At 49.9% G+C, this 71,315-nt stretch overlaps 1 protein-coding gene and 1 long non-coding RNA gene across 6 annotated transcripts; one reads left to right on the top strand and one right to left on the bottom strand.

The window, feature by feature from the left end:
• Positions 1–30,391: 30,391 nt before the first annotated feature.
• Positions 30,392–60,093, bottom strand: C2H10orf143 (chromosome 2 C10orf143 homolog). 5 transcript variants are annotated; one of them, XM_081572986.1, is made up of 5 exons: positions 59,946–60,093; positions 57,216–57,407; positions 44,168–44,341; positions 44,008–44,070; positions 30,392–30,925 (listed from the first exon to the last, which is right to left on the bottom strand). In XM_081572986.1, exons 2-5 carry the CDS (start codon positions 57,282–57,284, stop codon positions 30,896–30,898), a joined length of 336 nt encoding a protein of 111 aa, XP_081429112.1. In that variant the 5' UTR covers positions 57,285–57,407; positions 59,946–60,093; the 3' UTR covers positions 30,392–30,895. The 5 variants fall into 5 exon arrangements, with proteins under 5 accessions (XP_081429112.1, XP_081429114.1, XP_081429113.1 ...); XM_081572988.1 differs by having other exon boundaries at positions 57,221–57,407; XM_081572987.1 differs by lacking the exon at positions 59,946–60,093 and adding an exon at positions 59,459–59,675.
• On the top strand, positions 47,894–49,790 carry LOC145539270 (uncharacterized). The gene is made up of 3 exons (XR_014077681.1): positions 47,894–47,982; positions 48,195–48,283; positions 48,591–49,790. It is a non-coding gene; the product is annotated as an uncharacterized LOC145539270 (long non-coding RNA).
• Positions 60,094–71,315: the final 11,222 nt, after the last annotated feature.

Below are 71,315 nucleotides of genomic sequence, written 5' to 3'. Positions count from 1 at the left end.
TGGGCCAATCCTCACATACTTATATTTCTGTGTGTGCTATGCTTAGCCGCTCAGTCATGTCCAACTCCTTGCGACCCCAAGGACTATAGCCCACCAGGCTCCTGTGTCCCTAGGATTCTCCAGGCAAGAAGACTGGAGTGGGTTGCCATGCCCTCCTCCAGGGGATCTTCCCAACTCAGGGATTGAACCCACGTCTCCCACATTGCAGGCGGATTCTTTACCATCTGAGCCTCATACTCTGTATTCTAAGATGCCCTTTTCACATTTTCGCATCTCAGACATGCCCTGTCTTACAATCAAAGCACCGTCTCACAGTGAAATCCTGCCCGGCACCCTCCTCACTCAAGTTGTCCCTGTTTGTGGTACCACGTGGGGTGACTTTTCTTCTTCTTAATAGTGATTCAGCATTGGGATGAAAGGATTTTGAGTAGGCAGAAAAGTACCCAAGCAGGGCAGTTGATTCGAATTCGGTACTGAACACAGAATTCAATATTAGCAAAGCAAATACTCATCATTGGGAAAATGACGGGGAGGTCCCATATTTCTTTTGCAAAACAACTACCCAGCACTTTCGGAACCTGAAGGAGAGAAGAGGCCCACAAGGAGATGAGGCTGGGCTGTGTTTGGTGACCAAGACACGTGCTGAAGGACTGACCATACCCCTCCCAGCAATGCAGCCCAAGGCAGGAGAAGTGGCCGAGGCTTTGGAGTTGATGAGGAGCTCAGAGCACCGAGAAGCTGTGGGGACTGACTCTGGGGCTTCAAACGTCTGTCATTAATGCCCTTCATCATGGTTTACTCATGTGTTTTCTTTCTTAGTTGTTCACAAAATTATTGTAGAGTGGGCCCTCCATATCTATGGGTTTGGGATCTGTAGATTGAATTAATTGCAAGTAGAACTCCATTGTACATAGGGCTGTGAGCATCCTTGGATCAGGTAGGTACAGAGGTCCTGGAGCCCATCCCCAGAAGATACCCGAGTTGTACATCCTGTAACTTCTAGCACTTAGACTGATGAGCAAAAAGATGCTTGACTAACAAAGGTCTTGCAAACCAGTATCTTTAGAGTGTGACTCGCTGCTGGACGTTCTCTATTTCATTCTACTTCATTGTCTGAAGCTTCTGGCCATGACTCACTACACTGACCTCTCGGCGCACTGCGGGCTGCGATTTGAGAAGACGACACTGGCAGCCACCTCCTCTGCCGCACACAGGAAACCCCCTGGGAGGTGGGAGAGAGGCGTGGAGTCTGATAAAAACACAACCCGCTCACCCGGAGTAGGCACGTCCCTGGGGGCCCAGTGGCTGAGACGCCATGCTCCTAGCGCGGGGCCTCAGCTCGATCCCTGGTCAGGGAGCTGGATCCCACATGTCACAGCTAAGAGTTCAAGCGCCACAACTAAAAGATCCCGTGTGCTCCAACTAAGGTCTGGGGCAGCCAAAATAAGTAAATAAATATTAGGGGAAAAGAATGCAACAAGAGCCACAGGCACAGTTGAAAATTCCCCAGTAGCCACATGAAAAGTGTAAAAAGAAGCAGCTGAAATTATTTTTGATACTATATTTAATTTAACCCAACATATTAAAATATGCCACCTTAATATGCAAACATATGCAAAAATTGTCAATGAACTATTCTACACCCTTTTCTTCATACTAAGTGTGCGAATCTGGTGCATGGCTGACACAGCCCATCTTCGTTCAGATAAGACACCTTTCAAGTGTCACCCTGTTGGAGGGCACAGCTCTGGAGCTGGGGTGAGCAACTCTGTCAGGGAAAGGGCCGAGTGGTACATGTTTTAGATTCTGCCAGTCGATGCTCTTTGGCACAGCTCCTCAACCCGGCCTCTGTTGTGTGAAAGCAGAGCGCAGACATGGAGAACACCTGAATGTCTTGAGTGGTACTCTGGTAACAACGCGTTTACAGGAACAGATTCATCCCAAGGGCCAGAGTTTGCCGACCCCTGATGTGGGTCTTTCCAGGCCTGAAGCCATCACGTCTCAGACTCTCCAGCTCGAGCCAACAAACCCTCATTTACCGTTGGCCTAGTGAGTGAAAGTGAAAGTCGCTCAGTCGTGTCCGACTCTTTGCGACTGTATAGTCCACGGAATTCTCCAGGCCAGAATACTGGAGTGGGTAGCCTGTCCCTTCTCCAGGGGATCTTCCCAACCCAGGGATCAAACCCAGGTCTCCTGCATTGCAGGCGGATTCTTTCCCAGCTGAGCCACCAGGGAAGCCAGGTCATCAAAATTCCCGATGAAGATCTGCCGTTTCGGGCTCCGCCCACCGAGGCCCCGGGCGGCCCTCCTCTGGGGCGGTTTCCTCCCCTTTCTGCTCGTGCCTCGGCCTGTGGGGGCCGCCCCCACCCCATCCACGCTCTTCCCCAGATCTCAGCATCACCTCTCCTCCCCCGCTCTCCCTGTCTCCCCTTCTCTTCCAGGAGGTCAACAGCTGGGTTCTGCTGCCTTTGAAGAGCATGTGGGGACGTGAGGTTGACTTCATGAAGGGCATCGTCTCTGGTGGTCCAGGAACTCCCAGCCCAGGGAGCAGGGAGGGCTGTGGCACTGGTCCAGGGCAAGCTGGCCAGTCAGGCGGGAATGGCCCTCTGAGGGCATGGGCTTTCCGGGTCTACAGAACAGCTCTCACTGCGTCCCCTGTCTCAGACGCCCCAGGAGGACCTGCTGGACCCAGTACGGTGGCATCTCTCATGGCTCCCCATGGGCCGGGCACTCGCCCAGGCCTACACAGAAAGGATTTCCAAGTGACCAACATTAGCCTGTGCTGTGCTGGGCTTAGTCACTCAATCATGTCCAACTCTGACCACATGGACTATAACCCACCAGGCTCCTCTGTCCATAGGGATTCTCCAGGCAAGAATACGGGAGTGGACTGCCACGCCCTCCTCCAGGGGATCTTCCCCATTCAGGGAGTGAACCCAGGTCTCCCACATTGCAGGCAGATCCTTTACCATCTGAGCCGCCAGAGAAGCCCAAACATTAGCCTGATGGCTTCCAAATGCCATCCCGGAGCCAAGCGAGCCCTGAATGATGGTGGTGGGAAGCAGACCTTCCAGATTTACCTGCCAGTCCCTCACATTTCCACGGGCAAATCCTTGTCCTCAACTGCCCTCCGATGACGAGGTGGGGGTGGGTCATGGGGGACCTGGCTGATGAGTCTCTGCCCTGAGGTTTTGGACTCAGAGCTCTGTAGACCCACTCGGGGGCTGTTGGCAGTCAAGTGGAGAAGGCTGATGTGAAGCAAGGGTGAAGGAAGCCAAGTGCAGGGAGCAGAGAGGCGGCTGGAGGGGCCAGAGGCACGGGCGGCCGTGGATGCCGCATCCAGGCCTGGCTCGTTCTTGCTCTTCCAGGGCCAAGTGGCTCTTAGAGATGACTCCAGGTCCTTGTGATAAGCGCCTGGCTGCTTAGCTGGCTCCCGTTTCGTTCCAACCACTCGCAGACAAACAAGTCCTATTAAGTCCTGATAAATAAGCGCGATCTAACCTGAGTGGTCGAAGGCACGGTAAATGTAGAGGCGAGAAAGGGCCAGGAACGTCTGGGGGACCACAGCCTGGGGAGCCTCCCTTCTGATCTGCAGGCCTGCCATCCTGGGCTCGGTTTCGCCTCCCCTGCCCGGGGGAGAAAGCGCCTGCTCGTCTTCTGTCCCTAGGGGAAGAAGCAAGAAAAGAAACACCTTCAGAAAACATGTGACTTCCTTAATATCACACGTGGCTTTGGGGGTATTTTAGGGGTGAACTGTGGAGTGAGAAATAAAGTCCCCCCACAATGGGGCAAAGGGGGCTGCTCTTCACAACAAACTTCCTGCACAGGCTGAACAGTGTCTCCCCAAACCTCTCACATCTACCTAGAACCTTGGAGGTGATGATGTTCAGACATAGATCTCTGCAGGTGTAATTGGTAAAGATGATGTCATTCTGGATCGGAGAAGGCAATGGCACCCCACTCCGGTACTCTTGCCTGGAGAATCCCAGGGACGGGGGAGCCTGGTGGGCTGCCGTCTTTGGGGTCACACAGAGTCGGACACGACTGAAGCGACCTAGCAGCAGCATTCTGGATTGGGGGCCCCAAATCCAGTGACTTGTGTCTTTGTAAGGAGACAGGCACACAAAGGAACAGAACACACAGGGGAGATGGCCACGTGACGATGGAGGCAGCTGTGATCCATGGAACCCCAGCAAACACCATGAACCAAGGGCGGCAGGAAGGCCCAGTGCAGCGTCCAGAGGGCCCCAGCAAACACCGTGAACCAGGAGTGGCAGGAAGGACCAGTGCAGCATCCAGAGGGCCCTGGCCCTGACCACAACGGGACTTCTGCCCTCCAGACCATGAGGGAACAGAGATTCTGTTGTTTTAAGGCAGGCTTCTTCCTCTGGATTCCCTTTGCTTTGTGCAGAGGCCACTTCAATGACGGCCTCAGAGGACGTCAGTGCCCGAATCTACATCTGCATCCCTAGCCCACTGAGCGCCTGGTGGTGCCCTGGCCCCCGTCACCTCCACGCCTGGCTAGAGAGGCATCTCCTGAGTTGGTGGCCAATTCCGCTCATGGGTGGAGCAAACCTCGGACACACTTAAGGAAACAGCAGGTGGGGCTTCGCTGGCAAAGCCAGGATCTGAATTGTTCCTGGTGATCACGTGCTTGACGTATGTTAGCCATGCTGCAGAATCTTGTTGCTTGGGTGGATTCATCTCTCCTGCTCTGATTCCCATTTGGTGGGTCAGGTGATGGAGGCCCGGCAAGTCCATGGTGACCCTGGCATCCCTGCCAGGAGCTGGGACTTTCAAGGGGTGACTGAGGTTACAGGAGGTCATGAGGTCATCCACCAGGACAGGCGTCCTTATGCAAAGAGACACGGGCACACAGAGAAGAGACATGTGAAGACACACGCGTGAGGACATGGAGAGAAGGTGACATCCACGGGCGGGGAGAGAGGCCTCAGGGGACCCAGCCCTGCTTACACCTTGACCTTGACCTTCCAGCCGCCTGGACTGTGAGAAGACCCATTTCATTTTGTTTAAGCTCCCAGCCTGTGGACTTTGTTACAGCTGCCCTAGCAGACAAATACCCAAGCCTCCCTGATCTTACTTGTCCTTAAAATTCAGTTTTTAAAATTGATTTGTTGATTTTCTGCCATTTTCCAAGATGGATATGTGTTTCAAACACTATGTCGACAGGTCGAGGGACGCCGTGGACTTTTTAGAAGCCCCCCACCCCGGTGAGAGAGCGAGGCTTTCTCTCTCCAGCACATGGCTCAGGTCAAGCTGTGCACGGTGGTCTCATGGGCGAACAGTATTGTTCGCAGCCCTGATGGTGGGTCATCAGGGAGAAGATGTCACCCACTCATGACACCACAGGGACAGGTCACGGGTGTCGTGTCCAGGGCGTTGGCAGTGCTCCTCGGGCTTCACACGGCTTGCCTGGTTCACAGCAGAGGGTTCCGACCTCTGACCGCTTCGAGTCCTTCGCCCACAAAATCTAGGAGGCACCCCCACGCCCTTGCAGAGAATTCTCTGTCAGGCAATTTCAAGGGATGTTCATGGGGGAGATATTTCCTCTCTCTTTGGAAACGCACTTGGAAAGGGTTGTGTGGACTCCAAATGCTCCCAATTACTGCAATGTTCCCTTAATTTGAAATATTTTCCCCTCAAGCTCCCAAGGATTTGTGCAAACATTCCCAGCATTCAGATTTGGATGCTGGTGGGAGGCGGAGCAGGTAATTCAGCGTTCTATGAAGGTGATAAAGACCTCCCCGTGCACACTGAGATACAGAAACGGAGCAGGGAACCGGAAGTCAGCAGTTGAAACATTGTCTTGTGGACCTCAACGAGAAATAGGCCTGCTAGTCCCACAGATGAACGGAGGGGACCCCACTGAGCCAGGACCACGTACTGGGGTCCTCTGCGCTTACCTCCTCTTCCAGCGATGTTCCTGGGCAGGGGAGGGCTTGCCTGCGGACTTGCCCACACCTGACACTTGCTGGCCATAAAGGAGGCCCAGTGAAGCCCCAGACCACCGAGTGTGAACAAGTGCCCGTGGCAAGGACTCCAGGCCCAAGACGCCCCAGAGACCACCACTGTCTGCCAGCAGGAGGCAGGTTCCCGTGTGACATCGGCCAAGTACACAGAACAGCAGGGCATGGTGACTCCCAGCGTCCTGACCACTCACGGGACTAATGAGCCCTGAGTGAGGGGAGAGCCGCACGCCCTCACCACCAGTTCCTCCGTATCATCTACGCTCATGCCCTCAGAGTTGTGAGATGAACGCTGGATGGTGGCGTAGGGGGCTGCAGGGCGAGGGAGAAAGGGGAAGTTTATTTGTGGGAACAGAGTTTTCCTTTTGCAAGATGAGCAGTTTTGGAGACTGACTGCACAGTCATGTGAATATACTCAGACCTGGTAAATTACACCGAAGATACTGAACTTGTATGTTAAATGTGCGTGTGGGCTCAGTCGCTCAGTCGTGTCTGACTCTTTGTGACCACAGGGACTGTAGCCCACCAGGCTCCTCTATCCATGGGATTCTCCATGCAAGAATACTGGAGTGGGTTGCCATGCCCTTCTCCAGGATGTTAAGTGTATTTCCCCATGATTAAAAATAAATTTAAAATAGCAAGACCCAGCTGTAACAGTCATCTTAAATAGGTTCCTTTAAAATAGTTACTTGAAATATGAAAACTTGTGCTGAGCATAAAGCGATGGAAAAAGACCTACCCTGAAACCAGGAAGCAAAGAGAGCTGGCGTGGTTACACTAACATCACACAAAATAGAACTCAAGAGAGCCGTACAAGAGAGGAGGGACATCCCCGGAACTCTGGGCTCGTGAGGCACGTGGACTCTGAGCTTGCACCCCGATCACCACCTGTCCATAGGTAGTGTCCGCCCGCCTTCCTGCTCTGACTGCTGCGCCCCCATTCCCTGGGAGACAAGCTCTGGTCGTGTGTTGGGGACGGATGCCCGGCAATGTCACGAGAGCTGGCCCTGCTCCCAGGCTCGCCCCCCAGCTGGCCTGCTCGGGCCCAGCGCCCTAGGTCAGGCAGAGCAGTGGGCTGACCCCTGAACCGCCCCCTCCCTGGGAGACAAGCTCTGGCCGTGTGTTGGGGACGGATGCCCGGCAACGTCACGAGAGCTGGCCCTGCTCCCAGGCTCGCCCCCCAGCCGGCCTGCTCGGGCTCAGCACCCCAGGCTCACAGACAGCATCCCGGCTGCAGCCTGGAGCAGAGCCACCTGAGGGACTGGGCAGTGGTGGCCAGGCTTTCCCAGGCCAGGGAGCTCCTGGGGGCTGTGCTCTGGGACGCAGAGGGGAGCAGGATGAAAGGGAGAGCCCCAGGCCTCAGTCTGGGGTTTTCCTTTCTGTCTTTAGTCAAGGCAGGTAACGGCACGTTGGAAGAGGACTCAGCCTAAAGTGTCTGCACCTCGGGGCTCCGAGCGTGCTGGAGGGGTGTGCACGCCCCTCACTCAGTACTCAGGGGTGTAATGGAAACAGCGAAAGGTCTTCAAGGTTCATCTGTGTTGTAGGTTGTGTCAGGGTTTCCTTTCTTTTTAAGGCTGGGCAGTGTTTCCTTACATGTAACATAACATGTACATGTAAAACATACCATGTTTTGTTTCTCCTTTCCTCCACCGACGGACAGATGGGCTGTCACCCTCGTTTGGCTACTGTGAATAATGCTGCTATGAATATAGTACAAGTATCTGTTCGTGTCCTTGACTTCCGTTCTTTTTGGTATATATACAGAAGTGGAATTGCTGGATCACATGGTAACTCTATTTTTAAGTTTTGAGTAATCACCACAGTGTTTTACACTGTAAACAGCTGCCCACTAACAGTGCACAAGGATTCTAATTTCTTCACATCATTGCAACCTGTCCCTTTCTGGGTGTTTGACTGTAGCACCCTAGTGAGTATGAGGTGTGGGTCTTGCTTTTAAAAGTCTATTCTGACAACATCTGGCTTTTAACTGGCATGATTAGTTCACTACAATTTAACATGATTTTTGGCGTGGTTGGATTTAAGTCTGCTAGTTTATTCTTTATTTCCTCTTTGTAGTCTTTGTTTTGTGCTCCTCTGTCCTCATTTTCCGGAGAAGGCAATGGCACCCCACTCCAGTACTCTTGCCTGGAAAATCCCATGGACGGAGAAGCCTGGTAGGCTACAGTCCATGGAGTCGCTAAGAGTCGGACACGACTGAGCGACTTCACTTTCACTTTTCCCTTTCATGCGCTGGAGAAGGAAATGGCAACCACTCCAGTATTCTTGCCTGGAGAATCCCAGGGACGGCGGAGCCTGGTGGGCTGCCGTCTATGGGGTTGCACAGAGTCGGACACGACTGAAGCGACTTAGCAGCAGCAGCAGTCCTCATTTTCTGCCTTCTTATGGATTATTTGAATATTTTTTTAAAAAATCCATTTCAATTATCTATGCGTTTTACCTGTACTTCCGTACCTTACCCTGGGGGCTCAGATGGTAAAGAATCTGCCTGCAACGCAGGAGACATGCATTTGATCCCAAGGTCAGGAAGATCCCCTGGAGAAGGAAATGGAAACCCACTTTAGTATTCTTGCCTGGAGAATTCCACGGACAGAGGAGCCTGGTGGGCTACAGTCCACGGGGTCACAAAGAGTCAGACACAACTGAGCAATTAACACTGTACTTTACACTATTAGTCATTGCTTAGGGATTAAAGTATACACAATACCTTCCTGACTTTTCAGTCTATTAGAGTTACTACTGTGCCAGCCTGTGTAAATGTAGAAACCTTATGACTTTATAGGCCCATATGTGCCCCAGACCTTTAATCTCTAGTTGTCATGTGCATTATATCCATATACATAATAAACTGCAGAAGACACTGTTATAATTTTTTGCTTTAAACACCATATATTTTAGAGAAGTGGGGATTTCAATATTCGTTTACGTTTACCCGTGTACTTCCCAGTTTCGACATTCTGCGTTACTGCCCTAAAATCCAAATTCCTAACTGGCATCATTTCCCTTAAAGAACTTCTTTTAGTACTTCTAATAAGTAGCAACAAGTTCTCCAAGTATTATTTAATCCGAAAGCGTTGTCCCTTTTGAAGGGACGCTGTCGCTGGTTACAGACTCTGTCCCTAGTTACAGACTCCTAGTTTAATGGGTTTGTCTTTCAGCATCAGACACGTTGTTCCACTGCCTTCTGGCTTCCATAGTTTCCAATAGGAAGTCTGCAGTCACTCAAATCGTATTTTTCCATCGTATATGTATATACACCGGAGAAGGCAATGGCACCCCACTCCAGTACTCTTGCCTGGAAAATCCCATGGACGGAGGAGCCTTGTAGGCTACAGTCCATGGGGTCGCTAAGAGTCGGACACGACTGAGCGACTTCACTTTCACTTTTCCCTTTCATGCACTGGAGAAAGAAATGGCAGCCCACTCCAGTATTCTTGCCTGGAGAATCCCAGGGACGGCACAGCGGAGCCTGGTGAGCTGCCGTCTATGGGGTCGCACAGAGTCGGACATGACTGAAGCAACTTAGCATAGCATAGCATAGCATATGTATATACACATTTACAGTGTGTGTAGAGGCTTCCCTAGAGGCTCAGATGGTACCTGTGTATAGTTTTTCTTCGGCTGCTTCAGAGATCTGCTCTTTCTTTTGATTTTCAGTTTAGACATGATTTTGTTTCTATTTATCCTGTTTGGGGTTCACTGAGGTTTTTGAAACTCAAATTTATGTCTTTCACCTAATTTAGGAAATTTCTTGGCCACTACAACTTTGAATACTTTTTCTCCTACATGTCCGTGTTTTGTCTCCTCTTAGGACTCAAATTTCATGTGTTAGACCTTTTGATTTTGTCCTGTAGGTTTCCAATAATAATTCCTTCATTATTTTCAATCTGTTTGCTCTCTCTTCTTCAGATTAGATCATTGATATTCATCTACAGTGAAGTTCACTGACTCTTTAGTCTGTTATCTCCATTCTAGCAGTAAGTCAATCTCCTCCATTTTTAATTTCAAATATTGTATTTTTTCATTTCTAGAATTTCTTTGTGATTCTTATTCTTACATTGCTATTCCTTAGTTGAGATTTGTTATCTCTTCTTTCACTGACAGCATATTTTTCTTTACTTAATTAAGTATAGCTGTAATATCTTCTTAACAGTCATCTCCTAAATCCAACATCTTGGGATCGTCTCAGGATTATTCTCAGCTGATTGACTTTATCTTGAGGCTGGGTCACATTTTCCTGTTGTTTTTTTTTTTCATATATCAAGTGATTTTAGATTGTATTCTGAATGCCCTGTGTTGGGACTGTTATGTTGCAGAAATTCTGGAGTCTATTCTAATCCTGCAGAGAACGTTGACTTTTTTGTTTGTTTGTTTTGGTAGACAATTAACATGATTGGATTCAAACTGCAAACTTTGTGTCTTTAGCATCAGCTCAGATCTCAGTGCAGATCTTTTATTTTAGCTAAACTTCCTGGAGTCTGCCACAAGCATGTGTGGTTCACGGGTCAGTCAGAGATTTGACTTTTCTTATTTGATTTTTTTTTCTTATTTTGCAGAGTTTTTAGTTTTTATGTGCAAGAGGGTTAGGTCCAGTAGGAGTTTACTTGGCTATACCTGTATGCTTATTTCTAAAGCAGAGGTGTTTTGTACACCTGTCACAAAGCTGGGAGGCCTCTAAGCAGGTAACTTAGTGATGGGTAGAAACCCCTTCAGAGGAGATTAAGGAATGAAATGCCAACTTCCTAGGCTGAGGCTGGAGCCAGCTGTGGGCAAACCCACCTTTACTAGTCTGCTCAGCCGCCACCACTGTGTGGCTTAAACAACAGAAAATTACGTTCTCATGGTTCTAGAGGCTCAAAGTCCAAAAGCATGGTGTCAAAAGGTTTGGCTTTTTCCTGAGTTCTCTCTCCTTGGCATGTATTGGGCTAGCCAAAAAAGTTGATTTGGGTTTTTTCCGTAACACCTAACAGAAAAATCGAAAAGAACCTTTTGGCCAACCCAATAGATGGCCATCTTCTCCCTGTGTGTCTCTTTTCCTTCTGTGTATGTCTGTGTCCTAATCCCTCCTAAAAGGACAACCTTGCATTGGATGGGGACCCACCCTAATAAACCTCATTTAACCCTAAATACCTTTAAAGACTCTTTCTCCAACTAGAGTCACATTCTGAATTACTGGTAGTTAGGACTTCAGTATATAAATTTTGAGAAGGAAGGAATTCATCCGGTTACACCACCCTTCAAAGGCTAAGGACCACCCTCTCTTTAGAGACTGTAGGTAATTCAGCTGATCCACCCAGTGGTCCCATGTTACCCCCATATTCTGGTAAGGAAGCAGGCTCTGGGAGATGCAGCCATGGAGCTGCTGAGCGGCACATCTGGTGCCCACTTCCCATGCCAGCCTGTCTGACCAGGAGCCCAGTTTAGGTGTTGGGCTCTGGTCCTCCGAGCCCAGTAGGTCACGAGCACCACCAGATCTCACAGCCTCCCATCACAGCTCCAAAAGTACCCAGTGGGACAGTTCCCATGTTGGACAGAGGGGTCCAGATGGGTCTGTGGGCTCTGTCTGTAGCTCAGCACTGCCTCCTGGGAGCCCTAATAGCCTGACTCAGAGGCAAGCAGCTCTCTCTGAAGTGCTCAGAACCAGGGCCGGAGCCTGTTTAACGCCCTGCCGGGCACCTCACCTGAGAGGAGGGCTCCATGCTCATCGGCAGCGGTCTCCACCCACGTCTCCATCGTCTATATTTGATGACAAGACAGAGAAGCAGGTGTGGCTCCATGTGGGTTGAATCACTATACCGTGTCTGAGTCCCCAGAGCATAGCCCGGCTTTAAGACAGCTAAACAGCCCACTTCGGGGAACAGCCACAGAAACGAGAACTCCGAGAGCTGCGCTGTCTGTGGAGCGGGGCTGCCTCTTCTGAGCTGCAGGTGGAGGGAAGAAGCAACACCTGGAACGAACAGAATTGGAATGTTTTGGAAAACTTGGCTTCAATGTCATTTCCTTCTCCAGGGGATCTTCCCCATCCAGGGATCAAACCTGGGTCTCCTGCATTGCAGACAGATTCTTTGGCATCTGAGCCACCAGAGAGGTTTTAAACAGCAGACAATATTGAGGAGCACAGGCCAGCCCTGAGCCTCCAGAGAGGCCGGGTGGATGGGAGGGAGAGGATGGGCAGGCAGAAAGCCTGCTGGCTGTTACAATTCTCTGCAGCCATGTTGCTGGCTCATTTTAATGTCAAAGAACTCTTTTAACCAGGCTTGATTCATGCAACCAGATTGATTCAGCATATTTATGCAATTTGCTTCAATTACACTGTCTAGGGACCAGCTCGGCAACCCATTCATCCCCTGGTAAAGTATTTGATAAATAATATCAGAGATGGATCACTTAAAATCCTGAATTTCACCAGCTCCCATTTTCTGAAAAAGGAGTCAGAGTGCTTGACCTTCCGGGAGGAGGCAGTCAGCTTTGTCCTGTGTCCCAAGAGCCTGGCCTCCCCACGGTCTGGCCGCTGCCACGTCACCCTCACCGAGGAGGTGCCGCTGCACGTATGCGTGTATCTTGTCACCAGGTAACTGTAGCCCAGCATGTTGCCCAGCGTAGGTCACAACAGGAGGATGTGCAATTAAAGGGGCAAAAATACCCCAAGGAAATCAACGCGGGACTTATTAATATCAGAGCCGTAGGTGACAACTGTCAGACAATCGGTCAACAAGGGGCCCGTGTCTGCATGATCCCGGCTAACCCGTTATGATCTTTATGAAGTGTCCTTCTGGGGGGCCTGGATCTGCAGATATGAGGGGGAGCCCCTCCCCTTTATTAGCAGCTAAGCTCTTTACACTTGGACCATATTGCAGCAGGTTAGAAGTCTAAAGCTTTATTGTCTTATGTTATTGAAAATCCAGATTCCGGCAGGCTTCTCCCTCAGGTCACGCTCCGTCTGCGAATACATTCTCATTTTTCCATGTACAGAGACCGTCTGGAGAGAGGCAGAAAAAGATTAGGACTGTAATATACTTAAATCCAATTTATTTGCCAGGCCAGAAACTTCCACCCTCCACAATTGCTTCCAACCCAAGATGCTGTCTTTAATTCTTTCGTGACAGGGAGAAACACGGGCGCCAGCCCCACTGGGCCCAGGCGAAGAGGAAGGACCGGGTCCTCAGGCGTCTGGGCCAGCGGGGGGCAGGGGGCCCGGAGGGGGTCCAGCCTGAAGTTTCTGGTTCAGACCTTCTCATCTGTTTTTGAGGAACGAATCTCCAGTCGTGTGTCATTCGTCAGAAGAGAAATGTGCTCGTTAGAGAAGGCAGGTCCGGAAAAGCCCGCTGCCCAGTGAGTCCTGTCCTGGCCGCTCCTTTGTGCTTGGTGGCGTCAGGACCACCTGGCCCCTGGCCACCAGCTCCTGCCCAGGTGTCAGCCCAACCAGCGTGGTCCCTACGGCTGCAGCTAAGGTCCATCTTAGCCTGCAGGGACATTCCCGCCAGACTTTGCCTCTGGACACAGGAAGGAAGCCTGGGAGGGAAATGATCTATGTGGGTTGTTTTGGTAGCTAGTGTGCTCAGTTCCGGGCTTTCCGGGTGGCTCAGATGGTAAAGAATCTGCCAGCAATGCAGGAGACGCAGGTTCAATCCCTGGGCTGGGAAGGTCCCCTGGAGAAAGGATTGGGTACCCAGTTCAGTATTCTCACCCGGGGAATCCCACGGACAGAGGAGCCTGGAGGGCTGCAGTCCTTGGGGTCACAAAAAGTGGGACACGACTGAGTGACTAACACTTTCAGTTTTGTTTTTTTTTGCTCAGTGTAAATGCTAGGGTACCAAGGCCCAAAGGGTAAGCGGGGAGGGTAAGGGGGTGCCCTGGAGGGCACCCTTCCCACCCCTGCTGGGCCCAACGAAGTTGGGTTCCTGCCTTACCCTTGGACAGCCCAGTTCACGAATTTGGCCTGGGCGGCCCCCGATTACTGTCTACTAGCCCTGCCTGTCAGCCCAGTGTGGCTCAGAGCACACTGACTGTGTGTGCCCTTCCATGCCAGGCTTTGACAAAGAGAGGGAGCAGAGATGGCAGCCCAGAAAGAAGTGACCCAATGGGGGCCTCTGAGCTCAGGGAGGAGGTGGGGACAGTCCCGGCGGCAGGCAGCACCTGGGGAGGAGCTTGGGAGATGCTGCCTAGTGACCAGCTGAGGCCACTTTGCCTGGAACACCCCTGTTAACACTGAGAGTCCTGGGTCCCGGGAAACCCTCGGCTGAAGACAGATCAGGGCAGCTGGCCGCCCTGGTGGCCAGAACCAGCTCAGCGCTGCCATGTCCTGTCTGCCCATCTGGGTGACCCTGGAAGTCAGCTCACCACCTGGGCCTGTTTCCTCATCCGACACCGTGGGTGATAGGAGGCCTTTGACCTCAAGGAGACCGCTTGGCTTTTCACACACTGTTGTGTCTGGGTCCGTGGCCTTCCCCGGGTACTCTGGATGCCTTTAAGGAAGACGGTGGGCTGTCAGCAGTTTGCCATCCCCAGAGCGCCAATGAACGTGATTCATTCAGAGACGCAGCAAGATGTACCAGCCTTGACGGTACAGAGCTTGGGATGAGATGCTGGCTGGCCTGGGGGAGCAGTCCACGGTCAGCAGGAGACAGCCTGGGAGCGCCAATCTCACGACAGCTCAGCCGGTCAGGGTGCCCAGGATGGCTCCTGTCCTCCGCCTCTCTCCCTCTTCGTGGGGTGAGGGTGAGAGTGGACTCACGGATGAAGGCACGAGCAGTCTGAGCCTGGGGGCCTCCTTTTTTAGGGAATGCTGGGAAACTCAGTTGCCAGCAGCATAGAAGGCCCAGGTCCCTGCACCCCCAGCTCCTGCTCCCTTTTGGGCTAAAGTCTCCCCCCACCCCCGCCAGCCAGCCTGTGCCAGGCAGTCAGTCCACAGGAGCTATCGTGACTGTGTGGTAGCATCTGCTGGCCCCTGCAGTGCAAGGCACATGTGAACATTGGGATCTCTCCAAGATGAAGGTCGTGACAAGACTGCTTTTGCAAAACATCTCAGGAAGTGGGTCATTTGGTCATGGACTTCAAATTCTGTACCAGCATCAAATTCTCCTTACTAGAAAGGACAGCAATGGAAGTCCACAGTGATTCTCCCTCGGCCCGGCCCATGCCGCCTGCATCCCATGGTAACGGGCCTTCTTCAAAAGAACAGAAGGAGAAAAGACCATGGGAGTGAGCTGGAGGGCCCCAGAGAGGGGGCCCTGAGGGCTGTGGGGGACTGGGGGTCACTGCATGGCCTCCTGGTCCAGAGCACCATTCCTGGGCACCAGCCGACATGCAAAGGGATACTTGGGTCTTGGTCAGGCCTCAGTGAGTCCTCCTTAGGTGGGTGGGGGGTGCTGTGCCCTCCTACATGCTCTCATCCCTTCCTGCCACCAAAGGGCAGAGTTGGGGAAATTTGTTCCACTTGGAAGGAGACAGGCTTCCAGGCTGACGTCTTGCCAGGAGGATGCTGTGCTTGAGACAGAGACAGGACATCACAAGTGCAGGAGGCTTCACAAACTGAAACCTCCAGAGGTCTTGACGGGTGTCATTGTCCCCACATAGGATGTTTGACCCCAGAAAGGAAAGAAGACAGTGGTCCCCTCCAAAGGCTCAGAATGCAGCTTTGGGCATAAACCTGTGCACAGAATCAATTTTTTAGGAGGGTGATGAATTGAGCCAAGAGTAGGGGCATTTTACACATTAAAAAGATTTTGCCAAATTGTCTTCCAAAATGACTGTAACACTTTTCTTTGCTATCAACAAGGATTGAATGCCTATTTTCCAACATCTTCACCAGCACCAAGTGTTTTGCTTTTTAAAACTTCTTGACAACTTGATAGTAAAATATCTAATAGATCTGACTTTTATTTTTAAACTTACAAGATATAACTATAGCAAAGACCCAAGTGTCTATCAACAGGATACCAGCAAAGTGAATTATTGCTCATATAATCGATATAATAATATGTGGGTCTTAAAATAACGAGTCAGATCTGTGCTGATGAGCTATCCTCACAGAAAGGACATCCAGGACATAGTGTTAAAAGGAAATGAAAGTTGCAGGAGTTTTGTGTATAATTTTAACAGTCTGTACACATGTGCACACTCACTCATGTGTGCACTCACTCATGTGTGCACACATGCACGCTCACTCATGTGCGTACACGTGCACACTCATACACACGCCCTAGGTGGAGGCATCAGTGGGCATCGGGTAGGGGGGAAATATGAGATGGAGCTGGCCCAGCATGAGGGAGGCCATCGCCTCGGACGTCAGGGCTGGACTAGTGTTGGGGTTAAATCAGAAACAGTGCTCAGAGTCACCGGGTAGATGCAAAGTTCATCCTGCAAGTGTTAACCAGGTAGGGCAGTTTGGAAGGAACCAAGGTAACTGATGGAGGAAATACACTAGAAAATGCAAAATCCACCAACTGGATTGAATGTACATTCTTAGAAGAGTCTGTAAATGGATAAGTATAAGTGCATTCCTCCTGTCACTGGCCGCGGCTCAGCTGGACATGCTGTGTCCCAGCGCACACCCCACAGAGGGCTGGTCAGGCCTGCTGGCCAGGCCCCCAAACTAGCATCCTCTGCCCTCTCTTCTCCATGGGCTCCAGGGATCATTAGACCGTGGGCGGGAGAGGGGGCCTGTCCAGGTGAACAAAGCCCACCCCCTGGAGAAAGTGTCGGACCCCATTCAGAAGGTTTGGCTTTCCTGGAGGGCGGGGGCCAGTTCCGTCAGCCCAGGTCTGGCCCTTGGGGGCTCTGACGGCCTTCCTGCAGGGCAGGCTGTGAGGGAGGCATCTCGCCTTGAACTTGCACTAACGGCTTCCCCCTTCCTGCTTGCAAGGCTCACCCCATGTTCCTCAGGAGACGGCCTTCCCAAACCACGATGGCTGTGACTGCTTCCCGGGGGCCAGGCCGTGCCGCCAGCACGTTTGAGAACAGAAGGGGACTCTACACATGTCAGGTGTCTGGCATGAGTCGGTAATTGAAACAGCACAGGCCCCACCCGGGGTGCTGACCACAGGGACAGCCACAGCCCTCGTGCGCGCCAACCCTGGACTCGGCATTTCTGCAGCACCCCGCCCCCTCTGAGCCGGCATCGTTCGCTTAGAATCCACAGCACAGTGCTGATGGGAGCTGTGTGAAGACCTTCATTCCAGGAACGTTTTTCTTCTGGGGAATTTTCATTTGAAGCAGAGGCTTCGAAACACATGGATGCGGACAAGGAAGTGTGATGAGGCGGCCCCAGCGTGCCCAGTCACACCCACACGATGGAGGTGAAGTCACGACTCAGAAAGCTATGTCCAAGAGAGGTGGGGATCACGGATGCAAACACTGGCGTGTCTCGTTTGCGAGGCGACTGTCCCCTAAACTTATCAGATGCGCTCCTGTATTCCCAGGCAGACTGATAAAGTAGTTTGATACAAATCAGTTGTAGATTAGATTCTGCAAAGCACATTTTCCTAGGAAATCCAATTGCACCTGCTTTGGTTTCTGGGGCGGCATACGTTATTTGGTGATGGGACAGGAATTGTGTTGTGGCTCTTTGAATGGGAGGGGCACGATCCTTCATCCGACAGGGGTGGCATGAGGCTGCTCGAGGGGGTTCAGCAGGGAAGGGGCTGCAGTGGGCACCCTTGGGTCCCGGGCTGTCTGGGCAACCTTGCTGGGCCCCTTGGCTGGCGCCTCCCCCACCAAGACTCACCTGAGGGGCCCAGCCTGCAGGCCGTACATCCGAAGGCAGGCGTTCGGTGGAGCTCCCCGCAATTTATTTTAATTACGTGTGACATAAAAAGACCACCTACAGATGAGACAATGCTGCCGTAAGAGTCTCAAGGTTACTGTAGGGAATACTTCATAACTGAAGTGTGTTTTCCCCAAGGACTTATACTACCATTTGATTTAATTTTTAATTTTTACATTTTAATCAAAAATAGATCAAATGGCGGTGGTCTCTCCGGGGAAACATACTTCAGACAGGAAGCCGGCCATGTTCCTTTTAAATACGTGAAGCTGGGTACTCTTTCTGCCCCCTTCTGATGCCTATGTCAGAAGCTTTCTCTATCCCTTTTATACTTTAATAAACTCTATTGCACAAAAGCTCTGAGAGATCAAGCCTCGTCTCTAGCCCCGGATTGAATTCCTCTCCTCCGGAGGCCAAGAATCCCGGCTGTTTTTTCGTGATTCAGCAAACAACCTTTCATCTTGGGGGCTCATCCAGGATTCTTCAGGACAAGGATTATGTAACAACAATGTATCCTGCCTGAAGACAGTCTCTGGATTAAACTTTCTGGCTAATTCTGTTATCTTAAAAAAAAAAAAAAAAAAAAAAATTAAATACGTGAAGCTGCCATCCTCCTATAAGTCACGGACGGCGCCGGCTGCCAGCTGCCCCCGCCACGCACTGGGCGTGTTTCCCGAGCATCGAGGCCGCTGGCAGCTCCACCCGCTCCAACGCGGCATGAGTGTTAGACAAAGGACGAGAAGGTCGTTCAGTCAGCGCCCTCCGCACCGCATGGGGCCTCGGGTCTCCAGGGAGAGGCCAGTTAGGTCTCCCACTGGGAGGCCCCTTACCTTTCCAGGGTGGGGCGGTGGGCAATGTGAATCACATCTCAGGGGTGTGTGTGTGTGTGCACACCTGTGCACACTTGCCCTGTGTTCTAAACGGCAGGCAATAAAACTCTGCAATTGCAAGGAAAGGCACACACACCCTTACCCAGGTGGGTCTTCCATCCACGAGGGTCACCCTGCTCATCAGATCACCACCTTGCGGGTGACCTGCACACCTGCTGATACCCAGGTGGGCTCCAAGAGCAGCCACTCAACCTACTGCGTGACCTCAGATGACCCACATGTACATCTGCAGCTCTCTGGACTTGCCAGTCTCACCTGTAAAGTGGGGACTAAGCTGGCACGTGCATTGTCGTGCAGCTCAAGCGTCCATCAGGGAACACGATCTTACCGCCGCCGGGGTAATAAAGGTAACCTGCTCTTTCTCTCTCCTCCTGAGTGTCCCCACAGGACCCTGGAGGCTCTTCTCAAGGCTGCATGCCTGGTGGGGACACAGCCAGGAAAACGGGGGAGACCAGGGCCTCCAGCAGCCCTACGCTTCCCAGGGGCTGCCTCAACCCTGGGCAGTGCCCACAGCTCTGTACCTGCCTGGATATCCCCCATTTATGAGTAACCCAGGCACCAGCCTTCCAGGCTTCCAGGCTCCAGCTGCCATTACAAAGCAGACCCCAGGAGGCTGGGGGACGCGGGGAGGGGAGCAGCACCCACTTCCTCTAATTCCTGTTGCTGAGACTGGCCACAGCAACCAGGCCCTGGCCACGCTTCCCCGTGTGTATATTTAACACAGCCCTCTGGTGCCCCAGGTGATGCAATGGTAAAGACTCTGCTTGCCAATGCAGGAGACACGGGAGGTGTGTGTGCAGTCCCTGCATTGGGAAGATCCCCTGGAGGAGGGCATGGCAATGCACTCCAGTACTCTTGCCTGGGAAATCCCATCGACAGAGGAGCCTGGTGGGCTACAGTCCATGGGGTCACAAAGAGTCGGACACAACTTGGCGCCTGAGCACACACGCGCTGGTGCCCCAAGTGGGGATGTTCCCCACCTCCCGTCAACGTCATTTACATAAACAGCCACTGGAAGTGTCTCTGCAGAATCAGCTCCAGGGAAATGACGCAGTTCTTCTGAAGAGCAGGTGTACCTCCCCTCTTTGGACCCTTGACCACCTCTGTGCCCTAGAAGCCCAGAGAAAAAGTTCCCACTCGTGTCCGGCGACCTGGCGTTCCATCCCATCTCCTCTGCTCTGATGCCCGGTTTGTTGTCTGTCTTCATCTCGGAGCTCATCACAGATGAGCTTTGTGGTGGGCTGCCCAGCAGGGAGGGGAGGGAAGGCTGGTCTGGCCATCTCCCCTCTCTGGCCCTGCCCACGAAGGCTGAGGGGGCTGCCCGCCTCTGTGGGCACCCTGCCCGCTGGCCAGGTGGGCAGGTTGACTGGGAGCAGGCAGCCTCTTCCCCCCCGCCCCGCCCACCAGCACACCTGCACCCTCACCACGTCACCGCCCTGGCTGGGCGGGCTGAGTCCCCAGTGCCCGCTGCTGGGGCCACCGCAGCCTCTTGCATTTGCTCTGGCTGCAGCCCCGGGACAGCTCTGCGGGCCCCCAAATCGGGATGCAGGGTGAGAGGGTTTGGCTGTTGCTCCAGGCGCGGGGGTCCCAGGAGGCTGAGGCCTGCAGGGAGCTCAGTCAGCTTCAGGCTCTGAGGACCACCAGGATCCACCTAGTCACACAGGTCCCCGGAGTCCACGGGATTTTCTCATGGACGTACACAGCCCGTGTGTCATGGAGAAAGCTCACGCGTGACACAGGGAGCTGGGGACACGTGCTGTCAATGGACTGTGTTACTAACCCAGAGGCCCCCGGCTGTACGCCCTGGAACTGGGGCTCCACCCTCAGAGGGGTCCCAGCTGTGTCCCAGGGGGCAGCCGGGGTGGGGATGAGGCCCAGCCCGGCCTCACACACTCCTCACATGTTTGATCCCAGTCCCCGGGGCAGTGATGAGCAGGCACCTGGGCGCCCGGCGCGGCCTGGACTCCCACCTCCAACCACCTGATCCTGGTCCCCGAGCCCTCTGTGTCTCCCGCCTCTGCAGTGCGCATGCGCGGCTTTTCTCACCAGGACAGGATCACCCCGGACAGAGGCGGGGAGGGTCTGGGGACGGGAAGCAGGTGGTGGGCTTGGCCGGGAGGTTGGAGCTGTGGGAACAGGACCAGGAGCTGGACCGGCCTCGGTGGGCCCCTCCCAGCAAACCCCAGCCCCCGCTAGCTGAACACACGGCCGGCCTGCACTCCTGAAGTTCAGAAGCTCATCAGATATCAGTTCCCGGGGCTCCCCTGCCGGCTCAGTGGTAAAGAAGCACCTGCCAGTTCAGGAGAATCAGGGATCGACTCCCGATCCGCGAAGATCCCTCGAAGCAGCTCAGCCCGTAAGCCACAATTGTCGACTCTGTGCTCTGGGGTCCGAAAGCCGCAGCCGTGAACCTGCAGCCTGTGCTCTGAGCTCTGCAATGAAGGCGGCACACCACGGGGATGAGGAGCCCCCGCTCGCTGCAACTGGAGAAAAGCCTGCCCAGCAACGAAGACCCAGCACAGCCAAGAATAAATTAATAATTTTTTAAAAGAAATTGGTTTAAGTTGACTTTGTGGATACTCACTGAAGCGCCCTGGGTGTCAGGAGCCCTGCCCAGCTCTGGGGCACCGATGAGCGAAGCCCCATTCTCGCCTCCACTCGGCCGGAGCAAACCCCACCCCCACCCTCCAAAGCCAGGCTCCCCCAGGGCTCTGCGAGGGGACTGGTAGACAGAGGTGGATGGGCACCCTGGGATTGGACGGGGCGGGGGGCAAAGGCACCGTGACCTGGCCTCATCCATAACTTATGAACATCACTGGGCCACAAAGGCAACAGGAGAAGGGGCGGCAGGGGATGAGATGGTTAGATAGCATCACCACGCAACGGGCATGCATTTGAGCAAACTCTGGGAGACAATGGAGGACAGGGAAGCCTGGCGTCCATGGGGTCAACAACAAGAAGCCACAAAATAGAGGCCAGATGGAAGAGCCAGTCAGGTGTCATCACAGTAAGACTTTAACATAAAGGTTTGTAAAAGAAATGAGAGAATCCACGTGGCATTTTCTACCTCAAAGAAGACGGAGCCATGTGAACTCACTTCACATAAGCAGTCAAGAAACACTGAGTCTGAACGCCATGCGGATGGCACCCTGGGCCATCTTACACATTTACACAAACTGTGTCAATATGTCTTTTCTGTTAAGACCCAAGTTTCTTAAGAGAGGCAGAGCTTGAGAGGATGTAAATGAGGCTCAGCAGCCTCGGGACCTCTGGAACCTGCTGGGCCTGTTGCTATTGTTCACGTGGTCTTGGGGACACAGATCTTCCAGGGGGAGCCTCTGGCTTTTCCCAGAACAGGGCCCAGACCGTGATGGCCCTCACTGGGGTATGTGCATCTGTGTCAGGTTCTGCTGTTGGACGTGAGGTCGGAGGCCCAGCTCGCTGGCCGTGGGATGCTCTGTGGGCTGGGCAGGCACAACGGCCAGCCAGGCAGCTCCGGAGCCTGGACTTGTGGACCAGGGGTCACGAGCGTCTCTGTTAATTACCCCGGATCCCAGGGAAACCACGGCCTAAGTGGAACCATCTGGGGGGACAAAGAAGCTTTGTGGAAAGTCCCTTCCCGCTCCAGTCGAGAAGCCGCTGACCATGCAGAGAGGGCGGAGAGGGCCTCCAGCGGCCACCACGGAGGGCAGGACCCAGTGGGGAGGGGCAGCGCCGGGACTCGAGGGCAAAGACCGACAGCGAGGGCAGCCCTCCCCCCAAGGCCCTGCGCTCTCTCTAACTTCACTGTGGTGAGGACACTTAACACGGGGCCCGGCCTCTCCAGGGCTTCCCGTGTGCAACACACACGGCGTTGTGGACGCAGGCACTGCCGTGGACGCAGGCACTGCCGTGCAGCAGGGGCCCGGGGCTCAGCCGCCCTGCGCATCTGAGACTCCCCCCCAGCAGCCACCGCCCTGTGTCCCTCCCCAGCCTGGCAACCACCATTCTGTCCCCTGCTTTTGTGAGCTTGGCTCTTCAGTTTCCTCATTTCGGTGGAAATCAGGCAATACGGATCCTTCTGTGCCTGGCGTACTTCCCTTAGCTTAATATCCTCCAAGGTCATCCATGTGGTCACATAAATGCAGGATTTCCTTTTCTTTTAAGGCTGAGTAATGTTCCACTGTGTTCAGGTACCACATTCTCTTTATCCATTTATCAGTCACCGGCCATTTAACTGGGCTTCCCTGGTGGCTCAAGTGGTAAAGAAGCCGCCTGCAATGCAGGAGCCGCAGGAGACGTGGGTTTGATTCCTGGGTCTGGGAGATCTCCTGGAGGAGGACACGGCAACCCACTCCAGCATTCTTGCCTGGAGAATCCCATGGACCGAGGGGCCTGGAGGGCTCCAGTCCCTGGGGTCACAGAGAGGCAGCCATGACTGAGGGAGCGAGCTCTCACGCACGGCTAGCTAGCCGGTTCCCACGTGTTGCCGCTGTGCACGGTGCTGCAGTGACCACGGGGTGCCATCGTTTCGAGGTCCTGACCTCCATTCCTTTGGCTGTATGCCCAGGACTGGCATTGCTGGATCATCTGATGGTTCTATTTGTAATTTTTTTAATTTTTACTTTTTTCATTCAGCGTGGATTTTTTTGCATCAATTAAAAAAATTTTTTATTTATTTTTTTGCCACACTGTGTGGCACGCATGATCCTAGTTCCCTAGCCAGGAATTAAACTCTCACCCCCAGCAGTGGGAGTGTAGAGTCCCAACCACTGGACTGCCAGAGAAGTCCCCCCATTTTTAACTTTTGGATGAACCTCCATGCTATCTTCCTTAGCAGCTGCACCATTGTGCACTTTCACCAACATCGCACAAGTTTCTAATTTCTCCACATCTTTGTGAACACTTAGTATCTATTGCTTCATCCCAGCAAGAGCTCAGTGCTATCTCAGTGAGGTTCTGCTTCGAATCTCTGTGATGATCAGTGATATTAAGCATCTCTTCATATGCTAGTTGAAGGCATCACACTTTCTGATTTCAAAATATATTACAAAGCTATATAATAAAAGAAAATTATGTACTTGTATTAGGGCAGACATATGCAACAGAATAGAGAGCTCAGAAGTAAATCCATGCATGTAAGGTCAAGTGATTTTTGACACAGGTGCCAAAAATACACAACGGGGTAAGGACCGTCTCTTTAACAGATGGTGCTGGAAAACTGGATATCCTCACACAAAATAATAAAGCTGGATTCTTATACCACACACACAAATCAACTCAAAATGGATTAAAGATCCACAACTGTAAAACTTCTAGAAGAAAACATAGGGGGAAAGCTTCATGATATTGATCTTGGCAATGACATGGTATGGCATGTAGTGAAGTGAAATTCACTCAGTCGTGTCTGTCTCTTTGAGGACTATAGAGACTATAGTCTATATAGACTATATAGACCCAAGGACTATAGAGTCCATGGAATTCTCCAGGCCAGAATACTGGAGTGGGTAGCCATTCCCTTCTCCAGGGGATCTTCCCAACCCAGGGATCAAACCCAGGTCTCCCGCATTGCAGGTGGATTCTTCACCAGCTGAGCCACAAGGGAAGCCCAAGAATACTGGAGTGGGTAGACTACCCCTTTTCCAGGGAATCTTCCTAACCCAAGAATCGAACTGGGGTCTTCTGCATTGCAGGCAGATTCTTTACCAACTGAGCTATTAGGGAAGCTCCATATGGCATGTAATATGATACCAAAAGCATAGGCAACAGAAGCAAAACTAGACAAGCTGGACTACATCAGAGCCAATAAAAAATAAAAGAAAGAAATAATACCATTTACAGCAACATGGGTGGACCTAGAGATGATCATACTAAGTGAAGTAAGTCAAATACCATATGATATCACCTATTATGTGGAATCTAAAAAAAAATGATACAAATGAACTTATCTGTAAGAAAGACTTACAGATATAGAAAACAAGTTTATGTCTACAACAAAACAAAGAGGAAAGGTGGGGGGGTAGGATAAATTAGGAGTTTGGGGTTAACATATACACACTACTATACATAAAATAAATACACAACAAGGACCTATATACAGCACAGGGAACTATACTCAATATTCTATAACAACCTAAATGGGAAAGGAATCTGAAAGAGGATAGATACATGTATATGTATAACAGAATCATTTTGTGTGCATCTGAAACTGATACAATGTTGTAAATTAACTACACTCCAATATGAAATAAAAATTTTTAAAAATAATAAGAGAAAACATTACTTTCAGCACAACTGTCTTGCTACATATATAAAGAAAATCCATTTATGTGTATAGGTTATGCTTCAATAAAACATTTCACAACCTCCCCTCCAAAAAAGAATAATTGGCTAATATTTAGAGAAAAACAAAGTTAGATATATTGCCCTTTATGCCCTAAAACTCTGTAGCTAAAGCACAAAGTTTTATGTGTTAAAAGTGAAATCAGGGGCTTCCCTGGGGGTCCAGTGGTTAAGAATCTGCCTTGCAATGCAGGGGACACCAGTTTGTCCTGGTCCAAAAGATCCTACATGCCAGGAGCACCTAAGCCCGAGTGCCACGACTCCTGAGCCTGTGCTCTGGAGCCCGTGATCCGCAAGAGCCCACCGCCACGAGAGCCCACACACCGCAAGAGCAGCCCCCGAGGCCATGACCAGAGAAAAGCCTGCTCACAGCAAGGAAGATCCCGTGCAGCCAAAAATAAAAAATAAACTGAAATAATGAAATCAGAATCATGCAAAAATGCAGGCCATAATTTACATGTCAGTTCATGTAACGTACATAATCTCGGGGAAAGGAAGGCCTTTCTTGAATGGCTCCAAGGCTGGAAACATGCTAAAAGGAGGCCAAGAGTCATGACAGCTGAAATCTTCCAGGAAATGATGCCGTAGACATCACTGAAACGAATGTGAAAAATTATAAATGGGGAAAAAATATGGGTAACAAATGAGAGGAAAACAGACGTAACAGCCTTAATATTTAAAGAACTCCTGAAAATAAATAACAAAGAGAAGCACCCCAACAGAAAAACATCCAAAGACGGATCATCCATGAAGGACAAACGTGGCCGATAATACGCATCAGAAACATGATACGGGACCCACACGTTAAAACCACAAAGTCAGTGCAAAGGTCAGACTGGTAGCGATTAAGAAAGAACTTTTGCCAAAAAATCAAAATTTAATCTGATCAAGCTTGTTTATCAACAGCAATTATAGTAAATACCAAGATCCCAGTTCCCCAACCAGGAACTGAGGCAAGTTGCTGTTGCTGCTCAGTCGCTAAGTCGTGTCTGACTCTTTGCCACACCTTCGGCTGCAGCACACCAGCACCCCTGACCTTCACCGTCTCCGGGCCCATTGAATCAGCAATGCCATCCAACCATCTCATCCTCTGCCATCCCCTTCTCCTCCTGCCTTCAATCTTCCCCAGCATCAGGGTCTTTTCCAGTAAGTCAGTTCGTCGTATCAGGTGGCCAAAGTAATGGAGTTTCAGCTTCAGCATCAGTCCTTTCAATGCATATTCTAGGTTGATTTCCTTTAGGATTGACTGGTTTGACCTCCTTGCAGTCCAAGGGACTCTGAGGAGTCTTCTCCAACACCACGGTTCAAAAGCATCAATTCTTCGGTGCTCAGCCTTCTCATGGTCCAGTTTGCACATCCATACATGACTACTGGAAAAACCATAGCTTTGACTATACAGACCTTGGTTGGCAAAGTGACGTCTCTGCTTTTTAATACATGGTCTAGCAGTGACAGGTTTTCTTTTCTGTGTCCAAAATCACTGTGGACGGTGACTGCAGCCATGAAATTAGAATACGCTTGCTCTTTGGAAGGAAAGGAGCAGGGACAAACCTAGACAACCTAGACAGAGGTAAGAGCAGTAGGTAAAACTTGGGAGATGCAAAGAGGAACATTTTGACACAGACTGTACAAACAAACTAGCTTCTTAAAAATTCACTGCATAGGAGTAAAGGGGGAGGAAGAAGACCCCTCGATCAGACTCAGGATGGATCAGCCAGTCTGGTACATGGACCCTGTCTGCATTCAACTCAAACACGCTGTGAAAAACCAAACAAAATGAAAACAATCATCTATGAAGTTGAAGAGGCAGAGGGATTTGATCAAAGACTAGAGATTCCATAAATAAGGAATTATTGTAAATTTTGTTTGAGGGCTGACTATTGTGTTGTGGTTATGCTTTTCAAGCTGCTTCTTTGGGAGGACAGATGGAGATAGTTATAGCGGAACTAGTATTGTGGCTAGAATCTTCCCAGTGCACAGGGAGGTGGGGCAGGTGGGCAGGACTGGCCACGGTGACCGTTGTTGGTGCAGGTCAAAGGCTACAGGGTCTTTGTGCTATTGGTTCTGCCTGCTTTCCTGTGTGTTCAAGACATTCCAAGTTAATAATAATAATAATAAAAACAGTGGGTTCTATCCGGTGTTGGAAAATGGGAAGGGACATGGGACCACCTTTCCAGGTGGCAGAAAATCTGAGTAGACCCTCTGACCCAGCAGCACAACTTCTAGAATCTTCTCTTATGAATATAATTGAAAGACCTTATAAAACTGTATATGTAAGACTATTTATCCAGCAATTTTTAAAACAGGTGGATGAAAAAAGAATGAATGAAGGAGAACATAAATTCACATCAGGGAGCGAGTGGGCAAATACACTGTGTGTTTCCGGTCAATGGCATTAATACCGTGCAGCAGCCTAAGCCAACCTTCTTTTTTTCCCTTTTTTGCCTCGATGCATGACCTACAGGATCTCAGTTCCCCGCCCAGGGACAGGCCACGGCAGTCAGAGCACCAAATTGTAACCATGGAACCAGCAGGGAGGTCTCTTTGCTGACCTTTAGAACGACAGCTTAAACGCGCGCTGAGGTGAGAGAACGCACGTGATCACAGGGGAACGGGGGACGGGCCTGTAGATGTGTATATGCTCACACAGACAAGGTTCCGTTAGGACATGCACTGAAATGTGAGCATTGCTTATCTCTGCGTAATAGGATTATAGATGACTTTTACATTCATATTTCATTTCTACTTATCTATGGGAATTTGAGGTATCTTTTTGCTTTTTTTTTTTTTTTTTGGCTGAGCTGCATGGCACGTGGGATCTTAGTTCCTTGACCAGAGATCAAACCCATCCCCCCTGCCCTGGGAGCACGGAGTGTTAACCACTGGGCTGCCAGGTAAGCCCCAGGATAACATTTTGGAATGTGTTGAAAACAAATTTGAAGATTAAACTACATTTTAAAAGGAGGCAAAACATTTCAAGTGATGCGAATATGTCTGTGATAACCATTTACCATGCTTCTGAATTTTCTGAGAGTTTTGTAACTTGTTTCAAGGTTTAGAAACCATTATAAACTTATTTTGTGAAACGATAAAAGGTATGTATTGATATTTTCGTCTCTACACAAAAGCCAACGACAGATCCTGTTTAAAGAACGAATGCAAAATTTAATGGGTATCAACTTATGTGTAAGTGTATTTAATACACACACACACAAATGCCTGGTCTCTTTCCTCGGGGTGTTCCTCTATTTTGGCAAGAGCACAGAGATGGAGCATTTTAAAGGTATAATCACATTTCATGCTCATCCCGGGCGTGTCAAAACCCGGTTTCATGGAATTTGTGCAGGTTTTGTGTGTTGCCTAATCTGTTTCGGTACCTGTGGGGCTGACAGATTGAGGTGCCGGGAGACGGGGTCCCTGTGCGAGGTCTCTGGGCAGTGGGTCTGCCTCCTGCCTCTCGCAGCCCCTCACGTCCATGCAGGACAGAGCGGCTCCCCGACGCTTACCTACACCCTTAGAGCCAGCCCTTCCCGACTGACGGCAGTTAGTGTCAGAGCCGTGAAGATGACACCACTTGTCCCGAGGTGGGGGGCCCCGCCACTTTTTTTAAATAACATGTTTTACAAGTTTTACTTATTTTTAAACATTTGTTGGCTGCACCCTTCAGCATGTGGAAACCTTGTTCCCTGACCAGGGACCAAATCCACACCCACTGCATTGGAAGCGGGGAGACTAAACCACTGGACCGCCAGGGAGGGCCCCCTGCCACCTTTTAGAACGACGCTTTCCCACAATGACGTGCAGCCTGCTCGCTCTGTAACATTCGCTGGAAATAAAGAGGTCCACATCTGGAGGGGGCGCCCCCAGCAAGCCCAGGGTGGACATGTGCGGTGGGGTGGGCTCTTTTCCTCTCTCTCTTCTACACGAACAAGTATATTTTTATAATCATAAAAATGCCAAGTAAGAAAGTTTTACCAAAACATCCTCCCTCATCCATTTCAGGCTGCAGGGCCCAGAAGGAAACAGGCTGGTGGGAGAGACGGGGACGATTAGGGGGTGATTCTGGAGCCGGGTGAAGGCCAGGCCAGGAGGGCGGAACGCCCACAGGTCACCCTGCCGGGCTTTTTGTGCCCGGGGTCTCTCTGGGCGAGAAGGCCAGATGGCGGGCTCCGAGGGGCACAGAGAAGGTTCTGGAAGCCTAGACCCTTGGCGTGCTCTGCTGCGGGCCTGTTCTGAGTGGACAGAGAATGGAGGCCCCACCAGCTCCACCGCGCCCCCCTTCCCGCCTGAGAACTGCAGAGCTCAGGGTAAAGCTGCTGCTCCACAGGCTGGCCGGCGTCAATGCCCCCCTCACTGGATTCACGCCGTTAGGTGGACTCGTGCACGGCTTTCCCATAGAAGACCGACCACTCTGGCCTCAGAAGGGCCGTGGGGCCGGGGCCGGACGCCCAGCAGTGGCCAGGCCTCGAGTACTCAAGTCTCACACTAGGGACAGCCCCTGGGTCCTCAGACCCTTGCATATATGAGAGTGAGGCGGAGACGCTGGTGAGCACGGGGAGGTGAGTCCTGACCTGTGTCCGCCTGGCCCCCCTGCAGGGGTGGCTGTCCTGCACCAGGCCGGGTGCTGCACGGGGACTTCTTTTCGCCCGAAAGCTTTCAGTCCACATAAATGGCTGGGGCGACCCGTGTGCTGCCTCAATGATCAGACACTCACTGTGCCTACGTGGACACCCCCTGTCGCCACGGATCTGGGGGGAAAGGAAGAGCTTATACACAAAACACCAGGTTGGGATCTGAGCTTCTTCATGTTTTCCATACAAATGTCAATCTCATTTTGAGAAGAGAGAAGCAAATTAACGCTTTTTAAAAACGTCTTTTTACGGCTTCAAATCTCAACTCCTTCTCTCCTGCGACTTGGACGTTGCTTCATCCAGTCATAGCTCTGCGAGCTTATCTGGGGTTCACTGTCCAGTGGCTCCAAAAACGCTGGGGGCAGAAAAGCTAGCTTTCAGTCCTGTGGCCCGGCAGCATCCTGGGACTGTGGGTAATCCGTCTTACGGACGGCGTTTGCTCATCTCCTTTCTGCACCCTGTCTTCTGGCCTCGTCTTTCCAGCCTGAACCCCTCGCCCATGACGGCACACCATGATCGCCTACGAATCTGGCTCTTCTGAACATGGATGTTGCGGGCTGGCTGCTGGCAGAGGACACGGCCACGTGGACGACCCAGGGAAACATGGAGAGCTGGGCCTTCGTCTGCCCCAGTTCTGGGAGGGGAGAGGATCTGTGACAAGCTGCCACCTGGGGTTTCGCTGGGACCCGTCTTGAGGTGACAAGGGCGTCCTGGGGGAGCCTGCAGACCCCGGGGAACACGCCAGTCTCCACAGCCAGACAAGACACTGAAAACCCAAGAGACGATGAGAAACTCCCATTTTAATATAAAAGTAGTCTTGTGCCTGGTAACTTCAGTTGAGGAAATCACACAGAACAGACTTGATGCTAACATTTAGTAAAATTCGGTGTAAGATTACAGAGCATTTTCAATATAAAAATAAGACTTTTAATTAAAAAAGAGCACACAAGTAGCTCTGGATACACCCTCGAAAATAGAAAAGTATGGAGCGGGGCTTTACATCTGGATGTGGACTCTCAAACCTCACATGAAGTTTGATGCTGGATACTTTCAACTTTTAAATAAAGCCGTTGATCTTCCCAAGCAGGCTGCACTGGAAAGGTGGCTTCAGGAGGAGTGAGGTCTGGAGGCTCTTTGGCTCTGGAGTGAGGAGGCGGGACCTCCCGACGGGAGCACGGCAGCTGCCGTGGGAACAGGAGGCGCCAGGTCCACCCAGGGGAGTACATCTCTGGTGCACGAGGGCTCGAAACCATGACTGGGACCTTTCTCTCCCAGCGCGTTCTTCTACCGATCCTCCGTGTGGTTAAAATGTCCCTACAACGAGAAAACGGTGCATCGTGGGACTGAATCTACCTTGGCTTCAGGTTCAAAAGACGAAGCTCTGCCTTTCAAACGGCTGAGCTAATACACATTCTGAGCTAAGCATGTATTTGCAGGACATATATAAAATACATAATTAAGATATCTAAAGTGCTTCCTACAGTGCTTGGCACATAGAATGTTCTCGATAAATGTTATTTCTCTTCTCTCCTACGGTTCTATGAGAGGGGAAAAAAGAGAATGAAAGTATCATTTACAAATTCATAGTTTTTTTTTTTTAAGTGATGTCTGAATACTGAATATGGATTCAGCACAAGTGCACTGCAGCAGGCTCCTCGCAGGGGGCCCGGGGCTGGAAGTAACCCAGCTTCCCAAGGATCCCACTTGGGCCTGCCCTCCCTGCCCCTAGAGCAGACCTCCTGTCTCCTCACCTTCATGCAGAAGTGACTGGGAGCCCTGGGCAGAGCTGGGGGCGGGCCCGTGGCCAGACACCGCACCACTGACAAAGGAGCGGTCTCACCAGCGTCCAGAAACTGATATCACACCTGCCGCTGCCCCAGCCAAGAGTGGCGCGGCTCCACGGCCCACGGGCAGAGGCTGCGGGACACCCCTGCTCTCCAAGGCCATGCCGTGGTGGTGGGAGCTCCCTGGGCCGGCGGAGGCTGGGCGCCGGGGGCACAGAGCAGCCAGGTCCATGGTGGCATCCCACAGCTCTGCTTCCTGGGAGGTGAGTGCTGCCTTGAGCCGGGACCCAGCAAGACACTCAGGACTTGAAGCAGCGCTCGCTGGTGAACACCCGTGGTGATGGATGGGCCGCCGGGGCGAGCGGGGTGGGGTGCCATGGGGGCCATTGATCCACCTGCCGAGGGTCGCCACGAGGGCACAGCCGAGTCTCACAGGATGGGAGCTGGCAGCTCAGGCAGGGAGAGCAGCAGGGCAGGATGGTCCAGGAACTAGAATGGCTGTGACAGTGGGAGCCAGGGCTCACAGTGAACACAGCCAGGGATGGGCGGGGGCCTGAAGGTCAGGGGAAGGCCAGGCTGCAGAAGGCTCTGAATGCACGATGACTACACAGTGGCTGGATCTGCTCAGTGGCCCAGTCTCAGAAGTGCATGTGAAACAAGCATCTATTTACAACGGATGTTCTAGAAATATCAGACTCAACAAAATCACCTCGTCTCTTTGCTGAGATTCTCGGGCCGACAGTCTAATGTACACCCAACCTCCAGAGCCAGGGACAGGCTGCAACACTTCCTGAACTGCTCTGGCTGGAAACTCTGGTGAGGAGCCTCTGGGCAGCAGGACCCCAGGTGGGGAAGCGCTGCTCTGGGTAGGGGAGGCAGAGAAGAGGTCAGGCGGACTCTGGGATGCTGAGGAGCTGCAGGGGCGGGCACGGAGAGGCCGGGTCAAGAGGCAAGACTGCAGGGAAGAAGGGCCTCTCGGGAGCGAGGCAGTGGGACTCGGGCTGGGAGTGCGCAGGGAGACGGTAACAACACGTTTTAATTAACTTCAATCACCACGTGGCTCAAAATTTTTTTTAAGATCTTTACTGAGATGTCTCATTGTGCCACCCCACCCCACCCGTCTGGATGGGGTTTATGTGGAGACACAATGGAGGCAGAACAAATAAGACCTGGGACAACTAGACACACAGACACATCAAAAAGAGGACCAAAACCTCGAATCTCCTACACAAAAGACCTGCAGGAATCACTCACTTAAACCTCTCACCTGATCTCTGTTCCCTGACACGATTTCAAGTTCCCAAATCATCACGTTTTTCTCCCCAGGGTTCAGTTTGTCGACGTCTCCCTCAAAGCTCAGACCTCTGTCCCTGATGCAGAAGTGAGGTCTGATGTCCTCAGACTCTGGGGTGGCCACTGGCAGGGACCAGCCACTGGAGGTGCGTCTGATGGGGGTCTGGGCACTGAGCCCCTGATCTGATAAAGTCACAAAGGAAGAGGCTGCTGCAGCTGCTAAGTCACTTCAGTCGTGTCCGACTCTGTGCGACCCCATAGACAGCAGCCCACCAGGCTCCCCTGTCCCTGGGATTCTCCAGGCAAGAACACTGGAGTGGGTTGCCATTTCCTTCTCCAGTGCATGAAAGTGAAAAGTAAAAGCGAAGTTGCTCAGTCATGTCTGACTCTTCGCAACCCCATGGACTGCAGCCCACCAGGCTCCTCTGTCCATGGGATTTTCCAGGCAAGAGTACTGGAGTGGGGTGCCATCGCCTTCTCCAAGGAAGAGGATAGCTGTGCCTTAAACGTTAGTCTTACTGTTGACAATTAGTATGTCCATTGCCTGAGTAGGCTTGAAAAGTGATATTAAAAGCAACAGTGGGAAATACAACACTTTTGATAAAACACAATTTCAGTATTTTTCCACCAAGCAAGAGAAGAGTATTTTTTTTTTTTTTGAAGAGTTTTGTTTCTAATACTGGGATCAAAAGAGACTCAGGTCCAAAAAGACACCTAGGTACTTCAGAACAACACTGTCAAAAACCAAATAGTCTTGAAAGCAGAAAGCAAGAAATGCCACATCAAGCTGAAGGGATCCTCAACAAGACTGACAGCTGATTTCTCAGCCCAAATATGAAAGTCAGAGGCAGTGAGATGACAGTTCAAAGTGCTGAAGGTCAACCAAGAATTTTGTATCCAACAAAACCATCCTTCAAAAATGAGAAATAAAGACACTCTCAGATAAACAAAAACAGAAAAAATCTGTCGTTAGCAGACCTACCCTACAAGATATACTGATGATGCTCTTTCAGGTTAAAATTAAAGGAACTTAGATAGTAACTCAAATCCACAAGAATCCATGTGAATGGCATTACTTTTCCTAATTATTACCTATGAGTAAGTTTATTTCCCCACTCAAGCTGTCTTACTTCAACAGCACTCTCTCTGCCTTGGGTCACTGCTTCAGAAGGACCTCCTCTGGCTGCACCTCTGCATGCCCCCCCCACCCCACCCCCCGCCCATAGGTCCTGTCCCCTCCAGAGCCCGTCCCCTGGCTGGGAGAGCCTACCCACCAGCTGCCTTCTCCTGGGATCACAGCCCATCTCCGGCATGCCTGCTGCAGGCTGAAAGGCCCACCGCAGGGAGGTGGGCGCAGGAATGCGGACGGGACAGGACATGTCTGTGCGCTCGTGCTTAAGGCCTCTAGTCAGTGAGGACAGCGCCTGGGCTGGGGCCGGGGTGGGCCGGGGGCCGTCAGTCAGGACAGCGCCTGGGCTGGGGACGGGGTGGGCCGGGGGCCGTCAGTCAGGACAGCGCCTGGGCTGGGGACGGGGTGGGCCGGGGGCCGTCAGTCAGGACAGCGCCTGGGCTGGGGACGGGGTGGGCCGGGGGCCGTCAGTGAGGACAGTGCCTGGGCTGGGGACGGGGTGGGCCGGGGGCCGTCAGTTAGGACAGCGCCTGGGCTGGGGACAGGGTGGGCCAGGGGCCAGCTTTCCCCCATTGTACCAGGTCCCAGCATGGAGCTCCGAGAAAGCCAACAATCCTGTTTGAACCTCGCCTTCCCCTTGTTATGAAGGGCTGCTTGTCAGTACGTCTGCAGCAGTGGAGGAGAACAGAGCACACACCAGGGAAAAGAAGACTGGATTCCTGCGGTCAGGTTCTGCCTCCATCCCAGACTGTCCTGACGCTCCCAGGAGCGGGAACCTGTCCCAGCCCAGTGCACAGAGACCCTTCTGGGGCGGAAGTGGATGGCAGGGACAAAGCTTAGTACTTATCAGTGCCCAGCAGCAGCTTCTAGTGAGCAGCTCAGAACAACAGCCAGCATGCTGTTTTCAGTCAGTCTCCTACTGAGTAGGTCCAAAGGGATCAAGTCTCAGAAACGATGCACCTCGACCAGGGAAAGGACGCATGGGTGGCACCAACGTCAGGGGGAGTGGGCTAGAGCGAGGCGACACCCACAGCCATCTCTGCTCCTCAAGGGAGTGGGCTAGAGCAAGGCGACACCCACAGCCATCTCTGCTCCTCAGGGGGTGTGGGCTAGAGCAAGGCGACACCCACAACCATCTCTGCTCCTCAAGGGAGTGGGCTAGAGCGAGGCGACACCCATGACCATCTCTGCTCCTCAGGGGGGTGGGCTAGAGCGAGGCGACACCCACGACCATCTCTGCTCCTCAGGGGGGTGGGCTAGAGCAAGGCGACACCCGTGACCGTCTCTGCTCCTCAGGGGGGTGGGCTAGAGCGAGGCGACACCCACAGCCATCTCTGCTCCTCAAGGGAGTGGGCTAGAGCGAGGCGACACCCACAGCCATCTCTGCTCCTCAAGGGAGTGGGCTAGAGCAAGGCGACACCCACAGCCATCTCTGCTCCTCAGGGGGTGTGGGCTAGAGCGAGACGACACCCACAACCATCTCTGCTCCTCAAGGGAGTGGGCTAGAGCGAGGCGACACCCATGACCATCTCTGCTCCTCAGGGGGGTGGGCTAGAGCGAGGCGACACCCACGACCATCTCTGCTCCTCAGGGGGGTGGGCTAGAGCAAGGCGACACCCATGACCATCTCTGCTCCTCAGGGGGGGTGGGCTAGAGCAAGGCGACACCCATGACCATCTCTGCTCCTCAGGGGGGTGGGCTAGAGCAAGGCGACACTCACGACCGTCTCTGCTCCTCAGGGGGTGTGGGCTAGAGCGAGACGACACCCACGACCGTCTCTGCTCCTCAGGGGGGTGGGCTAGAGCGAGACGACACCCACGACCGTCTCTGCTCCTCAAGGTGGGGTGGGCTAGAGCAAGACGACACCCACAGCCATCTCTGCTCCTCAGGGGGGGTGGGCTAGAGCGAGACGACACCCACGACCGTCTCTGCTCCTCAAGGTGGGGTGGGCTAGAGCAAGACGACACCCACAGCCATCTCTGCTCCTCAGGGGGGGTGGGCTAGAGCGAGGCGACACCCACGACCATCTCTGCTCCTCGGAGGCTGAGCCAGGGGTTCACGCTGGGAGGGGAGACACAGGCCTGAGCCAGGCCCGGGCTTCTCAGGGGTGGGGCCCCTACCACAGTGCTGTGACTGACAACGCTCCCACCCCAGACACTCAAGGATCAAGAGCTTCAAGGAGGAGCTGCGGACAAACAGGCAACTCTAAAAGTAGGGTATAAGGATGCATGTATATTCCAGGAAAAGCCTTGAGTTTAAAACTAAAAAAAAACTGTATGCACAGCTTTCTTGGACTTCCAAAGCAGGCATGGAGGACACTCTCCAAAATCCACTCAGGCTTTTATTGTACATAAATTCTCGTTATCTCAAACTCACTGCCGTAGGCTGGAAGGAAGGGACAGCCTGGCTCCTCAGGAGCTCAGCCAGCTCCTCCTCAGCTGACCCTTAAGAGGTCTGAGGAACCTGCTCTGCAAAGAGTCTGAGGAGCTTAAAGGGCCCACTTACCCGCTGCTGCTGCTGCTTTTAAAACAGATTCTTGTAGCTGTTTTCATTTTTACCTTTTAACTCCCTTCACCAATTTCTCCCACCCCTCACACACCTTCTCTGGCAACCACCAATCCGTTCTATGAGCGTTTTTTTTTTTAAGATTCCATGTATAAGACAGAATCTGTCTTTTTCTGTCTCACTCATTTCATTTAGCACAATGCCCCCAGATGCCATCCATGTTGCTGGAAATGGCAGCATCCCCCTCTTTTATGGCTGAATAATATTCCACTGGATAAAGAGCAACATTTCTTTATCTCCTCCTCCATCCTATTTTTGCTAGCTCATCGATGGTCAACAATCTTGCTGAGTATTAGTTTTAGCAGTTTATCTGCAGATTTGCTTGGATTTTCTATGTAGACGATATCAGGAAATAACAATTTAGGCTTCTTCCCCTTCTAATTCTTATGGCCACTGTCTCTTCTTCCTTGTTTAATTGTCTGAGTTACAAACCCTGCTAAGCAGAAGAGGTGATGGCAAACAAATTCGTTTCTCTCTTCATCCAAAGAAATGCTCCCCCTACGTGTGGAGACCTTTCAACCTCACAGGATAAACCCTCTATTTTTGGTTTTATCTTGAGTGGGATCTGGAGTAACTGAGCAGCTTCTGCCTCTATTAAGATGACAGTTTTATTTGTTTCTTTTTTCCCTCCTTTGATCAAATAATGTAGTTCTTTTTCTAAAGCAAGTCATCTGTATGTTCCTTTATGTAGAATTTCTTTTAACCTATAAAACCATCTGGGATGGTAGCTTTTGAGAACTTTCCCAAATCATTCCATTGGGATTCTCTCTTCTGTAGTTAGTTCTGGCAACTGAGTTACTATGAGGGCAAGGGAAATCCCACTGCACTGGTCTCCCCAGTTCTGAGCGTGTCACAGACGCACGTTCACACAGGACAGTCCCCTTAGCACTGCAGAGCGTTATTCTGAGGTCCTTGATGTCTGTAACTCATGGGGGGTCTGCTGTCACTCAAAACACTGTTCCCTCACGGCTATCGGTGGTTTCTCTCCAGCAGCTCTCCAGAATTCTCTCTCACCATGATACGTCAGACGTGCAGATACATCAGGTCCAAGACTCACCAGGACTTTTCAGGAATACAATGAAGTATAGACAGCAATATAACAAATATACACGAACCACTACGTAGCTTACGAGATAAAATGCCACAGGTAAAATGCATCCATTCTCACTGAAGTGTATATTTCCTGAATAAATACATGCCAATCCACTTATGGTGGCTCAGTTGGTAAAGAATCTGCCTGCAATGCAGGAGACCCAGGTTTGATCCCTAGGTGGGGAACATCCCCTGGAGAAGGAAATGGCAACCCACTCTAGCATTCTTGCCTGGAGAATCCCATGGACAGAGGAGCCTGGCGGGCTACAGTCCATGGGGCCACAGAGTCAGACACAACTGAGAGACTGAGCCACTCATCCATTCCCCCACTGATGGGTGTTGATGTGGTTTATGGCTTTCTGCTAAGCAGTGTTACAAGTGTTTTGTACACATCTCTGTGGGCCCACTCTAGGACCAAACCCAACAAAAGTCAAGCCCTGACAGCAGCCACCGGAGAGTGCATCTGTGTCTGCTGTTTGCCTCTCTCTTCACTTACGACTGACAATGTATTTGATGTCTGTATCTGTGGCATACATTAGTTTAGTCCAACATGCTTGTAGGAAATCTAACTCCGTTTTTTAAAAACACCAGCTTTTCTGTGAAAATCCGTTTCACTGTCTCCTCATAGTAACATTTTATCCCCAAAGAAAGATGTTTTAGTTTTGTTCTTTAGTCACCTGAAGGCTCTCTATTCCTTCAGAACCTGAAATGATCTCAAGAACACAGTAAAAAAATTTTTTAAACTAATTTTCTAGCATCCATATTCAGAGGAAACGTTTATTGTCAGAGATCACTCCTGAAGATTCTGTCAGCAAGTCTATGCAGACTCATCTATTTGGCTGCACCTACACAGCCAGAGGGTCGGACATGACTGAGCGACTTCGCTTTCACTTTTCACTTTCCTGCATTGGAGAAGGAAATGTCAACCCACTCCAGTGTTCTTGCCTGGAGAATCCCAGAGACGGGGGAGCCTGGTGGGCTGCCGTCTATGGGGTCGCACAGAGTCGGACACGACTGAAACGACTTAGCAGCAGCAGCAGCAACACAGCCAGATTCCTCCTCCTTGGCCGGCTGCCTCTCCCACCATCTGGAGAACTCAGCCCTGTCTTGGCCACGAAGCCCTCACGGGGTCTGGGAAGGACGTCCATGAAGCCCTGCGGCCTCACGGCTGTGCTTCTGAGTGCGTCACAGCGGGCCGTCGCCGAGCTCGGTAGGGGAGTGACAGGGACACAGACCGGCCAGGACAGCGGGCACAGGAGAGGCCTCCCCACCGACCCCGGTGCAGACCACGTTCCTTATCGGCAACCTGACCAATGGCCTCTGGGGTCCCTGCCGAACCTCGGGGAAATGCACAGCACACTCTGATTCCTGAGGAATGCAGTGAAGTTCCCGGTGATCCCTCTGTGACTGTTGTCTTCTCCAGGACATATGAATAAAGGGCTGATAAGGTGTAGCTGCTGCTGAAACACAGTGACCCGCTGCGCACACGTCTGTGTTAATCCATGTCAGAGCCTGCCGTGCCCACCCCAGGCCTGGCTCCCGGCCTGAGCCCCGGGCCAGGCAGCACTGCCACCATCGTGGGCAAGGGGGACAGAGACTCCTGTCTGCACTGGATTCTCTGCCCGCCTCTGGGTCAGTGCAGTATTTATAGATGCTACAGATGTAGGGAGCAGTTGCTAATGAGACAGACAGGTAAATAAAATAGAGCAAATATTTAAAGGTCACCTATTTGGAGATAAGAAGTAGTACAAGGGAAGCATGCATCCGTTTAGAATCAGAATGACCATCCTGGGGCCCCTCCCTCCGCCCTACAGGAAAAACCAAACCCTGCCCCCTGCCCTCCACTTCTGTCCCCACATCACCCACCTCTCTTCTCCCAGCCCCCCATGCTGCTCAGACAATGGGTTCCAATGTCAAAAAGGGAATAATGTAGAAGCTTGTTAAGATGCTCCCTTGGTTTTTGCCCTCAACACTAATGAACAGGCTGTTATCCAAACCAATTTGTTGGTGATTGGGAGCAGGGGGGTCCCCAAAACCAAAAACATTGTTTTGCATGTCGGCTCTTATGTAGTAACTCACTATCAGCTTGGGTAAAAACTCAATAACCTCAGATGAACACCCGCAGAGGGGACTGGCTCCCAAACACTGAGCCTGCTGGGTGACCAGGACCCCAGGCCTCGTTCAAGACTGCAGGCTTTGTGTTTTCAGGAGGATCCGTCCACTCCTTAGCTGGTTAGCCCAGGTGGGGTCCAGTCAGAACAGAGAACTCAGGTGAGACATCTCACGAGAGGAACGTGGGCTTCAAGGTCACAGATGACGGAAGGGGAGAGGTCCCACAGGGGGAGGGAGGCACGTGTTCCCCAAGGAGGGGCCCCTCCCAGGCGGGGGGCAGCTGGGAGGGTAAAGGGAAGAGACGGGTGGCCGCAGAGCCCGAGGGCTGCCACCCAGCAGGAGCTGGGAGCGGGGGGGCCAAGTCCTCAGGAGCTGGGACTCTGTAAGGAGGGGCGGAGAGGCTGCCTGGGGTGGGGGGAGGCGAGGGGCGGGAACGGCGCTGAGGGTGACTGCCACGCTGACCCACGAGGTCTGGGGGTGGCCCCCTCTCTGAGGAGCTGCAGCACATCAGCGGCAGGTGCCACTCAGCCAAAGGGGTGCTGACGACACAGCACTCCCCCTCAGCCAACACCCTGAACCCGTTCCTGTGGTTTCCGGCCTGATAATGCCCCCCTTCTTGCATCTTCATGTGGTTATCATGGAGACCTCTCACAGCCTCGCTTGGGTTCATTTAATGGGTACAATTACTAAGAAGAGCATGATCTCATGGCACACTTGGCTACCATGAGCCCCTGGACCAAGATTGCTGAGCTGAGTAAGGAAGGAAGCCGGCTGCACGGCAGGCCCAGCCTTGGGACCACTTGAGGAAGGAAAGGAGCCTCCTAGAGGTGGAGACCATCGCCCTGGCCCTGCAGCCTGGATGGTGCACAGCAGAGAGGGCCGCCCACCCGGAGGGCACGGCAGACACTCTGAATGACATAACACCATGTCCCAAAAATAGGGGATGGTTTCACCCTAGCTGTCAGTACTATGAGCGGGGTGAGGAGGAGCTGCTTCTTAATAATAATGTGTCATTATTATTACTAGAATAATTACTAGCTATTATTACTACTAGAAAAGCTATGACCAACCTAGATAGCTTATTAAAAAGCAGAGATATTACTTTGCCAACAAAGGTCTGTCTAGTCAAAGCTACGGTTTTTCCAGTAGTCATGTATGGATGTAAGAATTGGACCATAAAGAAAGGTGAGCACCGAAGAATGATGCTTTCAAACTACGGTGTTGGAGAAGACTCTTGAGAGTCCCTTGGACTGCAAGGAGATCTAACCAGTCCATCCTAAAGGAAATCAGTCCTGAATATTCATTGGAAGGACTGATGCTGAAGCTGAAACTCCAATACTTTGGCCACCTGATGTGAAGAACTGACTCATCTGAAAAGACCCTGATGCTGGGAAAGATTGAAGGCAGGAGGAGAAGGGGATGACCGAGGATGAGATGGTTGGATGGCATCACCAACACAATGGACATGAGTGTGAGCAAACTCCAGGAGTTGGTGATGAACAGGGAGGCCTGGAGTGCTGCAGTCCATGGGGTTGCAAAGCGTCGGACACGACTGAGCGACAGAACTGAACTGAGGAGCTGAACCTGAACACTGATCACCCTAAGACACTATCAGTGAGCTGCAATGGGCCACAGAGGAGGCTCGTGTGTCAGCCTGGGGAGTGAGATTGAGAAGGTCTATGGGAAAAGTCGCTGTGTACATGAGCAGGGACTGATGATAACAATCAGGAAAAGCTTCGTGGGAGAAAGACAACAGACCCAGGCAGAGAGCTGAGATGGCCACGTGAGAATTCCAAGCAGAACCGACTGGTCAGCTGATACCTGCTGAGGTCATAAACACAGCAGAGAGGGGGGACCTGAGGAGGTTCTCAGGGAAAAGCGTCCAGCTAGCCGGGACACCAAGGTTTCTCAAGGGGCGCCATGGTGAAGAATCTGCCTGCCAATGCAGGAGACATGGGTTCAATCTCCGGGTCGGGAAGATCCCCTGGAGAAGGAAATGGCAACCCACTCCAGTATTTCTGCCTGGAGAATTCCATGGACAGAGAAGCCTGGCAGGCTACACTCCCTGGGGTCACAGAGTCGGACACGACTGAGCACACACACACACAGGGCTCCCACACAACCCCCAGCATGACCCCTGCTGCTCTTTAGGCCAAGCTCATGAGCCGGGGTCAGCCACGGGAACTGTGGGCCTGGAGAGGCAGGCTTCCGTGTGAACAGGGCGCACCCGTGAGTGAAGCCCCGCGTTTAATGAAGTCTTCTGAAATTTGGAATTGCTGCCCATCGGTGATTTACTGTTAAGCACTTCTCCCTGGGATCTTGCATTTCTAAAAATACTATTTGCTTTTTATTTAACACTGAGCCTCTTGATGTTCTGGAATACAAAAATAGTGTCTTATTATTTTAAAAGCTTAAGAGAGAAACTAGCCATATTATTAGAAAAAGAAGATATATGCAGCTATAGTCTGTTCAAATATCAAGAGGTGTGACTTTTCAAATTCACATTTCAATCTTTATTTACATAAGACTTTTAGAAATAGTGGGTGTAAATATTAAATCACCCAAGCCTGGGTGAAATTTTATTGAGAATAACTACAAATAAAGGGAAACTGATTTTTTAAAGTCACTTTCTGAAAATTTAGATGAAAAGAATATCGAGCATTAGTGAAAAAAATGATATATTTACATATCAATATAGGTTTTCCACGCACAGATTCATCTCCTAGGAAACATACAGAGGCAAGCTTGGGGAATCACAGGGAAGGAAAACCCTAATCAAATAGGTGCTGTTGTTCAAACAGAACATTAGCTTAAATGATCCAATCAGCTGCTTGAGCCAAATTTTTTTTTTCCTTTAAGCTGTTCATGCCAGAAGACAAACTCTTGGAGCATTAAGAATCCGTATTACATTCTAACTGTTTGCCCAACAGATGGGGGATTTGAAAGACACATTCCATGGAAATGGGACGAGAACAAGGAAGGTTTTGAGTTAGTCACCAGCAATAATGCACTCGACCCATAGTGGGGTCATAATATTAATTATCAAAATCCAGGGCACGTTTGGCAGTTACATGAATCAACCAAAATACAGTAAGTTGCTGGATCTTTGGTTTCAACATTATTCAGGATTACTGGTGGCTCAGTCATTGAAGAATCACCTGCAATGCAGGAGACCTGGGTTTGATCCCTGGGTCGGGAAGATTCCCCTGGAGGAGGGCATGGCAACCCACTCCAGTCTTCTTGTCTGGAGAATCCCATGGACAAAGAAGCCTGGTGGGCTACAGTCCACAGAGTCTCAAGAGTCAGACATGACTTAGCAACTAAACCACCACCACCTCCACACCACAAAATGCAACATGACCTGCGGAAATTTTCCTGAGGATGGAGGACAAAACATAGGAAGGGACACCTCCACGGGCGCGTCCACCACTGGCCCTGGTCTTCACACTCGTCTAAGGACTTCAGGTACTCAGAGGTCCCCATGGTGACTGGCCTTTGTTTAAAACAAAATCACTGCCTCCCCCTATAAAACAGCCGCCTACAATGCACCAAGTGAAGATTCTGCAAATTACTGACTCAAACTTTTGCGTATCAAAAGCAGCACTGTGTTTCCTCTGAAGATCTTTAGGGGGAAACCCTGAAAATACTCACACACACACACACGCTCCTGGTTTCTATGTGGAACACAATTCTATTTTATTGCAATATGAAGACTGCAAGCTTAAATTAAAAAAAAAAAAGAATTATAGAGGTTTCAAAGCTATTAACTTACTTTTAGAACAAGCCCAAATTTAGGAACAAAGGTATCATGATGCTAATGTGAAGGACAGAGAAGCCTGGCGTGCTTGGGGTTCACGGGGTCGCAGAGTCGGACACAACTTAGCGACTGAACAGCAACAACGATGTATACTTCGTGATTTTCTGCCCAGCACAGGGGACTGAGAATCTGACTCTGGCAACGTTAAGAAGTCCCATTCCTTTGAATTAGTGGTGTGAATGCTGTGTTTCTCCTTCTGAAATTTGTGATTTATGGGAAGTGTATGCAAATAGGAAAGAAAAGCTTAAGGAGGGAAAAGAAAAAGCAACACTGATTCCTATTTGGGTAAGTAAATGAGTTAAGGATATTTCTCTAAGATGTCCTCAAATTAGCTCTATTTTAACCATTTCCAGGACCTGTTCCCTTCTCTAAACCCTGTTTTTAGAAAGAATTTAAAATGTATATTCAATTTGTAGTCTCAGTCTGAAGCTGGAAGCAAATTAGTTTGCAGCTGAGTAGAATGCTAAGAAAATCAAGCTGCACCTTTTAATTTACACCCCTCATTACTTAGGAACATAATGGCTGTTTCTACGATCCTTGCTTTACAGATCCAGGATTTAAGGACAGGTCTTTCACGTCACAGCAAGCAGGTGAATGCACTTACAGACTCTCCCGCGATGCACCTCGGGCAAGGCTGGGCCCGGCTCCTTCCACTGTCAGGAGGACCCTGTCCAACAAATCACAGCGGCAGATGAGCCAGGACAGCAGTTATTCACACTTTCACTGAACATGTAAAGGCTGGTTTGGTGGGAGCAGGAACCTACCCCCATGCCTGGTCGGCCCTGGCCGCTGTCGGGCCGTGGTGAGGGCAGGCGGCCTCTGCGCTGGGCATCCAAGGACTTGGGCTCCTCGCTGCCCCCAGACGCTGGGATGTGCACCCTCATGTGGGGGCAGTCCCGCTCGGGCGCCGCGGCGTCCAGCCTCCTGCACGCCCGCTTCTGCAACAACAGAGTCTCCCTTTAGATGGCCTCGGGAAGCACACGGCGCGCTGACTGAATCTGCCTCTGAGAACCTCACCACAAACAGACCCCCGAGGAGCTCAGAAAGTTTACAGGATGCTGGGAGAGACAACTTCCAACTTTACCTTCCGGGAATGACCACCATCGGTTACACTTAACCTCATTACTTCCAGCACAGTCTGATATTTACTTAGCTTTACAAGTTTAAAATAGTCATTTTAAGCAATTTTGGCCAAAATTCTTATAATAAACTGTTGTGACTAGTTTATCGATATCGAGAATGTACAAAACCTATAAATTTTTGTTCAAGAAACTAGTTATGCACTTCAATACTTTTGCCAGGGAGGTACTTTCTTAATACAATATGAATAATTCCATGTCCTCCTGACACTGAAGAGTGGACTGATTTTATTTATTTCACAAGCTGCACACACAGCCCATAACGGATAACCTTCGGGAAAGGCAGCATTTGGCTTTGGCATTCCCGTGAACCAAAGATGAATTACAAAAGCAGTCTTCCAAAGCTGAAGGAAACGGCTGACTCTCCAAGTTCCAAGTCTGGGCTCTGTGGGGTAAGGATGTGTTCAGCGACACAGAGCTGATGGGCAGGAGGTCTCTGAGGGGACAGAAGGTCCACCCTGTCCTGGGTCCCCGCTGCTGGACAGTGCCCGCCAGAGTCAGGATACACCCCTGGTTCACGGGTGGTCCCACACCCCCCTGAGTCACCGGCAAACCATCCTCATGATTTGTGCCAAGTCTGTTCATGATCCGTTCCATTATTTATTCATTATTTTCTAAATGGACTTTTTATTCTATGGATTTATCTAATACAGAAACCTGGCATCAAGTGCTAGTTTTACTCTTTCCTAACTAACATGTCTTAAAACAGATACCTGAGGAGGAAAATGGAAAATGCTGACCTCTGAGCCCCTAAACCAGAGAATACTGCCCTGGGGTGAATACAGTGCTGACTCCGGGAGGCTGAGACAAGGGCAGAGGTAGCCAGCCACTGCCCCCCCCCCCCAACGCCACAGTCCTTCCTGAACACAAGGAAGTCCAGAAGGGTCACAGTCACTTCTGCAGAACCACACCCCGGGCACAACCTGAATTGGAGAATGCAGACATCTGAGAATACGGCCAGGGGGAGAGAAAAGCCACCAAACCCCAGTGCGGGTCCCCTACGCTCCAGCCCACACCCTGCAACATGGCTCTGCTCTGAGAAGGGCAGGAGGAGACGCTGTGAGCGGGACAGGACAGGGACCTGCGGTGAGGAGGAGCCCAAGCCCCAGAGCCCAGACGCCGGCAGGGGCCCCAAAGTCCACATGGTGGAAACGGACAAAGCACTAAGTCAGAGCTCTGAAAAGAGGAAAACCAAGTAACAGAGCAAAGCTAAGACTTAAAACCATAACCCAGAAAACCGACTGAAGCTTAGACTGAGAAGGCTCACAGGGCACCTGAGCAGGTTAACCCAGAACCACCAACACCGAGACACCCCAATAAAACCAGGAGATTCAAAGGTGAAGACAAACTCCTCAAAGCCCCTGGGCATGCAGATCAGTGAGAGTGGAAGGAACTGGACAGGCATCAGGCTTTTCAAAGCCAACACATAAGTGAGACAATGGAGAAACATGCTTTTAAAAACCAGTGAGAAAACACAAACCAAGAATTTAAAATCCACCACGCTGTCCTTCAAATATCAAGATTACAGAAATAGAATTTCAACATACATGAACTTAGAGACCACTACACCCGTGAACTCTTCTAGAGGATTCTATGTGAGGGTAAGCTTCATCTAACTAACCAGTGATGACTGGGAAAATCCCAGAGTAAGGATTTTTCCTAAGCATCTGAAGGTATTAAGATATACATCTCAGACTAAATTTAAAATAAAGGTGGAATTAGGCTGACAAACAAATGTACAAATATTACATCCTCTGACATGGTGGAAATAATTCCACTAAAACACAAAAGATGAAGGGAGAGGGAAAGTGGAAAAATTCTGTAGTACAGGTCGATACTGTACAAGTGACAGTCGTGTATCAAAGGTCACCAGGAAAAAGATTCATAAGTGTTAAATAAATGAGAGAAAGATAAAATCATCATTAAGTAAACACACAGTGAAAAATATTTCAGGCAAGATTTACTAATAGATGCTAACTCAGAAGGCAGAGGGTTAAGGAGAAATGTGCTTTCTCCCCCAAGGTATATGTTAATTTATGAAGTTTCAGTTTTATACATGTGTTTTATATATAGTTTCAACATATATTTTCACGTTTCAACATATCTCCCCGAAGGTATTTATTAATTATAAATAAAGACTGGTAACATCACAGGGTATGAAACCATCTTCATCCAGAGACAAGGCCAGCATCATCATAATGAGACATCTTGACGTCACAATACCCATAAGATGCACTAAGAAAGCATAACATCACCTCTGTGATACTTGTGCCAGAAAGGTTGTGGTCTTAACCTCATCATAGCAGACGCCGGACAACCCAAACGGACGGACAGTCTTCTGCCAGATAACCGACCGCTGCTCCATCAAAGTGCCAGCGTCAGGAAACCAAGGACGCGTCAGCGACTAGAGGAGTGAGCAGGACTCATGCAGTGTGGAGTCCTGGAAGGGATCCAGGACAGAAAAAGGGTGCTAGAGGGAAAACAGCTGAGGCTGGAGTCAGGCTGGAGCTCGGGCGACAGCCGTGCACCAGGTGAGCCTGGCCGTCCGCTGGTCGTACTGAGCGCACACGCTGTTTAGGTGCGTTCTCCGTATTACAGTTTCTTTTTCCCAAGCTTTCTGTAAGTCTAAAACTACTTGGAAATGAAGTTTTAAAAATGAAGATAAAAGCGCCTCCTGCACGTGCTCTGGTGTATACCACACGTCTGGAAATACGGATGGAAGCCAAGTCACCTTCCCACGATCCGAATTTGTCCCTCTGGAGTGACATTAAGAGTGACATGTGTAAGACACAAGTCCTTTCCCGTGTGTGAAGACAGCTCTCGGATACCTCTGAGGCTGGTTCTCTCCGACCAAGCATTCCTGCTGTCTTTCACTCTCCCATATCCGAGAGGCCTTCCAGAATCTTCCTCTTCTAGACACCATGTCTTAGAGTTTCTAAACCGTCATTATTCCTCCTGAAATGAACCACATAAAATACTCCCCAAACGCGTCTCCACCGCGGAGGAGAGCAGAGTCCCCACCTCCATGACGTGGTCCTGAGTCCTCAGGGAAGAAGACCCCAGCTGAGAAGCCTCAGCGACCCGCCACCCGGGTCTGCACGAGGCCGGCAGCCCCCCAGCTTACGTCCCCCCACAGGAAGCACCACCCACTCCTGGGGACTACGGAGGGCCCTTCTGCTTTAAATTTAACTCCAGGCTCTGCCATGTAACCCTTAAGTTTAGTTTCTAAGTCTAATCTGATTTCCTTGCCGTTTTCTAGTGTATCAAAGTACTGCCAAATACTGCCATAATCCTATGAATCCCCTTTGTGATTGGAAATGGTGCAGCCTTCCATGTTCGGCCTGTGTCGGATGGAAGGGTTGAGGAAGAAAAGACCAAGGACCGAGACCTCCGGTTACTCAGGATCTGCTCAGTCTTCACACTGCAGAGAGGCACGATGGGTAAAGGGGTTTCCTGCCAACTCCCAGCTATCTGGGTAGGGCTTCCCTGGGGGCCCAGCGTGTAAGCCTCTGTGCGACCACTGCAGGGGGCCTGAGTTCGATCTCGGGTCGGGGAACAAAGATCCTGCGCAGTGCCAGGCAGCGAGGCCATAAGAAATCCAGGCAAAGAGAAGTGGGGATACTAAACACGCCCCACATCATCTCACACACAGGTTGCAACTCTCTTCCCTCAGTCACATCCCAGCCCCTTGCTCCTGAGGAACATCGCTTGCCAGAAAGGAGAGCAGACGGGCGTGGACAGGTGACTGTGAGCAGGAAGCGTGCTTCTGGATGAGGTCTACACACTCCGTGTTTCTCAATGAGTTGGAAGGATTCTAACTCCTTCTCTGTGGGGCCAAACAAGGCCTGGCACAGCGGGTCAGCAGACCCATGGCCACCCACAGAGACAAGGACACTCCTGGGGGTGCGGGCTGGGTCCCAACATGGCAGGGGGAAGGGGAGCCACACTGACCCCAAGACGGTCATCGAGGGCTGGGCTCCTCCAGGGAACGTGGTGGCCCTCGGCCGGCCGAGGGGATTAAATCATTCACGTTTTCTGCTTCTAACAGGGATTAGTGAAAGCTGCTATATATGACACTGACTCACGTGTTTACTTGGCAAATATTCCAATTACCAAGGATTGGCCTGGACCAAGGGAACACGAGGGCTGAGAGGCACTGAAGTCCAGGACACGTGTGTTACGTGCCTCGCTCTCTCCCAGTCCTTTCTAGAGAGGCTTTGGTCAGCCTTCATCACAGCACGTGAAGGTTTACCACCCAACTGCAGACAATGACTGCAGCCATGAAATTAGAAGATGCTTGCTCCTTGAAGAAAAGCTGTGACAAACCTAGACAGAATATTAAAATGCATAGCCATCACTTTGCCGACAAACGTCCGTCTAGTCAGAGCTATTGGTTTTCCAGTAGTCATGGTTTTTCCAGTAGTTGCAAGGATGTGAGAGCTGGACCACAAAGAAGGCTGAGCACTGAAAAATTGATGCTTTCGAACTGTGGTGCTAGAGAAGACTCTTGAGAGTCCCTTGGACTGCAAGGAGATGAAACCAGTCAACCCTAAAGGAAATCAGCCCTGAATATTCATTGGAAGGACTGATTAAGCTTCAATTCTTTGGCCACCTGATGCGAAGAGGCAACTCACTGGAAAAGACCTTGATGCTGGGCAAGACTGAGGACAGGAGGAGGAGGGGACGGCAGAGGATGAGATGGTTGGACAGCATCACCGACTCTGGACAGGAGTTTGAGCAAACGGGGAGATGGTGAAGGACAGGGAGGCCTGGCGAGCTGCAGTCCACGGGGTTGCAAAGAGTCAGACACGACTGAGCAACAACAGATGACTCTGGCACCGTGTAAACAAAATTCAGATCCTGAGTAGACACAAAGATCCCATCGCTGAATAACTACAGAAGAGCCATCAAGCAGCGGTCTCGCCAGAGAGCAGCTGAAGAAGAAACGCAGTAGGGTGAGAGAAGACACGCGACAGGCAGCCTCTGGAAACCCGCTCCTCGACTTTGCCCTCAAAGAGAACGTGGAGGATAAAGAAGGAAGACGCCGACTTCCCTGAATGCTTTGGCAGAAACACCCTATGAATTCTCTTCAATCAGCGCAGCAAGAAAGTGGCAGGTTCTTGAAAAGCCTTCAGTCAAGCACATGTAATATATGCCCTAATATATGTTAAGCACATATACTCTAAGTTAGAATACCGATGTAAATTGTCATAAGTTGGTAATGCAATTAAAGGTAATTCTCCAACTACACACATACGTGCACAATAATCTCATCTTTCATTTGAAGGTATTTTAAGGATTTTTATTGACCAGTGGAATTTATTCTAAAGATCACTTGTATCATAAATGTGTGATGCTGACTGAGTCCCAGTTATCAGAAAGTTTCTGAGTGAGGTATTCTAGTCTAGTTTAATCTCCGTCACAGTAAAGAAAGTTCACTTTTGCTGGAGCAGCTGACGCGGATGTCCACCAGCTCTCAAACAGAACCGCCAGCGCCGAGGAGCCAAATGATGAGGCCTGCAGACTGTTGCTGAGAAAGAAAGCGGGCAGAGATCCCTCCTCGGGGACAGTCACTTGGAAACGACCTTGTGCTCTTGGGGGTGTTGCTTTCTGCAGCACAGACTGAACTACAGAGACCAGCAAAAGCGAGGGTGTCTCCTCTCACCCCGTGTGGTCAGGTGCCCTGGGGCTTCAGCCAGGGGACCGTAACATCGTGATGCTGGACGTCATCAGCTGCCCTTTCCAGAAGACTCCTCCCCGTCCTGGGCAGGGACTTGCGTCCACACCCCAGACCAAGTCCCGCTCAGGAAAGAGAAAGCAACCGATGAGGAGACAAGTGAGGCAAGCCGTGGGGCACCACCGTGATTCATGAAAGCTGGCTCCCCAGAGGAAGGTGGTGGAGGAGAGTGAAGAAAAACCCTTTTTACTTCCAATGAAAATGAAAAGACATAAACACACACTCTAGACTGAGCATTAATTTTGCTTGCATGATTTACCAAGGACAGTATAAACCTAAATTATATAAAATCTACTTACCACAGGCAGAACCTAGAAACTGTCCTTCCAAAAAAAAAAAAAAACTACAGCATGGAGTGTTTCCATACTTGTTATTTCAGTAACAAACCAAAATCCTGTGATGTCAGAAAGGCAGGGCATTTTATTTCTATTTTGCATGTGAAGAAAATGAAGTCCACAAACCCCAACTAACTTGCCTGAAGTCCAATGATTGGAAATGCCAGAACTGGGGCTCAGCGCGCATTCAGTCAAACTGGGCAAACAAGACTGAAACATATACTAAAGAAGCACTAAAAACTTAATAATATTTGAAAAATATACCAAAGCTTAACATAAAGCTACAGTAATCAAGATAGTGTGGTACTGGCTCAGGAGACACAGAGAGATCAATGGAACAGAACCCAGAGTCCAGGGTAAACCCTCCCGTTCACGGTGAACTAACTTTTGACAAGGGCGCCGAGGCAACTCGATGCAGGAAGAACAGTCTTCATAAGAAGTGGTGCTGGCGTAACTCTCTATCCACATGCAGAAAGAGGAATTCAGGGCCCTAACATATATCACACACAGAGGTGAGCTCAGGATGGATCAGAGAGCTAAATGTAAGAGCAAAGAGCATTAAATTTTTAGAGGAAATCTCTGTGATCTTGGGCTTGGCAAAGATTTTTTAGATACGACACCAAAAGCATGACTCATAAAAGACACAAATTCATAAACTGGATTTCATCAATATCCAAAACTGCTTACCATATGCACGCTAATGGACTTGTCTCCAGAATATATAAAGAAGTCTTTCAACTCAACAAGATGGCAAATAGCACAATTTTTTAAACAGGCAAAGGATACGAATAGGCATTCTGCTGACAAAGATATACATATGGTCAATAAGTACATGAAAAGATGTTCAACATCATTAGTCATTAGAAAAATGCTAATCAAAACCACAACGGGATACCATGTCCCACCCACTGGAATGGTTATAATCCAAACAAGTGTTGGCAAGGACGTGGAGAAACAGAAGCCCCATTTGTTGCTGGTGGGAATTTAAATAGTGGTGCAGCTGTTTTGCACAACAGTTTGGTGATTCCTCAAAACGTTAAGCACAGGGTTACCTAATAACTCAGCAATTCCACAGCGAGGCACCTACCCAAGGGAGATGAAAACATACGTCCACACAAAAAACCTGTACCTGAATGTTCACAGCATCATTCCTCGGAAAATCCCCGAAGAGCAAACAACCTGAATGCCCATCAACTGAGAAATGCTTAAATAAAATGTGGTATTATTCATACAATGTAATATTTAGTGACAAGAGGAAATAAAATACTGATATACACTTCAGTATGGATGAACCGCTTATGTTAAGTGAAAGAAGCTGGTCACAAGAGACCAAACATTGTGATTCCATTTTTATGAAATGGCCAGAACAGGCAAGTCAGCAGAGACAGAAAGTAAACTGGTGGTTGCTTAGAGATGGGGGAATGGGACAGGGGACCAGGCTTCTTTCAGGGGTGATGAAAATGTCCTGAAATCAGGTTGTGATGATGTTTACACAACTCCGTACTACGTTAAAACCACTGATCTGTGCACTTTCCCAGAGTGAACTTCACTAAGACACAAATCTGCAAAACTGTCATTGATTATATATATATATTATTATGTATATATGTATATAATAAATATATACATTTATTATACACACACACACACACACATATATATAGTCACTCATTCAGGTGACCAAAACGTATTTTTAAAATATATCTGGTTCCTGGACTGCAGCTCCCAAAACCCTTGGAATTTCTAAGCGACCAGGGCGACGGGGGTATTTTCCGTCATAACACGTGGTCTCTAGTCCTCGGTTCCTGAGGTCACTTCAGAGCCATAAAGGTGAAATGGGTGTTCTGTTATTCACGTTAACAAAGTGACTTCTGGAAAGCACCTAAGGGGGGCTGGGGGGACTGGCTGCCTGAGGAACCAACCAAGAATAGATGCTTGGGACTTTCATTCCCACCCTTTGATTTCTGGGGAGGGGGGGAGGGGACAGAAGCTGAGTCACAGAGGCCACTGGTCACTCACGCCTACAAAACAAAGCCGCCTTACAACCCAAGGGGAGGGGTTCTGAGCACTTTCAGGACGGGGAGACTCGAGCCGGAGCTCCAGGAGGTCAGACCTCCTTTGTGCCAGACCTTGTCTTATGTGTGTCTCCTATGGCTGTGGATTCACATCTGCTGATACCCTTTTAGAGACAGTTAGTCATCCGGTGAGTAAACGGGCTGCCGGAGTTCTGTGAGCTGCTCCAGAGGTAACTGGCTCTAAGGAGGGGGTGGTGGGAATCTCTGACTTACAGCCATTGGTAACAACTTGAGCTTTGGCATCTGGAGTGGAGGGTGGCCTTGGGGGCCTGAGCCCTCTACCCATGGGCTCTGAGGCCGGCTCTGGGCAGTCAGTGTCAGGACTGAGTTGAATCCCTAGACATTCTGTTGGTGTCCAAGAACTGCTGGGAGAAGCCTCCACCACAAACACTGGAACTAAGTTCAGAAACCCATTTAAAATTACACATAAATAAAGCTATTTTTTAATCTGGGAAAGACTGACAGCAGGAGGAGAAGGGGATGACAGAGGATGAGATGGGTGGATGGTATCACAGACTTGATGGACATGTGTTTGAGCAAATTCTGGGAGTTGGTAATGGACAGGGAAGCCTGGTGTGCTGCAGTCCATGGGGTCACAAAGAGTTGGATACGACTGAGCGACTGAACTGAAAGCTATTTTTTTAATGGGCAAAACATCTGAATAGACAGTCCACCAAAAAGATATGAATGATTAATAAGCACATAAAAAGATGTTCAACATCAGATGTTCATCATTCGGGAAAGAAAAATTTAGATTGCTGAGAACACCTAACTTCACATCTACTAGAATGACTATAATCAAAACGACAGACGTGAGCAAGATGTGGACAAACCAGAACCGTCTTAGGATGCCAGCAGGGATGTAAAGTTGGACCATAAAGAAAGCTGAGCACTGAAGAACGGATGCTTTTGAATTGTGGTGCTGGAGAAGACTCTTAAAGAGTCCCTGTGACCTCAAGGAGATCAAACCAGTCCATCCTAAGGGAAATCAACCCTGAATATTCAATGGAAGGACTGATGCTGAAGCTGACGCTCCAGCTCCAATACTCTGGCCACCTGATATGAAAAGACTGGAAAAGATTCTGATGTTGGGAACGATAGAAGGCAGAAGGGGAAGGGGACAACAGAGGATGAGATGGTTGGATGGCATCACCAGTTCAATGGACATGAGTTTGAGCAAACTCTGGGAGTTGGTGAAGGACAGGGAAGCCTGACGTGTTGCAATCCATGAGGTCAAAGAGCCGGACACGACTGAGTGACTGAGCAACAACAAAGGGGTGTAAAATGCTGCCACCACTTTAAAAAACAGTTGGCAGTTCTTAGGAAGTTAAACATAAATTTAACATTGGAACCAGTCGTTCCAGTAGGAGTGTCTATCCAGCAGTAATGAAAACCTACATCCACACAATGACCTCTATGTGATCCTTCAACGTTTTCAGTACTATTCATAACACCCAAAAAGGAAAAACAGCCCCAATGTTCATCCACTGATGAATGAATAAACAAAATGTGGTATATCTATACAATGAAATATTTAACAATAAAAAAGCTACTAATATATGCTTCATTGTGGATGAACCTCAAAAACATTATAAAAGTGAGAGAAATCAGAGGCAAAATGATACATTATATACTTTTGTTTACACAAAATGTCTAAAAAAGGCAAATCTAGAGAAACGGGAAGTAGATCGGTGATTGACTAGACCCGGGGGTGTGAATGGGCGCAAAGCGATCTTTCTGAGAACGCAGTCTTCACTGCGGTGATGGCTGCACGGCTGGATTCACCAAAAGTCACTTCACTGTACACGTAAAATTTTAAAACTTTAATCCATGTGGTCTTGATGGTAAGTGTGAAAGGGAAATTTGAGAAGTCATAGCCACGGGGACTGACCTGGAGGGGCACACTATACCAGGCGATCTATACTTTTTCCTGGATAAATGATATATACTTCAAAGACACCAACAATTTTATGCATCAGTGTAAGTCTTCCATCATTTCTTTTCAGTCAAACACACATACACACTCTTCATGGTAAGCAGTCACAAAGTGGGTGCTGAACGCCTCTGGTGTGCCCTGCTTGGTTCGGGGCGCCTGGTTGTGGTCCCCCGCGGGTCACCGCTGAGCACAGCAGACCCCTAAAAGGGCCCTGGCCATGGGGCAGCACCTCCTCTCTGACCTGGCCTAAAGGGCCCTGGCCGTGGGGCAGCACCTCCTCTCTGACCTGGCCTAAAGGGCCCTGGCCGTGGGGAGGCCCCTCCTCCCTGACCTGGCCTAAAGGGCCCTGACCGTGGGGCAGCACCTCCTCCCTGACCTGGCCTAAAGGGCCCTGGCCGTGGAGAGGCCCTTCCTCCCTGACCTGGCCTCACCGTGCCTCTTCCGTGTCACGTACAGAGACATCTGCTGACAACTAAACGATCAAGACTGCGTGTGGCTGGCAGCATGAATGTCTGACTAGAGTTACAACTGAAGATGAAGTGATTGACAAATTTCCTTTCTCTAGATGGGAGGATTGTTGTTCCGTTGCTCAGTCGTGTCGGACTCTTTGTGACCCCCTGGACTGCAACACGCCAGGCCTCTCTGTCTATCACCATCTCCTGGAGCTTGCTCAAACTCATGTCCATTGAGTCAGTGATGCCATCCAACCATCTCATCTTCTGTCATCCGCTTCTCCTGCCTTCGATCTTTCCCAGCATCAGGGTCTTTTCCAGTGAGTCCACTCTTCTCACCTGGTGGCCAAAGTATTGGAGCTTCAGCTTCAGCATCAGTCCTTCCAATAAATATTCAGGATTGATTTCCTTTAAGATTGACTGATTTGATCTCCATGCAGTCCAGGGGACTCTCAAGAGTCTTCTCCAGCACCACAGTTTAAAAGCATCAATTCTTTGGCACTCAGCCTTCTTTATGGTGCAACTCTCATATCCATACATGACTACTGGAAAAACTAAAGCTTTGACCATACGGATCTTTGTTGGCAAAGTAATGACTCTGCTTTTGATAGCTGAGTACAATTAAACTGAGTAGACCAGAGAATACAAAGTAGCTCAATGGATAATTTCTAAACTAAAAAAAACAGGTGAGAGAAGTAAATGGTTTCTTGAGGAGTCGGTTGCAATTATTTAGAATGAAAAGAGTGGCCACCAAAAGACAGAGCCGAACGGTTTGTCAGGGATCCACACCATCAGCTACTATACACTAGGTGTTCACAGTGGGGATCTCACTCAGCAGGTGAGCAAGGAAACCTACGTCCTAGGAGGCAGAAAAAGCAAATTTAATTCTGAATTTCTCACTTTGTAAGTTGGACCCCGTTGGATGGAGTTAGAGACATCGATACATCTGAGTGGTTCTGCTGACAAGAACACTTAGCTTTACTGGACAACCTTTCAAGTGTTAGCAAAAGTAGACCTATAAGTTATCCAGAGAAAGTGGATATAAAATATCATCAGCCCTCTAATTTAAGGGCAGCCATTCATAACATCAAGGATTGGTGAAAATGGTAGGAATTTTACAATTTACTCACATCTAAATTTCAACAGCTGAATCAAAACCATCTCAGATGCAACTCAATTACCTGCCCTCCCGCAAAGTTCAAGCGTGCTCACCCTGGTACTGAAGGCATGACCAGTGCACAGGTGTCCCCGGAAGGAAGAATATGTCTGCCAATAGAATGTGCACCTAACCACTTCCAGATCTGCAGAAGAACCTACATAGCACAGCTAAGCAAAGCCACATAAGGGCTGGTGAGCTAAATTCTGTGTTGAAAACATTGACCTGTTAGTGGCTTTAGTCGGCAGTGACATTGCTGCTGCAGTGCAGAACCTACATGAACTCTGAAAGTGTTAGCCACTTGTGTCCAACTGCAATCCCATTAACTGTAGCCTGCCAGGCTCCTACATCCAGGGAATTCTTGAGGCAAGAATACTGGAGTGGGTTGCCATTCTCTTCTCCAGGGGCACTTCCCAACACAGGGATCAAACTCAGGTCTCCTGCATTGCAGGCAGATTCTTTACCATCTGAGCCACCAGGGAATGTGCATTAAAGGAATTCGCTCAGGAAGAAAACCAAAAAATAAAACCAGATGGAAATAAAAATATACAAAAGACTGAAGTGCACTGGGAACGATAACTCTGTGGACAAACAGTGTTTTTGTTCTTGTTACTGAAACCTCTGTACTCTTCCCAGAGAGCCTGCTCTTTACAGAGCTTTTTTGGAAAAAGTCTTCAGGGAGATGAAAGGCTGAGGCGTAGACATGCATTTTCGGGCGCTCTGGGTTGACACTTCCCTTCTGAAAGGTGTGGTGAGTGTGGAGGTTACGGACTGCAAGGAGCCAGGCACTGGATGCCCAGTCACAGGGTCAACCTAAGCAAGGCCTCACTTCTCTTCATCCAGAGCCTAGGACAGTGCTGGTATACAATAGGTGCTCAGAAAAGAAAAAAATTTAAAAAAAGTCTATGCAACAGAAAGGATAAGCACTACTGCTGTTTAACTGCTACACGTTACCTATTTAACTGTTACCATATTCACTAACCTTACCATGATCAGGACATCCCAAGATGACAGGAGAAGACTCCTGACCCTGGCTCGTGAGACTCCTCATTCCAGAGATGGTCCTGATGGCTGCAGCTCCTAATCTCCTCTGCTGGTTTGAACACACAGGGTGCAGAGCCACTGGGCTGTCACAGAGGTACGAGGGGACTCACGCTTCCCGAGTAACCGGACTCTGAATGGATGTGTGTGACAGAGAGATAGGGAATGAGAGAGTGGAAAATGGAGGGAAGAACTTGGCAACTTTATGAAGCTCAGCCCAGATCATCAGATCAAAAACTAGGACACAATGCAACATAAACAAGAACTTTGTCAGATCAGGAGACAGGACACAGCCCAGCACTACACACCCTCATCCTTGTCTGGTGACAGTTTGGAAGTGCTGGAGCCTCAGCCTGGGCACCTCACCCACCAACTCCAATCTGAAAGATCACTCAAGCTGTCTTCTATTAGGTCTTTCCTGTTCCCTCTGATCAACAGTGACCCATGGCTCCCCACCCATGACAGTCCAGCGCGTCACACCTTTCATCATTTTATGGGCAACTTTGGACTTCCTTTTGAAGTCTCATGTTTTAGTTCCACAAGCCCCCCATAGGAAGCTGTATAGCCCAGCGGTTAAGAACACAAGTTCTGGAGGGCGTTGGTAGGGTTTAGGACCTACTGCCACCACCTGCTAGTCGATTAATCTCTGTACTTCAGTTTCCTCATTGGTAATATGGGCATCATAACAGGTTGTTGTGAAATTGATAACCCACATGGTGGTCACTTGAGGACTGGCAGAATCTGCCACACCTCAGCTAAATGTCTCCAAGATGTCCTCTCCTGCAGTGACAGCACCACTGCACACCCAGGTGCTCACGTCACAACCCTGGGGGTCATCTGGACTCCTCCCTTTACATTCCCTTCCACAACCACTCCACTAGCAAGATCTGTCCGTTCTTCCTCCAAAATACTCAGCCAAGTCTGAGCACTGTCACCGCCCCACTCCCCTCAGTCTGAGCCTCTATCGCCTCGCACGCTCTACACATTGTGCCTCCCTCTGAGCACCATCCCCTTCATTTCCCACAGAGCTGCTCTGTGGAAAGGGCAGCCCTTTAAATGTCAGGATGATCATGTCACTCTCCTATTTACTTCCCACTGTCTGGAGGATGGGGCTTTTCAGGTGGCTCAGTGGTAAAGAATCCACCAGCCACTGCAGGAGACACAGGAGACGCGGGTTCGATCCCTGGGTCAGGAAGATTCCCTGAAGCAAGCAATCTACTCCACTCTTCTTGCCTGGGAAACCCCATGGACAGAGGAGCCTGGCGGGCCACAGTGCACAGGGTTGCAAAGAGTCAGACACAACTGGAGGACGAGGGGCTGCTGAAGCCATGGACAGAATGAGACTGGGTGCGTGGATGTCTTTGATCTGGGTACCACTAGTTGCGGTATCACTAGAAGGTGCAAGGAGAAGGGGATGACAGAGGATGAGATGGTTGGATGGCATCACTGACTCAATGCACATGAGTTTGAGTAAACTCCGCGAGTTGGTGATGGACAGGGAGGCCTGGCGTGCTGCAGTCCATGGGGTCGCAAAGAGTCAACACGACTGAGCCACTGAGCTAAACTGAACTGTTCCACTGCCCTGGGCTCACCTCCATACTGCTATGCACAGAACCAAATTTCCCTCAGGTTTGAGCCAGGGTGGTCTGAAGTCTCCCTGTTACAGAAGCTTAACCTATGCCCTGTGAGGTGATACCAGGGAGAGGGGTGCTGCATCAAGAACATAAGTGACACTAGCTCATGGTCAGGCAGCGGGCAGCGAGGAAAGAGGCTGCTGGAGGGAAAGCTCCTCACTCCTGAGAGGTTGTGCAAAACCCTGGAGAAAAAGGTTGCCTGCACTAACTGGGAAGGCACACGCCGTGCTTATGGAGCCGGGAGGTGTAGAAGCAGCATATAAATAATTCTGTTGCTCGGTACAGCGGCAGATGGCTGCTGCTCTTAGAAGGATCCATAAAGTAAACAAGATGAAGTGAGAACCAGAGATTCGCAGGCAGAGGTGTTGGACAAGAGCGCAGCTCAGAGGCTCTGCCCTCCTGCTCCGAATCCCACAGGGCTTCTGTCGGTTCCTTGAAAGCCTACGCACTTCCTGCCCACACTAATTTTCCCTTCAAGCCTCGCATAGACTCGACGACGCACCCAACCCGAGCTTGATCAGGGACCCTCCCATTACCCATCACCTCTTACCCTGCTCTCTCGCAACAAACAACTGGAGTGTCTGCTGGCCTGGCACCCATACCACACCCAGCCCAGCGCCTGTACGTGGCGGCGTGACTCAGGAACAGCTGCGCGCAGAAGGTGGGACTTTGGACACGGAACCACCAAGGCCTCCGCACCAACCCTGAGCACAAGTGCTCAGCTCTGGGTCTCCAGGGCCCCGAGGTGCCCTGGTCCGCGTCTCTGCGCAGGCGCAGCCTGAGGGGGCGGCCCGCCCCACCCAGGCCCCGCCCACTGCGCTCCGCCCAAGAGGGCGCGCACCGTCCGCCCGGGCCCGCATCTGTGCGCAGGCGCGACCCGAGGGGCTGTCCGCCCTACCCAGGCCCCGCCCACTACGCACCGCCCGCCCGGGTCCGGCGTCCTCCCGCTTCATGCGCCAGTAGTCGCCAGACGCGGTGGGCGTCCGCCCAGCGCCGCCGCCTTCCCCTTCACAAGGCCCGGGCCCCGGGGGACTCACCGCGTTCCCCGGGACCTGCAGATCCTCGGGCCTCCGCCGTCGCCATCGGCCCAGCGCCAGGGTGTCCATGCGACCCCAGGCCCCAGGCGGCCAGGCCTCTCAGCCCACGCTCGCGGCCAGGTGCCGCCCTGCCGCCCCAGCCCGCGCCGCCGAGGCCGCGCCTTCCTCGCTCACGTGCCCCAAGGGAACCAATAAGGGGCTGGGGGCGGGGCGCCGCCAGGAACCCGTGAGCTCCGGCTGGCGCGGCGACAGGCTGGAGTAGCGGAGGCCAGAGCCTTGAGGAGATGAGGGGATTTTCCCACCAGGTCGTTGGTTCTGTCACTTCTCCGGTCACCGTCACCCGCCCCAGGTCGTTGGTTCTGTCACTTCTCCGGTCACCGTCCCCCCCCCGGTCGTTGATTCTGTCACTTCTCCGGTCACTGAGTCGGCCTTGGGGCTCCAGAGAACCTGTTTAGGGTTTCGCCGCGATTCGACTTGGGACCTGAGGTCGGCTGGAGGAGCGCCCTCCTCCCCTCCTGTGATTGGTTGCTGAGCCCCGTCTGCGTCGATGGTTGGCTGATACGTGGCGCAGCGGGCCAATCAGAGGGGAGGAGCGCTGGCGTCTCCGGGAGTTGTAGTCTTTGGGAGTCCGCCTGGTTTCCGGGCGGGAGCCACGCCCCGGCACGTGGTGCCTTCCAGCCTGGTATTGCCCGGTGCGCGGTTGCCTTTCGTCCAGAGGCGCTGGGAGCACCCCCGGGTCTCTGAAGCCGCAGCTCTGAGCTGCCCGGGCCCTCGGGCGGTGCGGAAGAGGCAAGCGAGGTCGTGCTGCCCGCGCCGTCGTGCGGTGTGGGATTCGCGTCGTGTGCCGTCTCACCCCCGGAACCCTGGGCGTGGCTCCCCGACCCAGCCCTGTGCTCAGCTGCGCCACCCTCTTCTCAGGGGGCCGAGCCTCACGAGTCCGCCAGTGAGTCCAGGCTGGACCGTGCACCCCACCGCGGAGCACCCCCTCCGTTCCGCACCAAGCGCAGAGCCCGAGATCCTTTCTGCTTAATTAAAGTTGGTATAAGCTAATCCTTTGACAGTGATGGGCTGATGGGTCTATTGGGGCACAGCTGTCTCTGGGACAGAGGTTCTTTACTGTTTAAAGAGGAATGTGCCCCCAAGGCCCCCCACAGTCGTATGTACTGAGCTCTAACAGACTTTTACTGTTCTGTTAGTTTACTGTGTACAATGCAATGATCTGATATATGTATATACTGCAAAATGATCACTAGAATGAGGTACAGTTAACATATCCAACACGTCACATAGGTACATTGTATGTGTGTGTATGTGTGTGTGTGCGTGTGGTGTGAAACGGTTTAGAACCTACTTTTAAGCATCTTTCAAATACACAATACAACAATGTTAACTATAATCACCATGCTGTATATTACCAGCCCAGAACTTAATCACCTTGTAAGGACTGGGAGCTGAGTGTGGCACAGATCATGAACTCCTTATTGCCAAATTCAGACTTAAATTGAAGAAAGTAGGGAAAACCACTAGATCGTTCAGGTATGACCTAAATCAAATCCCTTATGATTATACAGTGGAAGTGAGAAATAGATTCAAGGGATTAGATCTGATAGACAGTGCCTGAAGAACTATGGACAGAGGTTTGTGACATTGTACAGGAGGCAGGGATCAAGACCATACCCAAGAAAAAGAAATGCAAAAAGGCAAAATGGTTGTCTGAGGAGGCCCTACAAATAGCTGTGAAAAGAAGAGAAGCAAAAGGCAAAGGAGGAAAGGAAAGATATACCCATTTGAGTGTAGAGTTCCAAAGAATAGCAAGGAGAGATAAGAAAGCCTTCCGCAGCGATCAATGCAAAGAAATAGAGGAAAACAATAGAATGGGAAAGACTAGAGATCTCTTCAAGAGAATTAGAGATACCAAGGGAACATTTCATGCAAAGATGGGCTCGATAAAGGACAGAAACGGTATGGACCTAACAGAAGCAGAAAATATTAAGAAGAGGTGGCAAGAATACACAGAAGAACTGTACAAAAAAGATCTTCACAACCCAGATAATCGTTATGGTGTGATCACTCACCTAGAGCCAGACATCCTGGAATGTGAAGTCAAGTGGGCCTTAGGAAGCATCACTACGAACAAAGCAAGTGGAGGTGATGGAATTCCAGTTGAGCTATTTCATACCCTAAAAGATGATGTTGTGAAAGTGCTGCACTCAATATGTCAGCAAATTTGGAAAACTCAGCAGTAGACTGGAAAAGGTCAGCTTTCATCCCAATCCCAAAGAAAGGCAATGCCAAAGAATGCTCAAACTACCGCACAATTGTACTCATCTCACGCTAGCAAAGTAATGCTCAAAATTCTCCAAGCCAGGCTTCAACAGTATGTGAACCATGAACTTCCAGATGTTCAAGCTGGATTTAGAAAAGAAAGACAAATCAGAGATCAAATTGCCAGCATCCATTGGATCATCGAAAAAGCAAGAGAGTTTCAGAGAAACATCTCAGTTCAGTTCAGTTCAGTCACTCAGTCATGTCCGACTCTTTGCGACCCCATGAATTGCAGCATGCCAGGCCTCTCTGTCCATCACCAACTCCCGGAGTCTACCCAAACCCATGTCCATCGAGTCAGTGATGCCATCCAACCATCTCATCCTCTGTCATCCCCTTCTCCTCCTGCCCTCAATCCTACCCAGCATTAGGATCTTTTCCAATGAGTCAACTCTTCGCATGAGGTGGCCAAAGTATTGGAGTTTCAGCTGCAACATCAGTCCTTCCAATGAACACCCAGGATTGATCTCCTTTAGGATAGAATGATTGGATCTCCTTGCATTCCAAGGGACTCTCAAGACTCTTCTCCAACACCACAGTTCAAAAGCATCAGTTCTGCGGCGCTCAGCTTTTTTCACCGTCCAACTCTCACATCCATACATGACCACTGGAAAAACCATAGCCTTGACTAGACAGACCTTTGTTGGCAAAGTAATGTCTCTGCTTTTAAATATGCTATCTAGGTTGGCCATAACCTTCCTTCCAAGGAGTAAGCGTCTTTTAATTTCATGGCTGCAATCACCATCAGCAGTGATTTTGGAGCCCCCCAAAATGAAGTCTGACACTGTTTCCACTGTTTCCCCATCTATTTCCCATGAAATGATGAGACCAGATGCCATGATCTTAGTTTTCTGAATGCTGAGCTTTAAGCCAACTCTTTCACTCTCCTCTTTCACTTTCATCAAGAGGTTCTTTAGTTCTTCTTCACTTTCTGCCATAAGGGTGGTGTCATCTGCATATCTGAGGTTATTGATATTTCTCCTGGTAATCTTGATTCCAGCTTGTGTTTCTTCAAGCCCAGCGTTTCTCATGATGTACTCTGCATATAAGTTAAATAAGCAGGGTGACAATATACAGCCTTGACCTACTCCTTGTCCTATTTGGAACCAGTCTGTTGTTCCATGTCCAGTTCTAACTGTTGCTTCCTGACCTGCATACAGGTTTCTCAAGAGACAGGTCAGATGGTCTGGTATTCCCATCTCTTTCAGAATTTTCCAGTTTATTGTGGTCCACACAGTCAAAGGCTTTGGCATAGTCAATAAAGCAGAAATAGATGTTTTTCTGGAACTCTCTTGATTTTTCGATGGTCCAGCGGATATTGGCAATTTGATCTCTGGTTCCTCTGCCTTTTCTAAAACCAGCTTGAACATCTGGAAGTTCACGGTTCACGTAATGCTGAAGCCTGGCTTGGAGAATTTTGAGCATTACTTTACTAGCATGTGAGATGAGTGCAATTGTGTGCTAGTTTGAGCATTCTTGGGCATTGCTACTTCTTCTTTATTGACTATGCCAAAGCCTTTGACTGTGTGGGTCACAATGAACTGTGGAAAATTCTGAAAGAGATGGCAATACCAGACCACCTGAACTGCCTCTTAACAAATCTGTATGCAGGACAGGAAGCAACAGTTAGAACTGGACATGGAACAAAAGACTGGTTCCAAATTGGGAAAGGAGTTCATCAAGGCTGTATATTGTCACCCCGTTTATTTAACTTACATGCAGAGTACATCATGAGAAATGCTGGGCTGGATGAAGCACAAGCTGGAATCAAGATTGCTGGGAGAAATATCAATAACCTCAGATGATACCACCCTTATGGCAGAAAGTGAAGAGGAACTAAAGAGCCTTTTGATGAAAGTGAAAGAGGAGAGTGAAAAAGCTGGCTTAAAACTCAACATTCAGAAAACTAAGATCATGGCATCCAGTCCCATCACTTCATGGCAGATAGATAGAGAAACAATGGAGACAGTGACTGACTTTATTTTGGGGGGCTCCAAAATCACTGCAGATAGTGACTGCAGCCATGAAATTAAAAGACACTTGCTCCTTGGAAGAAAAGTTATGACCAACCTAGACAGCATATTAAAAAACAGACACGTTACTTTGCCAACAAAGGTCCATATAGTCAAAGCTATGGTTTTTCCAGTGGTCATGTATGGATGTGAGATTTGGACTATAAAGAAAGCTGTTCAATTCGGTCGCTCAGACGTGTCCGACTCTTTGCGACCCCATGGACTGCAGCATGTCAGGCCTCCCTGTCCATCACTAACTCCCAGAGTTTACTCAGACTCTTTTCCATTGAGTCAGTGATGCCATCCAACCATCTCATCCTCTGTCGTCCCTTTCTCCCGCCTTCAGTCTTTCCCAGCATCAGGGTTTTTTCAAATGAGTCAGTTCTTCACATCAGGTGGCCAAAGTATTGGAGTTCAGCTTCAGCATCAGTCCTTCCAATGAATATTCAGGACTGATTTCCTTTGGGATGGACTGGTTGGATCTCCTTGCAGTCCAAGGGACTCTCAAGAGTCTTCTCCAACTCCACAGTTCAAAAGCATCAATTCTTCAGTGCTCAGCTTTCTTAATAGTTCAGAAGCAGCTTCTGAACCAACCAAAACCAGCAGCCCACCAATCTTCAGACTTCTTGCCTCATCTCTGATATTTTAGTCACTGTAAGTTTACTATTCGGCAGTTGGAAGCTGTTTTGTTATAAAGACCCATCCTTATCCATTGTGGTGCAGCACATGAAGCCCTACTCAGCTGGGCTACTTGCTGCATGATATTCAGCAGATTACATAGCTAATTACCTCAGTTTTCTCATTTATAAAAGAGGATGGGCTTCTCTGGTAGCTGAGTCGGTAAAGGATCTGCCTGCGGTGCAGGAGACCCAGGTTTGATCCCTGGGTTGGGAAGATCTCCTGGAGAAGGAAGTGGCAAACCACTCCGATATCCTTGCCTGGAACATCCCATGGACAGAGAAGCCAGATGGGCTGCGGTCCATGAAGTTGCAGAGTCGGGCACGACTGAGCCACTGACACTCTCACTTCCACGTGGTGTTGGCAGGACTGAATGAGGGACTCACATAGAGTCCTGAGAACAACGACTGACACAGACTAAATACTCATGACTACTGGTCATAGTTCCAGGGCTACTAGTTAATCCTGTATCCAAAACCACTGGGACCTTCCACTGACAAGGTAACTAAGTTCTGGGCTTGTAATAAACAGCATGATGATTGTATAGTTAAAAGTGCTGTATTATATATTTGAAAGATGCCTAAGAGTAGGTTTTAAAACATCTCACACCACACACACACACACAATGTAACTATGTGAGGTGCTGGATGTGTTAACATGCCACACTCTAGTAATCACTTTGTCGTGTATACATATATCAGATCATTGCATTGTACACAGTGAACCAAGAGGACAATAAATGTCAGTTAGAGCTCAGTAAATATGAGTGTGGGGGACCTTGGGGCCAGATGTGTTTTTGGAATTCAAAATTTTTGGATTCTGTTTGAAAGGGCAGTATATATACTACAAGAAACCTTCACTGGGGTCTGGAACCACATATGATCAAAGACAGTATTTCTGTAGCAAAAATGTGTGAATAGTGACAAATATTACCCAGAAGTGGGATATATAAAGGCTATAAATAGTCTCAGTCTCAGGCTCATGTTAGTTCAAATGAGTTTGCTCCAAACTTAGTGCTTCCCTATGGCTCAGCTGGTAAAGAATCTACCAGCAATGCAGGAGACCTCGGTTTGATCCCTGGGTTGGGAAGATCCCCTGGAGAAGGGAAAGGCAACCCACCCCGGTATTCTGGCCTGGAGAAGTCCGTGGATTGTATAGTTCATGGAGTTGGAAGGAGTTGGACATGTCTAAGCGACTTTTACTTCACTTTCACTTAGGGGAAAACTCCTAAGTCTTAGAACGTTTTGCATTTCAGAATTGAAAATAAAGTACTGTTGTAGACCTATATTACTACCTCTGCTTTGAAAGCTCTGTGTGTGTGTCTTGCAGTTGAGATTAAATGACCTGCTTCGCCATCCATTTCAGTTTCACTGCTCTTTGCACCTAGGGCTGTTTTTTCAGATGCTTGATCCAAACATTGGCTTATAGGGGCACAAAAGCTTAGTCCCCGAGGAAGGAACAGGTGGTCTTCTTGACCAAATTCTTGTCAGGCTTCTCTGAATTCTCTTATCAACTAGGCTGTGACCTTCAGGCTCCCAGGTTGACCCCTGCGTTTTCCAATTTCGGCACAAATTCTGCTGAGTCAACTTAGCCGGAAGCCCTTGCCCTTGATCTCTGATCACTCTTGGTACCCGATGGGGCTCCTCATCCTCCACCATCCCCCAGGGGATGTCCGATCACAGTGGTCTGCTTTCAGCAAGAATCCTGCTAGGTTAATTTAGCCAGAATCTCCCCTTATACATGATGTTTCCTCTTAGAAATTTTCCGTCCACCAACCCCACTCTCCCACCCTACCATGCTCCTTGGCTGTAAATTCCCACTTTCCCTTGTATTGAGTTGAGCCCAGTCTCTCTGCTCTCACAAAATCCCATTTCAGCAGTTCCTATACCTGTCCCAGTAGTCCCCCTGCATTAAGTTTGCCTTATTCTTTAACAAGTGTCATGATTCTTTTTTCCTTTAATACAATTGGTATATTTAGAATGATACAGTTTAGTGTAGCACACTACCAAACATTGACCATTTGGGTACCAACCACAAGATGTATACTAAACCTCTCCTGTTATTTACCTAGTATATTTAAATTCTTAGTATCTCAAAACTTAAGACTTTAAAAATAATATAAAGCATCTATAAAGTGATAGCTTGAAGACTTCATTATCCTAATGTATTATATACAGTAACAGAATAAAACAAGAGAAAGCTTCATGACATTGGATTCTTGCATATGATGCCAGAAACGCAGTCAATAAAAGAAAAATTAGGTAAATTGAACAGTATAAAAATGTAAAACTTTTGTGAAAAAATGCTATTAGCGCAGTGAAAGGCAGCCCACAAAATGGAGTAAATATTTGCAAATTATATATTTGATAAGGAGTTAATATTCAGAACACATAAAGAGCTCCTACAACTCAGACAGCTTGATTAAAACAAGGACAAATGACTGGAATAGACATTTCTCCAAAGGTAATGTGCAAAGGGTCATTAGAAGATGCTCAGCATCACTAATCATCAGGGAACATGCACATCAAAACCACAATGAGATACCTCTTCATACCCATTAGGAGGGCTGTTATAAAACTAACAAGTGTTGGCTAGAATGTGGAGAAATTGGGGCCATTGTGTGTTACTGATGAGAATGTAAAATGGTGTGGACGCTATTAAAAATAGTATGGTATTTCCTCAAAAAGTTAAAGATAAAATTATCATATCCTGCAATTCCATTTCTGAGTATCTACACTGAGTAATAAAAAGCAGGGAGCACCACTATTCATAATGGCCAAAGGGTGGAAGCAACCCAGGTGTCCACAGGTGGGTGAAGGCATGAGCAAAATGTGATCTATCCATACAATGGAATATTATTCAGTCTTCAAAGAAAGGAAATTCTGGCCCCGGTTACAACATGAATGAACCCTAAGGGCATCATGCAAAATGAAATAATAGGGTCACAAAAGGTCACGTGTAAAAGAATTCTGCTTCTGTGAAGCTGTAGAGTAGTCAGCCTCAGAGACAGACAGCAGCCTGGTGGCTCTGGGGGCCAGGGGAAGGGGAGGAAGAGTTTAACTGGGGCAGAGTTTCAGTTCAGTTCAGTTGCTCAGTTGTGTCCGACTCTTTGCAACCCCATGGACTGCAGCATTCCAGGCTTCACTGTCCTCCACTATGACCCGGAGTTTGCTCAAACTCGTGTCCATTGAGTCGGTGATGCCATCCAACCATCTCAACCTCTGTCATCATTTTCTCCTCCTGCCTTCAATCTTTCCCAGTATCAGGATCTTTTCCAATGAATCAACTCTTCAGTTTATACGTGTGTGTGTGTGTGTGTGTGTGTGTGTGTGTGTGTGTGTATTTGCCAATTCATGGCAAATAGAGGGGGAAAAAGTGGAAGCTGTGACAGATATTCTTTTCTTGGGCTGAAAAATCACTGTGGATGTTGATTGCAGCCATGAAATTAAAAGATGCTTGCTCCTTGGAAGGAAAGCTATGACAAACGTAGACAGTGGGTTAAAAAGCAGAGACATCACTTTGCCAAAAAAGGTCCATATAGTCAAAGCTATGGTTTTTCCAGTAGTCATATATGTATGTGAGAGTTGGACCATAAAGAAGGCTGAAGTGAAGTGGAAGTCGCTCAGTTATGTCCCACTCTTTGCAACCTCATGGACTATACAGTCCATGGAATTTTTCAGGCCAGCATACTGGAGTGGGTAGCCTTTCCCTTCTCCAGGGGATCTTCCCAACCCAGGGATGCAACCCAGGTCTCCTGCATTGCGGGCTGATTCATTACCAGCTGAGCCACAAGGGAAGCAAAGAAGGCTGAGCGCCAATGAATTGATGCTTTTGAATTGTGGTGCTGGAAAAGACTCTTCAGAGTCTCTTGGACGCCAAGGAGATCAAACCAGTCAATTCTAAAGGAAATCAACCCTGAATATTCATTGGAAGGACTGATGCTTAAGCTGAAGCTCTAATACTTTGGCCACGTGATGAGAAGAGCCAACTCATTCGAAAAGACCCTGATGCTGGGAAAGATTGAAGGCAGGAGGAGAAGGGGTGACAGAGTATCCTGATAAGATGGTTGGATGATATCACTGACTCAGTGGACATGAATCTGAGCAAATTCTAGGAGACAGTGGAAGACAGAGGAGCCTGGCGTGCTGCAGTCCATGAGGTCAGATATGACTTAGTAACTGAACAATAACAACAATGTGTGTGTGTGTGTGTGTGTGTGTGTACTGTCCCTTCTGTAGTGGGGCACTCAGAGTTTACTGTGAGATACTGTACAGTGCCCAGCATGATGTTGGCACATTTGCAGTTCACCGTAGCTGGTGTGAGGAACCTCTAGTCTTTCCTAGCCAAGCACTGGATCATTCAGAGTCCAGGAAGATTCTGGAAAGGTTCTGTCTGCTTAACTAGTGAGGTGTGCTGAGAGGAGTGTTTGTTCGCAGCCTCAGTCTCCTCGTCTGTAAAATGGGAGTAAAGCCTCTCAGGGATGTCAGGGCTTCGTGCAGTAGCTGTGGGTTGCCTTTGATTGCATGCTCTTTACAGCCTCTCTCATGGGTGGGATACTGCAGTGGGTTGCCATTTCCTTCTCCAGGGCATCTTCCCAACCCAGGGATCTAACCCCCGTCTCCTGCACTGGAAGGTGGATTCTTTACCGCTCAGCCGCCTGGGAAGCCCCTGTTTTACATACTGGTGTCTATATGTGTGTATATATGTATATCCAGAAGCACAGAGTCTGGCACATAGTATTTATTTATTTATTTTTGGCACATAGTATTTAATAAGTACCCTTTTCATTCTTTCTTGCCCTTTTATTAGGAAAAAAAAGTTCCCAGAACTTCCTTGGGCACTAGTAGAATATTGGTTACTTCATTCCTTTGAAATTCACGATTTCTTTAGGTATTCTGTGACGTGCTGTTTATCATCTTCATTTGGAAACCCATCTCCCTAAACGGCAATAGCTCTCCTCCTTATTTTCCAGAGGTTGAGGAAACCATCCCCTCCTGAAAGACGCGAAGCCCCCACCCCACGCCATCTGCCTGCTTCCAGTCCCCCAGGGCGCTCCTCCCCGGGGAGCGAGCGGTCTTTCTTCTCTGTCCGGTGATGTTTCCCGTGCCCTTCCGGGAGGGCTGGTCTCCCCAGGGCGGAGCCTGGCCTGCAGTCAGCGCTCGGGAAGTCCCCGCCCACCGGTCGTGAACCGTCTTTAGTGGTCACTCCTGCACCCTTGATTTGCCGTCATCCTCGCAGCAGCGCTGCAGGTCTGTCTTCCGGTTCGGATAAAGAAACAGAGACGTCAGCCTCAGAGATGCGGCTGCAGGAGGTTGAAGGGCGGACCTGAATTCGGACAGAGCTCTGTCAGGATTTCTTCTCCTGCCTCGCCTTTCGTTCCCTGGAAACCCTGCTCGTTCCGTCGCAGGTCTTCCTGAAACCCAGTGAGTCTGACCAAGCAAACCACAGCAACAGTTGGACAAACAGAACAGCTGTGCTAGTTGTCCCGGGGGCCTCGAGGTCCCCTCACCAGTCTCCAGGCACGGCTGGTGGGTACAGAGCCCCTGTCAGCTTCCTCAAGGGGTGCCTCTGCTGTGGCACAGACGTGAATAATCTTTCTTCTGAACACCCACCTTCATGGTCAAGGTGGCTCATGTATGGGAGCGTGCGGCCAAGGGCTTCTCACCCTAAAATCTGTGTCCCCAGTACCCAGCACAGACGGGACCCAGCGAGGGTGTTCAGGGCTGAGCCAGTGAGTGAATGCATTCAACAGAGGTGGTCGTGTGGTCACCTGCCCACTCTGGGCTAGGTTCAGCTAATGACAGCCGACGTTTCTGGGAAGTTAAGTGGGACAACAAAACAACGAGAATGCACAAGCCATCCACCTCTTGTCTTTGTGATCGTATCTTATGCTTCCATGCCCCAGTTAAAGTGTTACTGAAGAGTGGCCGGTCAGGACTGCCTACAGGGCCCCATGGTCAGCCCGTCTCTCTTGCCTCGGTCGTCAGGTGGTCAGCATACGGGTAGCTCAAGAGGCCCACTCGCCATGGACGGCTGCTCCATCCCAAGGCGATTAGAGTCCGAAGGATGCCCATCTCGCTAGAAAGTCAGCACGTGTTCATCTTCCTAAGGGTCATAGTTTTGTCTCCATGTTATTTTCGCTCAGATTATTATTATTTTTTTTTATGGCAAGACTCAGTATAAGGTTTTTCTAAATGCAATCCTTATAATGATCCAGGTTTATTTCATTAAGGTGAATCATAATGATAATAACAACAATAATAAACCACCATTTTCAACTTTCAAAATATCGCTACATGGAGACCTTTGGGATCTAAGCCATTTCCCTACATTATTTCCTGACGTTGTACATATG

The sequence above is a fragment of the Giraffa tippelskirchi genome, chromosome 2 (genome assembly GCF_054371585.1).
Source record: "Giraffa tippelskirchi isolate mGirTip1 chromosome 2, T2T-mGirTip1v1.2.pri, whole genome shotgun sequence".
Lineage (NCBI taxonomy): Eukaryota > Metazoa > Chordata > Mammalia > Artiodactyla > Giraffidae > Giraffa > Giraffa tippelskirchi.
This window is presented reverse-complemented; position numbering and strand designations above follow the sequence as displayed.

Excerpts from the sequence above, each read along its gene's own strand:
- C2H10orf143 (XM_081572986.1), bottom strand. The coding sequence starts at position 57,284 with ATGAGGAGTCTCACGAGCCAGGGTCAGGAGTCTTCTCCTGTCATCTTG. Across the intron at positions 44,342-57,215 it reads GATGTCCTGATCATGGTAAG|AAGCGGGCGTGCAGGAGGCT; the intron begins GTTAGTGAATAT and ends CTGTTGTTGCAG. Across the intron at positions 30,926-44,007 it reads GGTGCATCGCGGGAGAGTCT|GGACATTTTAACCACACGGA; the intron begins GTAAGTGCATTC and ends TTCTCGTTGTAG.